The 72,089-nt window shown below is 36.4% G+C and overlaps 1 protein-coding gene across 3 annotated transcripts; it reads right to left on the bottom strand.

Annotated features, from left to right (window-relative positions):
• Positions 1-13,463: 13,463 nt before the first annotated feature.
• On the bottom strand, positions 13,464-66,561 carry LOC131155543 (uncharacterized). Of its 3 annotated transcripts, XM_058108763.1 has the most exons (9): positions 66,098-66,556; positions 62,170-65,740; positions 61,999-62,085; positions 48,369-48,521; positions 45,541-45,704; positions 45,320-45,467; positions 23,378-23,500; positions 23,199-23,286; positions 13,464-14,092 (listed from the first exon to the last, which is right to left on the bottom strand). In XM_058108763.1, the coding sequence occupies exons 2-9, from the start codon at positions 65,275-65,277 to the stop codon at positions 13,896-13,898; spliced, it is 4,068 nt and encodes a 1,355-aa protein (XP_057964746.1). In that variant the 5' UTR covers positions 65,278-65,740; positions 66,098-66,556; the 3' UTR covers positions 13,464-13,895. The 3 variants fall into 3 exon arrangements, with proteins under 3 accessions (XP_057964746.1, XP_057964747.1, XP_057964748.1); XM_058108764.1 differs by having other exon boundaries at positions 62,170-66,556; XM_058108765.1 differs by lacking the exons at positions 13,464-14,092; positions 23,199-23,286; positions 23,378-23,500; positions 45,320-45,467 and having other exon boundaries at positions 45,564-45,704; positions 48,369-48,535; positions 66,098-66,561.
• Positions 66,562-72,089: the final 5,528 nt, after the last annotated feature.

Raw genomic sequence — 72,089 nt, 5'->3', positions numbered from 1 at the left:
TTTATAAATTTCATTTCTTCCCCAAAATTTTCCTATAAATAGGAAGCTCTCAACCTTTATTTTTCACAACAATTTTTCCAAGGAAGAGAAGGATTAGTGAGTGAAAGAATTTGTGGTGGAGAGAATTTTTGAGTAAGTTCTCACTCACCCACTCTTTCCGATCTCATTTCTTAGAGATAGTTATTGTATTCATAGCACAAGGTAAAAGAATAAGGTAAGTAAACTTGATTATATTAGTTTTTTTTTATATTTAAAATTCATACCCGAGTTTATTTTATAAGTAAATTTCAATTATGTTAGTTAGTTCCACAAAATTTTCATTAGTTTATTTTTACACATATTTAATTATATCAGTTCTATCTTTAATATACTTGTATCTAATTTTTGGTTAAGAAATGTTCTAATCTCCTTGGGTATATTTTTAGCATTTATTTCTATAAAAAAAAATTATATATATTTTTAACACAAAAATTGTGTAGCATGAGTTTATTTTTACGTTGCATTTTTTATGAAAATATGAGTAAAGATAAGATTTTCACGAGATTATTTTAAATTGCATAAATTATAATAAGATGGTTTTAAAACCCCTTATGGTAAAGCAAGTTCAAAGTTACAGATGTTCGGTATCGCAACTTAAAGTTTAAACGAATCAGAATGCACCCACACTGTTTACAGAGTGGTTATTTATGTTAGTGAATTTCTCCTGAGTGCACACCTGGTTCCAGACCACGACTTAATAAGGAAAATCTCACTTAATGTTTACGTACGTTGATTTAGTTTGGTCTGCCAACCAACTAAGTCCAGTCTTCGGACCGCACAACCCAGTCATAGGGGTAAACATGACTTACGGCAAACAGGCTTAAGGGTGATTTTTACAATATATGTTTATATATATTTAATTACGTGTACAAAATTACTGATGATTTGAAGGAAAAATGTAAGTTTACATGAAAATGATCAATCTGGTGCTTAAATGACGATATAAGGAAAACGTATAAGGAAAAGTATATGTATGTTTATCATTAAATATTTTTACAGTTTTAAAGTTAAAAGTTTAATTTAACAATTATAGTATATGATTATAAAATTTTGCTGTTGTAATTGATGACAAAAGTTTTATACAGAAATTTTTAAATTTATATTTATTCCAGAAGCAATTTTGAAGTTATAGTATTAAATATTGTTTTACGAAATTTTTAAAAAACTCATTTTGACCACACACTAAAAATAATCTTATTTACTTACTGAGCGTCATCTTACTCAAATCATATTTTTATTTCAGATAACTATGAAGGGCATATCGAAAATCAGGCTTAGCAAGCATGCGGGTGGGGATAGAAAAATAAAGATTGATTAGAAATATTAGTATGATGTCAGATATTTATGCTTGTGTAATTTTCTTCTTTTGAAATAAATGATTGTAATATGGATAATTAGCACTCTGGTTTAATAATAATTGAGTTTATTTACTTCCGCTATAAATCAATAGTAAAAAGTAAATATCTCAGACCCTTTTGGGTTGGGGTGTTACATATTCATCATACCTAGCGATAGTATTGTTATTAAGATATTTTTAGCAAAGACATTTCTTCCACCTAGGATAACGGGCTTTGATCGAATTCTTTGAGAACAATGGGTTTTCTATTAAAAAAATGTTTAAAGAACAAGGGTGAACCAAGTTTTGTTGGCTTTTTCATGATGTCTATGTGAATAATGTGTTGTTATTCTATCCCAATCTTTAGCAAGTTGGAATTCCAAATCGTCCCATTCTTAGGTCTTTTGTGTTTCAACATCATATGAATATTGAAGTGACAAGTCTTGCAACGCCCTAGAAAATGATATGCTTGGGAATGTAAAAGATAAAAATAAAAATTAATTAATTAATTAATTAATTAATTAATTAAATTATAAAAAATATATAATAAAATATTATTATGAATTAATTAATTAATTAAGTATTATTAAATTGAATTAATTAAATGAATAAAATGAAAGATATATGTATAAGGATAAGTGATATGTAAGTGTGTGTGTGTGTGTGTGTGTGTATATATATCAGTATATAATATAATATATATAACAAAAAGGTATTAGGAAGTTTCTTCCTCAAATTTCAATTGAAATCTTATTCTCTAAACAGAGCCTCCCCTGAATCTCATCTCTCTCACTCCTTGTTCTCTATCCCTCTCTCCTCATTTTCTCGATGAATATTCAGTTGATCAAAAAACGGAAGATACCATTGGGTTCCTAACTCTGTCATCGACATTTTTACCGGAGTAGGCACCACTCCTGGGGAAAGATACACCATCACTTTTTACTTAATTTCGCCTTAGATCTTCAGTTAAATCGACGATTGGGCACAACCACGAGGATCTAGTCTCAATCGTCGTCATTTTGGCTGGAGAGCAAATTTTTAATTTGGAGGTCCTAGGCACCACTCCAAAGCAAGAGTGGGATTTAGGGAAATAATAAAATTGGTTATTTTGGGAGTTTAATTATTTATTTGAAATTTATGGGCATAAGAAATGTTAAAATAGTATTTTATTTAGGGTTGATTTCATTAAATTAGGGTTATTGAATTCAAGGTTCGGGCGAGCGCCGCAAGTATAATTTTGGGATCCCTACAGGTGTAGTTCAAGAAACCAGGTAAGGGAGATATGCTATGTTAGAAATTTCAGAAATTTCATCAGTAGTATATATGTGTTTTTGGATGAATTCTACAGGGTATAAATTATTTTTATTATCAAAAAATATATATTTTTTATAGGGGTTTTTGTTTATTTAATTGTGTGGCATGAGTTAATATTAGATCAGTTTAGGATTTATATAGTTTTATCATGATTTACAATGTTTTTGCATAGAAACATGTTTTACTAAATTTTAAAAAATTATGAATGACAGTGTATATATAGACAAATATATTTTACAGACAGATATTATACAAACAGATATTTATCAAACAAATATTTTACAGATATTATACAGATAGATATTTTACAGTATTTACAAAATGTCATGATTTCCAAAACCATAACACTCAGACATTATAGATTATTCAATCAGATATTACAATCACATATTACAGTTATTTCAATCAAATATTACAGTTATTTTGGTCAGATAATACAGTATTTCAGATCAAATTTATAGTGTTATGGTTATTTTGGAATCATGATGAAACAGCAAGATAATTGTATATATTAATATTATACAGTATCAGATCCCTGATGAATTATTTCAGACAGATTCAGTTAGTAGAAGACGGTACCGTTGGTATTTCAAATCAGAGTGCAACCACATATCTCAGATAGTGTGTAGATTTCGCCAGTCGTGCCTATGGAAGGATTGCAGGCTCCCCGGGCATCTAGGTTGAGGAGGCCAGTTTTACGAGGTAGATACTAGTATCATGCCTTTGGAGGGATTGCATTATGGCCAGACTGAGGATTGATAGAGTATTCAAGTGACTTATCCTAGTAGGCCAACCAGAGTTAAGTCCAGCCTATGGGCCGCACATCCTTGTCATCAGGGGTTACATCATGACATACATATTTCCAAGGATATTTCTCAGTTATTTATATAAATACTGATTTACAGAAGAATAGCAGATATATTATATTCTTATTAGTATGGATAAATAGCAAACTCAGATAATACAATTGTATTTCAAGCCATGTAGGTGTGAGTTGCACAGTATTTACATGATATCTCAGTTCAGTTATTTATCAGTAAATTATTTATATAGACTCAGTTGCCACACACTAGTAATGGCATATTTCTTATTACTAAGCATTGTCTCATCCCAGTAAATTAACATTTTTCAGATGATCCAACTAGACGAGTGGATCAGGCTCGTAGGTAGAGAGGTCGTCTGCACTACCATGTCTGAAGGGTAAGTGTTATCAGGGGATTGTATTTTTGAGTAGAATTCAGGAGTGTTGGGTAGAAGATGCTGGGATGATGTATAATTATGTATGTATGCTTTGGGTTAATACTGGATTCTGGTATTATAATTATGGATTATAATTATGGATGTATGACTTTATGATTTCTACTATACAGGTGATTTTAGGGGTATTAGAGTAATATGATTATTAGTATATTTTATATATTATTTGGGAAAAAAAAAAGTGGTATGGAATTTCAAGTCGTTACAATTTGGTATTAGAGCCTACGTTGCTAGGTTCTGCCAACTGTAGTAAACAACGGAATACAATATCAAAGTATAGAAATGGATTATGAGGAGAATTGGAGATGGGTAGATTAAGATATAAATTAGTTGTATTTAGAGGATGAGATTGGTATTTAGGGTTTCATCTTGCATCTTGGAGGTAGGAAATTCCGTAATCGTTTCTGTATTTTTCCTGGGGTGATGATCTCAGGAAAACAATAGAAAACTATCGTTGGATATTGTTCTTGAGTGGTAGGACTGAATCCTAAATTGGGATTGAGGATGATAAAATGAATGGTCATAGAAGATTATTTTTTGGATCCTAGTGTGTTAAGTGTATTAGTAGTATTACGTAACATCATCCAGCAGGTGATGGTAGAAATGGCTAGGAGTTTAGGGGAATGGAAATGCACGATTGAGCAGTTCACACGTATGAACTCCCGTCATTTTTCAAAGGGGCCAACCCATTAGTGGCTGAGAATTGGGTTTAGAATATTGAGAACATGTTGGCAATGCTCCCTTGTATTGAGGAGCAGAAAGTATCCTTTGGTGCATTCAAGTTGACTAGGGAAGCAAATGTTGGTGGAGATTAGCGAGACTGGTAGAAGAGTAGAGACCTGAGCCTGTAGCAGTGACCTAGAGTCGCTTTAGAGAGTTTTCCTTCGAGTGATACTTCCCCACAACTATTAGAAATGCGAAGGTGGCAAAGTTTTGCATTTGACGCAAGGGCATATAACGATACAACAACATGCAATTGGATTTATCGAGCTGTTCCAGTTTGCCCCGCACTTAGTTCTAGATAAGGAAAGAAGGCGAGGAAGTTTGGGGAGGGCCTGAGTCAAGGATTTTATGAGCAGGTTGTAGGCTTCCAGGCCCAATCTTTTCGGAGATAGTTGATAGAGCCACAATGATTGAGAGTGGCCTATAGAGCTTAATGTGAAATCTTCTGTGATTGTTTGCAATTGATTGTAGCTTTTTAAGTCATCTCCAAAATCTAATCCTTCTACCATTAGCAACTATTTTGTACAAATAAATGTCACCCTTTCCTTCCTGGTCCATTTTACACAAGATTTATGCTGCCAGACAATGTCTGATCACTAATCATAGCTAACTAAACAACTTCAGTAGTATTGTATTTCGTACCAAAAACCAAGACACATGTGTATTGCATATTTTTCTAGCCACTAGAGCAAGATCAAGGTTGGCTTGAGTCAATATACCAGGACTTAGACTTGCCATAATTGTAGTCCATGATTTTTATTGAGGATATTTTCCAACTATATTTTGATATTCAACATTTGCCCACATAGGCTAGAAGTGGAGTCTTAAAACTGTTGGAATCAAGGAAAAAAAAATATAGGAACCAATTTGGTAGGAAAATGATACCTTATCTTGATATAAAAGTGAAAGTATGTGCATTAGTTTGATATTGAAAAGAAATTGGATGATTAGAACTCTAGATTGGATGATTAGAACTCTAGGGAATATTTGGAAGTTCATATAATTTTTACTCAAAAAAATCACAAGTTAAGATGAGAGTGTGAAGTGTCTTTTATACAATTGATATAACGGGTAAATGATTACATATCCTGGTCTAAGATATCCCAGCAAGAATGGTTTTTTACGAGTATGAGTCATCATTGCAAGTTCTTTGTTTAAAAATGAGGCTAACCATTGGCGGTTATCTATTGATCATTCACCTAGTTGTTTGTTTTTAAAAGAAAATAGCATTCAGAAATTCAAATGGAGTGAGAGTTTTCTTTCCAACTAACAAGCTCTCATATTTGACATCTTGAGTGCTCGTGAAAAGATATAATTTGGGCACATGTCTGGGGTTTGTAGTAGCAATGAAAGAACTATACATGTTAACGAATTCCAAACTTTTTTACCCATAGGTGATGAATTTTTAGATAATCTTCCCAGATGATTTATCGGGGCTACCTCCAAGAGGAGATTGAATTTAATATTGATTTGGTGCTAGAGATGGAGCCTGTGTCGACTACTTTATATAGAATGATACTAATTGAAATAAGGTAACTTAGAGTGCAACTAGAAGATTTCCTCGACAAGGAATCTGTTTGACCTAGTATATCATTATAGGTTGCACCTGTGTTATTCACTAAGAGATATAATGGGATCTTGAGGTTATGCATTAATCATTGGAAGTTGAATCACGTTACATTAAGAATTGGTAATGACTTTCAGGGATTGGTGGATTATTTAATTAATTGGTAAAATCTCAAAATTTTTAAGATTGATTTGCAATTAAATTATCACTAATTAAGATTTGGGAAATTACACATCCCAAAGATAGAATTGAGTACACGGTAAGATCACTATAAGTTTCTAGTGTTGCCAATTGGGATTATTAATGCACCATTCATTTTCATGGATATGATAAATCAAGTTATTCAATCATACTTGGATTAACTTAATATAATTTTTATGGATAATTTTTGGAGTATTTAAAGACTCAAGAAGAGCATGAACAATATTTGCGATTAATTTTTCAAACATTATGAAAACATCAGTTATATGTTAAACAAGAAATGTTAGTGTTAGATCTTTGGAAGACTGGAAATGGGAATTGAAGTTATTAAGTGTTGGTGTTGAAGCAAGGTGTATTAGGACAGGATGTATAATCCATCGACTTATGTTAGTTACTAGTTCTAATAGGGTGGTTTACAAGATTAACTCAAAACTTGTTAGGTTAATGATGAATTTTATTTGAGGTTATATTCAACAAATTTCGAGAATGAAATTTTTATAAGAAGGGAAGAATGTAACACCCCATAAAATGATATGCTTGGGAATGTAAAAAATTAATTAATTATAAAAAATATATAATAAAATATTGTTATTATAAATTAATTAATTAATTAATTAATTAAGTATTATTAAATTGAATTAATTAAATGAATAAAATGAAAATATATGTATAAGTATAAATGATATGTAAATGTATATATATATAAGTATATAATATAATATATATATATATATATATATATATATATATATATATAACAAAAAGGTATTAGGAAGCTTTGAAGCTTCCTGAGATTTCAATTGAAATCTCATTCTGCGAACAGAGCCCCCCTTGAATCTCATCTCTCTCACTCCTCGTTCTCTCTCTCTCTCTCCTCATTTTCTCGACGAATATTTGGCCAATTAAAAAATGGAAGATACCATTGGGTTCCTAACTCCGCCACCAACATTTCTATCGGAGTGTATTTGTCATGGGAGCGGCGTAGGTACCACTCTTAGGGAAAGGTAAACCCTCACTTTTTACTTAATTTCTCTTAAATCTTCAACTAAATCGACCATTGGGCACCACCACGGGGGTCCTAGTCTCGATCGTCGTCATTTTGGCAGAACAAATTTTCAATTTGGGGGTCCTAGGCACCACTCCAAAGCAAGAGTGAGATTTAAGGAAATAAGAAAATTGATTGTTTTGTGAGTTTAATTATGTATATGGAATTTATAGGCATAAGAAATGTTAAAATAGTATTTTATTTAGGGTTAATTTGATTATATTAGGGTTATTGAATTCAGGGTTTGGGTGAACGCCGTAGGTATAATTTTGGGATCCCTGCAAGCGTAGTTCAGGAAACCAGGTAAGAGAGATATGCTATGCTAGGAATTTCAGAAATTTCATTAGTAGTATATATGTGTTTCGAGGTGAATTCTATAGGGTATAAATTATTTTTATTATCAAAAAATACATATTTTATTATAGGGTTTTTGTTTATTTAATTGTGTGGCATAAGTTAATATTAGATCAGTTCATGATTTATACAGTTTTTCAAAATATCATGATTTATAGTGTTTTTGCATAAAAACATGTTTTACTAGATTTTACAAAATTATGAATTATAGTGTATATAGACAGATATATTTTATAGACAGATATTATAGAAACAGATATATTTTGCAGACAGATATTATTCAGTGTTGACTTTTTTATTCCGATCCCTGTTTTGATGCTGACAAAGTACAAGTATCTCATGTGTGCATTTAGTGTTTTTGAACAGGCTCATGATTCAGCACACACATGAGGTAAAGGACATGGAAGCCTAGAGGAACATAAAGCTCATATTTGGCGTATTCCATAAAGTTAAAGAGCAAAGAAGAAAGAAGAAGACATTTGTGTTTAATTTGTATATGCATTTAATTTTTATCTTTGGTCTGTAATAATGCATGCATCTACATAATATGTTTTAAATGCTCAGATGACCATAGAATGACCATAGGGACCGAATGACCTTAGGTCGACCGACGCTGAATTTTTAAGGTTATTTCTCAAAGGCCTTAGACTGACCTTAGGTCCCTAAATATTTCATAAAAATATGCCATATAGGCTTAACATTAATCATCATGTGAATAGGGTAAATTTTATAAGAGAAAAATGATCGAAATGCACTAAATGTGCACATTCGGTTGACCAAACTCCCATGAACAAAATGCCCCCAGTCTACCGAACTAGGATTGGGTCAACTGGTTGACCACAGCCAGATCGACCGAACTCACCTAGTTCATTTATACCCGGTACCGAAACTTATCCGAGTCAACTCTTTGACCTTCTAGTCGACCGTGCCTAAAATGAATACCAATTACCTGGTCGGCCGAGTTCCCACGTGTGGGAACTCAATGGTCTGGTCGACCAACTGAGTTAGTTCAAAATCTTCCCGATCGACCGAACCTTGTAAAAAGGGAAAATCGCCTTTGGACTTACGAGTCCGGTCAACCGAACTCACAAGTCATTTAAAGATCGGTCGACCGAACCTCAAGAACTTGGGTCAACCGAACTTGTCCTAGTCGACCGGTGCTCTTGGGTTGGAATTTTTTAAAAGCTTTAAAACGTCATTAAAATTTAATTAATCTTTTCCAAAATACCGAGCGTGTCCCCAACAGTCAAATTTTCCAAAAAATCTATAAATATCCCCTCATAACTCCAGATTAGCAACTTTGATTAGCCTAATTTTTCTCTCAAATACTTTTACTAATCAAAGTTCCCCCACATACTCTTTTACTTCAAAATCATTTTAGGGTCAAATCTTTTCATACTCTCCAAACTCTCTTTAACTCTTTTGTTGAAAACATTCTTGTTAAGAGAGTATTTTTTATTGGGCTAATTATTTTTAAAGTGTGATTATTGCAAAAACGTTTTGAGTATAAATCTTATCTTCTCCAAACGATATTATTACATATCTTCATTGGAGAAAATATTTGTTTTACATTTGATCTTTGAAGCTTTTATTGCATGTTTCATATAATATCAAAGATCTTACATGTTAGTTTTTGCAAAAATACTTTTAGAACAAACCCTTGATTCTTCGGTGCATTTGATATATATTTTTAGGAGAACATTTCATCAATGTTCAAATCTTTGAAGCATTTTATCATATACATCTTTCTTCAAAGATTAGAACATTTATTTAGAAAAACACCCTTATTTTATTGAGCATAAATCATATCATAAGAGAGTGCATATTTTATGAGCTTAAGCGTGTACATCTCTACTTGTATTTCAGAAGCATGTTTCATGTACAAAATGTTTTATTGTAACGGTTGGGTTCAGCTCGTTAATTGAATTGGGGAGTCTCAGCCCCGTAAATGAGACCGATTCGGTTCAACCTGGAATTGAACTGGGGAGTCTCAATCCCGTAAGTGAGACTAGTTCGGCTCAGCCTAGTAATTGAGTTGGGTTTTTCCTCACCCCGTAAGGAAAGAATGTAAAAGGCTTCTACTCCGCCCAGTTAAGTGAGCAGGTTTAGTGGAATCCTTGGGGGGTATGCCCAATGCGGGGACGTAGGCAATTTGCCGAACCTCGATAACAAATATTATGTGTCACTTTCTCCCTATCTCATTTAAATTACTGCACTTTAATTTTCGCATGTGTATGCTTTCATTTGTCATTATAATTATTTGCATGCTCACCTCTAATTTAAATGAGATATATTTCACATGTATATCTGCTTTTAGTGTTTTATTAATTTACTTACACACGTGAAAATGGGATATGATATGTGGTGAATCGGCGAAACATTTAAATTAGACAAAAAGTTTTAAAACCCAATTCAGCCCCCCTCTTGGGATCACACCAATTCCAACATACAGACAGATATTTATCAAACAGATATTTTACAGTATTTACAGAATGCCATGATTTCCAAAACCATAAGACTCGAACTTTACAGATTATTCAATCAAATATTACAGTCACATATTACAGTTATTTCAGTCAGATATTACAGTTATTTTAGTCAAATAAAATAGTATTTCAGATTAGATTTATAGTGTGATGGTTATTTTGGAATCATGATGAAACAGTAAAATAATTATATATATTAGTATTATACAGTATCAGATCCCTGATTAATTATTTCAGATAAATTCAGTCAGCAGAGCATGGTACCTTTGCTATTTTAGATCAGAGTTCAACCACATATCTTAAATAGTGTGTGCATTCCGTCAACCGTGCCTATGGAAGGATTGCAGCTCCCCAGACATCTGGGTTGAGGAGGCCAGTTTGACGAGATAGATACCAGTACCATGCCTTTGGAGGGATTGCAGTATTTCTGAACTGAGGATTGATAGAGTATTCAGGTGACTTATCCTAGTAGGACAACCAGAGTTAAGTCCAGCCTACGGACTGCACAACCCTGTCATGAGGGGTTAAATCATGACATACAGATTTCCAGAGATATTTCTTAGTTATTTATATATATATATATATACAGATTTACAGAAGAATAGAAGATATATTATATTCTTATCAGTATGGATAAATAGCAAACTCAGATAATACAATTGTATTTTAAGCCATGTAGGTGTGAGTTGCACGATATTTACATAATATCTCAGTTCAGTTATTTATCAGTAAATTATTTATGTAGACTCAGTTGCCACACACTAGTAATAGCATATTTATTCTTACCGAGCATTGTCTCATCCCAATAAATTAATATTTTTCATGTGCTCCACCTAGACGAACAGATCAGACTCGCAGGTAGAGAGGTCGTCTACACTACTACCCTGTCTGATGGGTAAGTGTTATCGGGAGATTGTATTTTTGAGTAGTATTCAAGAGTGTTGGGTAGAAGGTGCTAGGATGATGTATAATTATGTATGTATGCTTTAGGTTAATATTGGATTCTAGTATTATAATTATGGATGTATGACTTTATGTTTTCTGCTATATAGGTGATTTCAATAGTATCAGAGTAAAATGATTATCAGTATATTTTATACATTATTTTGGGGGGAAAAAAGTGGTATGAAATTTCGAGTCATTACAAGTCTAGTTGTTCTTCTTAAACTCCCACTAAAAGGTATTTACTTAGTAATTAAGTTTGATCAGAAAAAAACTAGAAAGACAATGTTCCAATTCTCTAGTGGTCATCAAAATGCAATCTTTTAAACATGAAGGGACAAATTCTTCATCATATCATTGCTAACCTATTGATTCCTAAGAGAAGATCAATGATAGGGGTATTAGACACTAATCCATCATTTCTATGGGTAATTATTAAGAAAAAGAAGATTAATTTACCCATTTTCATAATAAATCATATACATGCAACAATTTATAGCAAATCCACCTTCCTTCCATATGCTCATGTTATCTAAAAGTTGCTTGCTCACTTTGGCAACCTATCTTGCACTTGTAGAAAATGACTCCTTTCTTTTTGGATCATCTTTCTATATAAATCTTCCAAAATTTTTCTTTTTGAAAATCTTTTCTTCCTTAGAAACCTAGTTGTATTAGCTAGTATTCAACATCCATCTTAGGATATAAGAAGTTTCAATGTAAGAGCAGTGAGTAGCAACATCACTAGCATTGTGAGTTGACTTATGCCAGTCAAAAGATTAGTAAACGAAAAATATAACAAATTAGCTAATCAAGTATGTATGTTTAACGTACTACGGCATTTTAAGCAAGTATTAGGCCAGATCATTATAATTTTTAAAGTCTTCTCAATGATGAAAACTTAAGGTCAAAACTTTCCTAAAGTAGAGATACAAGTAATGATCTTTTATCACAGATAAGTATTAAGCATTCTCTTTTTTCCTCGTGTAAAGCAAAGGGCTTCTATATTTTCTTTTCTTTGAACACGCAACGCTCTCTCTCTCACTTTCTTGTTTGCTTGCACTAATTAAGAGCTATTGATATAGGATTTTAGAGGGTAAACTCAATCTAAGGTTCAACGAGCAATTGATTGAGTTGCATCAAATTCAAACAACTTCTCCTTCATTTGTTTCCAAGATTTTCAATACATTGTATGTTAGCAAAACATTAGCTTTAAGGAAACATATGTTGCTCAATCAACAAGATAACAAATACAAAATTTTCAGCTAAAGTATTAAATTGAAATTCAACAAGAACGCATGTTAGAGAGGGTATCTCCTTCATCCACTCAGTGTTGTGTAGCACACAAAGTTACTATTGCACTACACAACATTCACAATGTTTACACAAATTTCCTTCCTAAATTTTACCGTAGAAAATTTTCTTTCTCAGTCATTCGGTATTAATCAAAATAGTATTAACTTTTGGATTTTATTTGATTTAAAATCACACTATTATATTAATGTACAATCACATTTTTATTTTTTCCATTTCATGATTTGAACGTAAAAACTATGTCAACGATGAGAAGAATTAAAGTTGTGATTGTTCACATAATATTTATGCCCAGTAAAAAAATTTTAATATTACTAATAATTTACCAAAAAGATGTAATCCTAAAGAAGATGTCAATATAAACTTTTAGATGCAAAATAGCCATCCCAAATATACCATGAAGATATCTTATTGCATGTTGGATCAAATAACATGAGCTTTTGCACGACCTTTTTGTCTTTTCTTAAAATTATTATCCCAATAAACTTCTATTACAAGTTCACCTTATTCCAATCCACTCGTACATTCAGCAAATCAAACAAAATCAAAGGGGCACCTGAACAAGAATTAAAACCAACAGTAAAACATGAAGCAAATTACAGAAAAAAAAAAGGGGGAAGAATTCACAAGCTATAGACATGGCCAGTGCAGCATCAATGCTGTTCAATAATATTTAGTATGAGAATTTTTTGTTTTTTTTTTTGGTCTGGGGTGTTCATATGTATTCCTAACGTGCAGCCCTGGGTTGTGTCTAGCAAACAAGCTAATGGGCAACATCGATGAACGAATCAGGTTTCTCACTACATTACAGAGTCATTGGCTCAAACATTTTACAGTATGATTGCTTCCATTTTCAAGTCATTTCTAAATCCAAAGAGAAGTGCCTCATTTCCAGTTAAACAATTTTAATAGATGAGCAATTCTACGCATCACAAAAACATACATCTTGAAGCAAATGAAACCAAAGCAGGATTTCCTGTTCCCGTGTGTACTACATATGTACATGTCTTCCCACCAAAAACATTACAGTAAAACCAATAAGAAAATCGGGGGCACCGTCTTTAAACTTATATGTGTTTCCATCTCAAAAAGAATAAACAAATGAATGGATACTATAAACAAAAATGAGGAGAAGGGAAACAAAAAGTGAAAAACAAAAGCTTATGCTGTTGACAAGAAGTGAGAAGAAACACAGAAAAATCGTGCCACTGACTTTGCGCCACTGATTCCCTTTCTCTATCACCTTTAAAGCTCAGGTCTTCCACCCCAAAGGCTATTGAGGATGCTAAGAAAATCAGGCTCCTGATGAATGAAAGATGCTTAAACCATTTGCCTTGCCTGATTATTCAGTCCCTTCACCTGGATTGCCATGGACATGGATCGCAAACTGTTGGTTATCTCAGTAAATGTAGGTCGAGCTTCGGGATCAGGGGACCAGCAGTGTTCCATAAGCTTCCTCCAATCAGGATCACAATGCTCTGGAATAGGTGGCCGAAGAGTGTTCTTCACTATCCCTCCTTTTATTGGATTCAGACACCACATCCCGCCAAGGACAAAACATAAGAAAACAATAGAAGTCAGCATTGTTTAATTGCAGCTGCAGATCATAGCATTATATTCAAAACAGCATTTCATGCTCAAAACAAAAAGAAAATCTGCCTTGTCCAAAAGGTAAGTAGGCATGTCAATAATGTAATTCTGGAAGGGGATATAAACAATTAGAGTTGGAAGCATCATTGGTAAAGAATGACTCAGACTGCAGTGTAAAGTTTGAGCATATCTTTTTGTTCCATGAGTTATGAGTGCATCATACAAGTGCAATAATTCTTCCCAAGAGATTACCAGAAACACACCCTTCATATATATGTCGCATGCAATTCCAATGGAAAGGAAGTTCTACTGGCACTTTTTAGAGGCAAAGAGTAGCACCCACAAGTGGCTGCTGTTATCACATGGAGCCTACCTTTAAAACAGATCGCAAAAAGGAATCGTAAAATATCGAAGAAACTCTAACAATTCCATGAACCTCCACACCTATCTCAAAGCACCTATCTATGGTCTCTTCTCTCCATGCTAGTCAATCAACACATCCATAAAAAGCTTCCTTCATCAGCTTATGTGATTTGGGCAAGCTTGTTACCCATTCAGCATATCTGAATGTCCATTACCAGCAAGCAAAGAGCCCCATGTAAACATCTCTGGCAACAGCTCTCTCCATCCCTTGCTAGCAAGAGAATGAGTTTCCTCTCTTTTTTTTCTTCAAATACATGATCATGATCTTCTGGTTTCTGGAAACACATTTTGATGGCTGGGTTTTGGGATAAGTGTTTGGAGAAGAAAGTGATGAATGTGGTTTTCTTGGGTAAATTGGGATTATTGCTTTAAGGTTGTTGGTCCTGTCATTGGCAGACCACAATGCAAAAAATGAAGCCCCCATCACCAGACCAAGTTTCTCTCTGAAGATGATCCTCCACATTGGACTTCTTAAGCCACTTCAAATTTTTTCTTCACAAGTTTATTAGGGTAAGAGACTACAATACCAGACAGGCAAGAAGTCCTCAAATAAAAAATGAGTAAAAACAAAACTAAAACAACAAGGCTCTCTGGTTTGTCACACAACAAGTCATACCCCAAGAAACAAACCAAAAGCAGGACATCAAAAGAAGCCAAAAAAAAAAACCCTACTGCACATCTCTGGATTCATCACCCTCCCCTCAAAAATTCTGGAATTACACTCCAACCAAATACCTCGCTCAATAGCAAAAGCAGCACATCTCCATAGTATTTTTGCTTCCTTATGAGAACCAAGTCCCTCATAAATTTAAAGGAAAAACCCTGCCAAAGATACTGGGCACAAAATCCCCAACTATACCAAAACTCCTGCGTAAAATTCCCCAAGGGAAAAAAACAATGTAGAAGGAAATGAGCATTTATTTCATTACCTAGGAAACACAAAGCAAGCGTCTTGAGACAAGTCATTTCAAAGGTCTTCTAACCTAGAAGACTCAAACCAATTATTAGAATTAATCCTGTCAAGAATAGCATACCAAATAAAAGCCCCCTATTTTAAATGGAGTTTTGGTTTCCAAATTAAGGAGTGTAAAAGTAAGCAAGAACCATTAACATCTTGATGAGCTCATAAAAAAAAATTTGGAGGAAAACTCCCCCAACCCATCCAAAACTCAAACTCCACAATCAACATGAGAAGACAGAATAAAACAATTTAACACCCACAAGCTTTGGCCCAACTCTCCAGCTTCCCTCTCACTTTAATTCCTTCTAAAACAGAAATTCCAAGAGGCAGTAGCCCTCTTTGAGAACCAAAAAATTAGAAATTGGAGCATTATGGCAATTCAAGAGAACAACAAAAGCAAGGAGTGCTGCATTACAAGAAGGTGCTGTCCCAGCCCAAAAATCTTCCCAAAACCAAACTATTTACCCATGCACATATGGAATTTAACCCAAAAAAATTAACCCAAGGTAAGAAAAATTTTAAAACCAGAGTAAGGAATATACATGGGTTAAGCACCTTCAAAATATAATTAGAATGGAAGTATGAAGGTTCAATTTCAATGAATTTGATGCAATTTATTCCTAATTCCAACCTCCATTGACATAGCAAATGAATAAGGTACAGGTTTTGATCTTGACCTCTACCATCACGATGCCCGAATTCTATTAATATTGATTATTGCTGTCAATAATCACAATGGAGCTCCCACATGAACAATAAGTTTATGTGAGAAAAACAATGAGGCCCATATGCAGAAGGTTATGTAAAGAAGATCAAGTGATCCCATCATTGCCATAAAATTGGCAATAATTGTTTTCCCCAAACCCTTTGTTCGAAGAGCTCGTGATTGGGAGATTGATTATTCATTGATTTTTATGGCAGCCTCAATAGAAGTGCCCACGATAGGATAATTCCAGATGTGCCCTTTTGGAAGCTCAATAAAAATATTTACTTCACAGTCAACTCCTACAAGCAGCCGCACAGGCGCTGTAAAGCCAGACCTGCTTTCCTTTGGAACGCCATTTGTAAAACTCTTAAACCAACCAAAGTTGCTGTATTTTTTTTATTATATATATTGCTTGGAAGGTAGCTTTGGGGAAGATTCTTACACTCAATAATCTTCAGGAGGAGGGCCCCTTTGTTTAACAGATGCTTTCTTTGTAAAGTTGATGCTCAAACTGTTACCACCTTCTGTTTCACTGCCCCTGGACCAGAATTTTGTGAAATCTGGCAAAACTATTTTGGGACGGCATTGGGTAACTGCTGAATCTGTGGGAAAGTAAGCATGCACATGGAAGGGTATTTTCTTGCGAATAGAGAAAGGAAAAAAGCCCATCCATATCCCTCTCAACTTTTCTTGGATTACGTGGAGGGAAAAATACTCTTGAACTAATGAAGGAACTTCTATTTGTCTCACAATTGTCAAAGATAGATGGCTCTCCATGCCTTCCTCCTGTTTTAGTGGGTGGTACATGCTGGGCACTCAATTTTTGATCTCTTAGATATATTGTCACTGTTAATTGTTGTCTCCTTTTTTTTTTCCTCTCCTCTCCTTGTAAATGGGTAGCATCCCCATGCCACTTTTTAATGAATAATATTTTTTCTGATAAAAAAAATAGTTGTTCAAGATTATGAAATGCAATTTTAATAATTCTAGGATGAATAATTGAGAAAACATTAAACTTGAGGGCCAAGAAATTTCCAAATAAAAGTAGATTTCGATACCTAAGATCTATTATGCTGGCTGAAGGAGAATTGAATAAGATGTGATACATATATCTAAAGTAGGCTGAGTAAAGTGGGGAAGTGTTTCAGGTGTATTGCATTTGCATGACTCTAAACACCTTCAAATTTAAATTTAAAAGAAAAATTATACAGAACATTAATAATACCAGCATAAATATATAATACTAGCTACGTTATACAGATGAGAATATTAGGAAAGCAATACAAATTGGAGATATATGTAGCAAAGTGAGAATGTTAAGACATTCATGAATCATGAGAACTTAAGAATGGAACATGTAAAAGAAAAGACATGGGGAGGGCAATTAAAATGGTTTGGGTGCTTGCATCATAGAAAAAATAAAAGTCAAATGAAAGGTTCAAGTTAGCTGATGTTTTCTCCTTTTTTTTTTATAGCAAAATAATATTTCACTAATAGGAAGAGAATTTACACAAGGGAGAATGAGACATCTCCCAAAAAGGCATGGAACAATCCAGAAAAAAACAACTAAAATATACCAGAATAAATTATCAGCATTCCAAAGTGTTCCTCCAATCTCTATGCAACTCGTGGAAACTAATTCTTCTGAAAAAAACCAAAGCAGTACACACAGCGAGACCAAATACTGAATTTTTTTCCCAAACAATCACCCAATTTAATTTCTTCCCATTGAATATCCTTGCATTACACTCTATAACCCCCATAAAACAGTGAGTATTCCACACTTCCATAAGACCGCCTTAATCCTTTCTCCTACCAAAGCCTTATAAGAAATAGCTAACAATTCACCAACCGAAGAAGGGCAAACCCAGCTCAATTTAAAAGCATACTCCAAATTCTCCAAGGAAATTCTAGTGCAAAAGATGAGAAGCTGTCTCAGAATTTTGTAAAATGCACAAATACATCAAGAGAGAGTTTTCAAAGGTCTCCTAATTTGCAGCAAGTTATTAGTATTAATTTTATTGAGCACAACCAACCAAGTGAAAGCCTTAATTTTGGAGGAGCCTTAGCCTTCCAGATGAAATGATTAGTGTGAAAGAAGAATTGGAGTCAAGAATGCAAAAGAAGAATTACAAGAAAACACTCCTGATTATTCCAAAGACCAAGACCAAACATCCCTCCCCGATGAAAATTTACTCCTACAATAAAGATAACAAAGAATACAGCTCCACCAACTCCCTATCATTAAGAGGTCTCCTAAAATGGAGATTCTAGGAAACCAATGGGCTACTCAAATCCGCAACAAAGAAAGATATAGTTGTATTTTGCTCAGAGCTCAATCGAAAAAGATAAGGGAATGAATTGGATAAGGATGTATAACCCATTCAAGGGTCTTTCCAAAAATGGATCTAAGAACCCCTCCCCACCTCAAGTTTAGTGTGAGGGATGAAAGAAGGATAAATTTGACACATGGAACCACATGGACCACCCCAAAGAACACCTTAAACTAACATTGGCATCCCACCCATTCTCATCCAATCCGAGCTTACTTATCATTACTCTATGCCAAAGGGATGATTCTTCTAGAAGGAAATGCCATAGCCATTTAACTAAGAGTTGTGTTTTTAGACACCAACTTCCCTAGGCTCAACCCTTCCTCCTTTTTTGACCTACAAACCTCACCCCAGCTAACTAAGTGGCCCCTATGATCCCCCCCCCCCCTCCCCCCCCAACTAGACCGCATAAAGTCTCTCATGATTCTCTCGAGCTTGCTAGCAATCTCCATTGGAATCCTAAATACATATAGGAAATATAATGGAATGCTAGAAAGAAAAAGCTTGGATCAAGGTTATTCTATCCCCCTAAAAAAGAGAGCCCCCTTCAAACGGTCTAACCTCTAGTCACCCTTTCCAATACCAGATTCAAAAGATCCGCTGCTCTAGGATTACCACCAAAGGGGGCGCCCTGGTGGGTCATAGGCCAGTAAATTACACCTGTGGTCACTAAACTTTTAACTAAAAATCCTAATATCACTAAACTTCAATTTTTTGCACTTAAGTCGCCCAACTACAATTTCGTTGTGGTAAACCCATTTTTTTTTTTTTATGACAACAGAAGAGTTTCATTGATAGAATAGAAATGTACAAGAAGGGGAGAGTAAAGCATCCCCTTTCAAAACTTCAGTTTGCCCTAGAAAAATAAAAAATGACAAACCAAAAAGAACATTAGAAACAACCCGAAAAAATCAGCAGGCCCTATCATTCCAACAAGGAAATCCAATCACGCTGAACATCTGAAAAGCGCATCCACCCGAAAGTTCCCATTACCCACACACCAAAGAGAAGCCAAATGTTGAATCTTCTACCAAACCATTAAAAGAGACAACTCTTCCCAGTACAACTGCACGCATTTCATTCCATCCACAAGCCCCAATAAATAGAAAATAAGGCACAATTCCATAACTCCTTACCCTCTTTTTTTCCTTCCAGAACCAACAAAATAAATTGTAAAAAACTGCTCCACTGTCTTTGTAAAACCTTGCATTCCCCAAAATAATTAAATAGCTTGTTCCAAATCCTCTGGGCAAAATCACAATGGAAGAAAAGAGGCGAAGCAGTTCCAAAGCAATTAAAACAAAGCACATGTACATCTAGAGATAGAGCCTTTGAGGTAAGCTTCTTTCCTTTCACTTTAAAAGACTCTCCGACACATATGCTGAGTTGGACGTCATATTTGCCTCCATGGCTGCGTGAGTCCCACTCTAACACATGCCACATCATTTCTCTACAATTTAATACACACGAATCTTATTTATCGTCTCTCTCCCCTCCCATTAATGTGCCTCTGCAGCTCTCCGCATTCTTGAAGCATACACTAAACACAACATTGCAGACACCAGAACCCTCAAATTAATTAAACTAACCAAACCCAACTTCCTCTGTTCCTTTAGATAACATAACCTCTCCTTCCTTTATTTCAACCTCCTTAACAGAGGCGTCTGAATTCTTGAGAAAGGTCTCCCAAGAGTTCACAACTCCCAAATCCAGGAAAACTCCCTCTTTCTCCTAATCTCCCCTCGATTCCATTCGCCGCACTATCGACAATTCAGCAATCAATGACAAGAACCCCACTCCCTCTAGCTAAAGATGGAAACAAAACTTTGATGCGTCGGAAGAATTGATAGCGATTTCCGAGCGACCCAATTGCAAGGGAGAAGTGGATTTGCAGCCACCGCAATGGCGGCGATTGCAGTCCCTCCAATTTGGCTTCTTCGTCATTGGATTTTAACTGTAATGGAGGTGTGTTCTTGTTGTCAAACACAAAGTCCCATGTTCGAAATCAAAAACTAAAGTCATCTAGGTTTACTCTGCATAGACTAAAATCCATCATAATTGAGAGGTCTAAGAAGCCAATTCTTTCACACTAGAAATCAAAGCCATCTTTGAACACTCCACAACAAAAGCCGAAGCACGAAGGTTAATTCACGGAGGACGAAATCAAGAGCTCTACAAATATATGGCAACTTGAAGAGATCAAGACATCCAGTTTTTCTCGGCAAACAAATTGCCAACTTTCTCATTTCTCTGTTTCCAAACAATGCGAAGGCGAAGTCGTGCTCAATTGACCCATCGGAGAAAATGTGATTTTGATGGAAATCAATGTCTGCGGAGCGCTCAACATATTCCTTGGTTTGTTCATTCTCAAGATCGTGTTTGAGCAAAACCCTTCCTCCAAAAAGCACCAAATTGAGTGATGGCACAAAGAGGTGAGTGCAATTCTACCCCATCACCATGATTGTCGGCGAGGACTGCCAGCCATGTGGTCAGAAAAGGCTCTACAATAGAGAACTGAGCTTGATGTTGATGTCGACAACAAGAATTGTAGGAAACAGGGACGTCAAGAACAGAGCATAGAACAAAGACCTTCTGAGAGGTTATTAGATGAAAAATGTGGGAGAATTTAGTTTTAAAAATGAAGATGAGGATGATGATGATGTTAAGAGTTGTACGAGCTCTGATACGTTCGAAAATGGAAATGATGTGGCGTGTATTATGGTGAGACCTACTGCCACAGAGGCCAAAAACAAGTTCCAACCTCAGCATACGTGACAAAGAGTCGTTTAAAGTGGACAGAAAGAGACTTACAACAACAAAATCATAATTGGGTGATCTTAGCACAAAAAATTAAAGTTAAGTGGTATCAATATTGTTGGTTAAAAGTTTAGTGACCACAAGTGTATTTTACCTGGTCATAGGCCAATCCAGAATGCCGCCCCCCACTTTAGTGGCCCTTGCCCTCACTCCACGGGCACATTCAAAGCTACTAAACCACTCTTCCCCATATTAATTTTAAGACTCAACAACCTCTAAAAATTTTGAAGAATGCTGAAAATTATTCTAAAGGAAGAGCTATGATCATCAGGAAAGAAAATGATGTCATCAGCAAACAGAAGATGAGAAACCATCACTCTCCCTCCTAATTTGTAGACTTTTAACCAACCCCCTCTCCATAGTCCTATTCACCATCTAGCTCAACACATCTGCAGCAAAGACAAATAAAAAGGGGGATAAAGGGTCACCTTGTCTAATGCCCTTAGAAGCTCTAAATGAAGATTGTGGCTCACCATTAACAATCACCGAGAACCACACACTAAACAAGCAGCCCCTAATCCACCGATGCTGATGCTCACCAAAACCCTTCCTCTCAAGGACTTTATCCAAAAAGCCCCAACCCACTCTATCATAGGCTTTCTTGAAATCTACTTTAAATACAAAACCCCTCATCTTATTCCAACAAACATCTTCCACCACCTGATTGGCCACAAGCATAGAATCCACTATTTGCCTCCCCCCATGAACGCACTTTGGGCAGTAGAAATGATATCAAGCACCTCACTCATCCTATTAGCTAAGACTTTAGTTTATATACACTAGAAACAAGGCTAATAGGTCTAAAATCCTCAACCTTAATAGATTGGGATTTTTTAGGTGCCAGAGCAATAAAAGAGGAGTTGATGCTTTTGCTCAAATCCCATTTCCAAAGAATTCAGTAAAAACTCTCAACAAATTGCCCTCAACAACCTCCCAACAATCTTGGAAAAAAGCTATGTTAAACACATCTAGGCTTAGAGCCTTATCCCTATCCATAACAAAAACCACTCCCTTCACTTCCTCTTTAAAAGGTCTCTCTAATAAACTCTTCTACTCAACAGAAATAGGATTCCAATCCAACCCCTTTAACATCATTCTACAATATTCCTCCTTCAAATACAAATTCTGAATGTTAAGAGACTATAGGGACAAGGGTCAACATAAAATTAACTTTAGATTGAGGTAGTAAATAAGGATTTGACAGCACTCCAACTTTCAAGGATATTGCCCAAGATCTAGCGCAATGGCGGAGAAGGATTCATATGGCAGATCCCACCTAGTTGGGCTAGTGGGGGACTTGAGGCTTCATTGTTAATGTTTTCGTAGTCATTGTTTACAAATCATTACTAATTTCCTGATACAACCAATCAATACTTCTCCCCTAGCCTGTGTAGTTAATTACTATCAATACTTCACAGTTCCATACTTTCTGATGTGAATCTATCATTAAATTATACCAGCTTAGCATGGCAAAATATGATTTCATTAAAACAAATTAAAATTTTATAATTTTAAAAAATAAATTGGTGAACATTTTAGAGACGAAATATTGGCTTCAAAAACAGTCCACAATTCTGGTTCATAAGAATAATATATATCAAGGGACTTTGTTAATTTCATTTGTCTGCTAAGATGTTTCGCTAATTATTTGGAATTACAAACATGCCACTTAAGATTTTCAAATATAAACCTTGTACCATTTTTAGACATAGTAACAGTGAGTGCGTCAAATACAAATCTTACAAGGGATTTAAAGTCATCAGAAAATCAACAAGTCAATGATACATGCTCACCTATTATTGCACCATAATGCATATTAGCATAGGGCTCCTCCCCAGTCAAGATCTCCCACATCGCAATGCCAAATGAGAAAACATCAACCTGTCAAAACCAAACCATATTGATGATTTCTTCACAATATGAATCATATGGCTCGGGAACATTATGATATCCAGTGTTAAGCATTTTTAACCTTCTCAGAAACCCGGCTGCTGCTGCCATTCAACAATTCTGGTGCCATCCATGGAAGGGTTCCTCTAACACCACCAGAGACCAAAGTGTTGCGTTTAATTCTTGATAATCCAAAATCTCCAACCTGCAGGAAACATTCCTTAATAATTGGAACTGGAATAGGAAAAAAAAAAAAGAGCTTTAAATACAAAGTCAACTCAGATGCTGAAAGTAGCCAGCTAAGTTGCAGTCGGTTCCATTATTAAAAAGGGGGAAAAATAAACAGAACTCTCAAAATTCAGTAAAAAAAACAGACCCCCCCCCCCCCCCTAAAACAAAGATTTCCAGAAATTACAGACCTTGCTTGACATTTAGTCCTGCTAAGACTTACTGCGCTCTCTTCGTTAGCTAATAATGACTTAGAATAGGATGATGTCATCTTCTAATTTGTCAAAATGCCTTTTTTTACCCTCAAGGACTAATAATGTTCCAATTTTTTAATCCTTTTTGTCCTTCTCCCTTTTTATCTACGACTGATGGTTAACCCAGAATGCCACTAATCCAACCATCACCACCAAAGGTTCACCACATGACAAGCACTGATGGTCAGAAAATCAACCATCCACCATCTTCCTAACCCCACAGAGTTACACAAGCTCAAATTTTCAAGTTACAACTGCTTCACCATCCATAGACCTGAAAGCTCCTGCCAAAGCTATAGTTTGGGACCGCGGTTTTTGGAAAAATTCCAAGCCATGATTGTGTTGACTCAATCACCGTAACCTTCTTTTTTTTTTTTTTTTTCTTTTTTTTTTGGCATTTCATTTTCATTAAAGGAGAATACTACACATTTTTAGGGAAAATCACTCATAAAATGTGTGTGAGTGTGTGTGTGTGTGTGTGTGTGAGAGAGAGAGAGAGAGAGACCTTTAGAAATCTCTGTATTTGAAACCAGAGGATCACATTCCATATTCTTTTATTGGCATGTTAGCATGACCAAATGCTATTTCAGATTGCAGCCCAGTATTTGAATATTGATGCTGAGGATAATGGGACTTGCCAAACAACAAAGCATTTTCTTCCACGAATCAGGTTGTAGGAAGCAGAGATATGGAGGGCAAAGAAGGCGATATGTGAACAAGAGTTCGGGTCAGGTGGATTAGTTTAAAGGGCATTGTTTGCTGCTTTAAGAGTGTTGTGTGGGGATTAAGGTGAAACCAAGCCTAGCAATTTCATCATATTCTATAGGATGCCAAAATTATTTGGTGAATCAAACCAAATTTGGGTTTCCTGTAACTCACTGGATCTCCATTTCCTGTTAGATCCAATTTTAAAATGAGCATGTGAGACCCTTTGATGCAGCTCGCCCACCCCCAACCCCAATAATGGAATGATTTCGTTCATGCAATTAACGAATGGCATAAATTTTTCATCTAATATGTATTTTTCTGAGTTTTTTAACAAGATGAGCAGTGGAATTTCACAAAAGGATATTCCTGTCTTTTTAATTGTGGAGCAGGAAGATACTTTCCCCACTTTTTCCAAGAGGTGCTTATGAGGGTCATGGCTGATCATTGCCCCATAATCTGAGTATAGTCCTGTTAGATGGGGCCCACTTCTTTTAAATTTTGAGAACATATGGTTGTCTTCTTTTCACTTGCAGAGTTGGTGAAATCTAGGTGGGGATAACATGTTCTAGAGGAGTTGGAGGGTTACATTTTCATGGAGAAAATTGAAACACATCAAGGAAAAGTGTAGCATTCATATGCGTTTGGTGATGTGAGAGTTAAAACGAGGAATATGTCGTATGATACTGGTAGGTTGGATAGGTGACAAGCAAAGGGTCCACTATTTAAGAATTTGATTAATAGAAGTATTCAGTTTTTCTTTACTTTAAAAAAAAAAACAAAAGAAGATATAACAAAAACTTCAACAACGCAAGACAAGAAAAATAAAATACAGCAAAAATAGGACAAGCCATCCTCTTTCGCAGCAAAAACGAAAGGGAAAAGAAACAAAGTATTTACATCAATGCTGCCTTCCAATCCCTTTTGATACCAGACAGGGAAATACCCTTAACAATTCCAAAGAATAAACCCAAAATGCAGCTTGCTCCCAAATCAAATGCGTCGGAGTCTTCTGATCTCTGAATATCCTGCCATTCCTTTGAAGCCAAAGAGTCCACAATATAGCAAAAATTCCAAAGCCCCAAAAGTATCCTGATTTGTAATCATAAGTGGTATTCAGAGCCAAACAATCCTCACCATTGCAGGAAAACAAATTATTCCACAGCGCCCTTCCCACCTCACAATGTACGAATAAATGACAATTAGTATCACTTTCCTTGCCACACATCAAGCAGACGTGTAGACTGAGAGCCTTATAAGGCCTCTTAATCTGAAGCAAGTCATTTGTATTAACCCTGTTGAGAGCCAAAGTCCATATGAAAGCTCAAATCTTAAAATGAACATCAGCATGCCACACTATTTTGTTCAAATGAAAAGAATTGGGAATAATAGGTTTGGTCACATGAACAAAAGAAAAATGACTTTGAAGAGAATGAACCCAAAGAGTCCCCAATCTAAAGCCTACTATCACCCCTGGCTTTGGGAATGAATGAATTTAGAATGCTCAACAGGCAAGTGAGCTCTTCTATCTCTCTCTCATTGAGCCTCCTAAAAAGTAAGTGGGAGCCCAAGACACGAGACCTCTCTCAGAAGAATAGAATTCAGAAATGGGAGCATTATGCATAGGTGAAAGTCTATACAATGGAGGCAGACAGTATTCCAACGAAGTCTCAGCCACCCAAATATTTTCCAAAAAGCAAACCCTGTCACCAACACCAACAGAAAAATGAATGAGGAAAGAAAAAACCAAAAACCAGAGAGACAAGCATGCATGAGAACCAATTCCGCTCCCTTTAGTATCTCACCCACTCCCATGAATACCATACTTTATTACTTTATGCGTAAGGAACCAGACTCTTAAGAGGGATCTCCATAACAATTTGCCCTTTTTTTTTTTATAGAAAAAGAAAATCAATTAATGTATAGAAGAAATAATTACAATGAAAGGAGGATAGGGATTCCTCCTAACACAAGAAAACAATTACATCAAAGCCTTGTTCCAATCCCTTTAAAGATCCATTAACGACATTCCTTGAAAAAATCTGAAAGAATGAGCCCAAAAAGAAGCCCTGAAAGTAAAAATATCCCAAAGAAAATGCATTGAAACCAAACTGCTGATGCCTAGGCCTCCCACAGATTTTGGTCTCCTGACCACCTCCCAACTGACAAGAAGATCCCTCTTATTCTCCCCAATACCAGACCATAAAAAATCTCTTGCTTCTCTTAACTCCCGGCTACACTAATAGGAATTTAAAAATGGGAGAGGTAGTTGTTGAACAATTGGGTAAAATGGAAAACCTACCTCAACGATAGGCATCTCCCTCTATTTGCAGTATATGTCAAGTACATACCAATGACCATAATACACTTACTAACTCAAACTAACATAACTCTAGCACATGCTAATAATGCTAAATAACCATTAACACTCCCCCTCAAGCTTGAGCATATGTATTATATGCTCCTAGCTTGTTACAAACAAATTTAACATGAGCACCTCCAAAGGCTTTAGCAAATAAATTAGAAAGCTGCAAATTTGAGTTCACATGAGTGGCTGTCACGAGCTTCTGCACAAGTTTCTCTAGAACAAAGTGGCAGTCAACTTCAATGTGCTTTGCTCACTCATTAAGGACCAGGTTAGAGGCAACATGAGTAGTATCTTGATTATCACACATGAACTTCATAGGCTGAGAATGTGGAAAACCCAATTCTTCCAACATGTTCTTCAAGTAAACAAGTTCATATGTAGTGTGACACAGCCTTCTACTCTGATTCAACACTTGACTTGGCCACCATAGACCACTTTTTTTTTGTAACAAAAGAAGGTATCATTAATAGAAAGAGAATTTACAAGAGGGAGAATGAGAAATCTCCCAAGACAACCTAAGACACTCCAAGACTAAACAAAAAACATAAAAAATTACCAAGAAAAAAATCATCCAGTCAACGTGTTCCTCCAATCACTTTGCAACTCCTAAAGCTTGCCTTTTTAAAAAATCCATACCCAACACACCACAAAGAGGCCAAATACTTTATTTTTTCCCAAACCAACATTTTATTTAATTTTTTCCCAGAAAAATCCACATATTATATTCCATCCATAAACCCCATAATACTGAGAAAAGGCCACACTTCCATAAAGTTGCCCTGTCCTTTCTTCTACCAAAACCTGCGAAGGATATTTCTAAAAATTCTTCCACCGAGGGAGGACAAACCTAGATTTCTCCCATAACGCCAAAAAGCATATTCTAAATACTCCAAGCAAATTCAAATTGCAAAAGAAGGTGAGAAGTTGTCTTAGAGGTCTTGTAACAGAGCACACATACATCGGGAGAGAAAGACTTCCTAGGTCTCCTTTGTAACAAGTTAATAGTATTTATCTTATTAAGCACAACCAACCAAGTGAAAGCCTTTATTTTAGGGGGAACCTCAGCCTTCCAAATAGTAGAGTATAGCGCGAAAGAAGAGTTGGAACGAATCAAAAATTCAAAAAAAGATTTGCAAGAAAATACACCTGACTAGTCCAAAGACCAAGAACAAACACCCTTCCCCTAATAAAGATTACTCCCACTCAATAAAGATAGCAAAGATGACAATTCCACCTCCCCTCGACGGACGCGCTTTGAGCACTAGAATGGTATCATCAAGCACTGCACTCAACCTATTAGCTAAAAATTTAGCTCATACACACTAAAGACAAGACTAATAGGTCTAAAATCCTCCACTTCAATAGAATTAGATTTCTTTGAAACCAAGGCTATAAAGGAGGAATTAATACTCTTACTAAGGACTCCGTTATCAAAGAACTCGCTAAAAGCTTTCAACAGATCCTCCTTTACTATATATCAATACTCTTGAAAAAAAAGCAATGTTAAAACCATCCGAGCCTAAAGCCTTATCCCTATCCATCCCAAAAACCACCCCCCTAACTTCCTCCTCATCAAAAGGTCTCTCTAACCAACACATCTAATCAGCAGATATAGGATTCCAATATAATCCCTCTATCATTAGCCGACAGTGATCCTTCTCTGAATACAAGTTCTGGAAGAAATTGGTGATAACAGAAGCAATATGGCATTGATTATTAGATACTATCCCATCCCCCACATCTAATTCCCCAATCAAATTCTTACTTCATTTTCCATTAGTTAGTCTACGGAAGAAAAAAGAGTTGCAGTCATCATCCTTAAACCATTTGAATTTGGTCTCCGTCTCCAACTCCTTATTTCCTGAATAATCACTTCTAACTCATTTTTTAGGAAAACTCTCCTAATCTCCTCACTATCTGTAAGATTATAATCCTGCTCCTTCTATCGAAAAAAGTTAACTTGCTCAAGATGTTAGACTTTCTAATGTTGATGTCACCAAACACCTCCTTATTCCAAACTTTCAACTTTTCCTTCAGTCGTTTCAACTTTATCATGAAACAGTAGCTCCCAACCCCTTTCCAATTCCTTTCCCTTAGAGTCCCTAACCAAAGGCTTGAAGGCTACATGATCCATCCAACATTCTCAAATCCAAAGGCGTAGGACCCAAGACACCTTTCTAGATTCCAATAGGATTGGAAAATGGTCAGATTTCGTCCTAGGAAGAACAATGAGAAAGGTTTGGAAATTCATCCTCCCACTTGCTGCAAAACAAAAACCTATCAAGTCTAGTAGTCACCTCTCTAGCCCCCCACCCCCCCCCCCCCCCCCCCCCCCTCCTCCTCCTACAAACCAAGTAAATGAAGCATTCCCCAAGAGAATATCTCTTAAACCAAAGTCCCTAATAAGCAAATCAAAATTCTGCATGCTAGCTGATACTCTACCACCCCTTTTCTTCTTGTTGGGTAAAAGTAGAAACCAAAAACATAATACAACTGCTCCCAAAAAGAACTCCTAAAATTTGGTCTAGTAGACCCATACACAGAGGAAACCCACCATTGACGCCTCCCTATCACTTCAAATAACACAGAAAGGGAGCAAAAACTAGACAAAGCATCCAACTTCGAAATATTTTGAGAATTATGACCTAGAGGTCATGGGTTCGAGGTGTGGAAACAACCTCTTGCAAAAGTGCAAGGTAAGGCTGCATACTATAGATCCATTGTGGTCCGCCCCTTCCCCGGACCTCGCATGGGCGGGAGTTTTGTGCACTGGGCTGCCCTTCTTTTTTTTAGAACAATTGAACCCAAGGCCAGTATTAGAAGACACAAGCCCCTCAACATTTAATACTTTCAAATGATCAAAGTTGTAATTAATGAGATTAATACTTGTATGAGCATTTTCAGGAGGTGGTTGAAGGCAATCTATGTCTAACTGTTGTGATATTGTTACTTAACTTGACTCCCTTAGTGAAATCTTCCACCTCGTACTCTATACTGTAACTTTTCAATTGACCATAATAGATAAAACTATTCTTATTTCTTGAGCGGTAGCCTTTTGCCTCATGCTTACGCTACCACACCTTTCTAGACATTCAAGAATCTCTAATTTATCCAAAATTTTCAACTAAGAAGAGCTCATATACACATCCTCAAATTCCCAAATCTATTCCAAAAGCCAACCATTATTATCCTCCATCCAGTCTTCCAATTCAATATCGAAGTCCTGCAAAATACATCTATGTTTGGCCTATTTGAAGGATCTTATTCTTTTTAACCGCTTCTTCCATATTTGAAGATTCTACATTATTTGTTGCTACCCTCTCACCTTGAAGTGAGAGGTCAACAAAAAGTTTTACTTTTTCTTGGGATGCTAAATGCCGCGCCCCACCCCACCCCACCCCCCCCCCCCGCGCGCGCGGATTGGCAAAGGACTATATCAATAGAACCACATTGTTTGCACGCCATGCCCAAGAATTTTTTGTGGTTCCTTATCAAGCAATCCACGTCCCTTTTCAATGATCCGCAAAACTCCACCAACTTGAGGCTTCCCTACCCTCTAGAATTCTTAGTGAAAAGCTTCCCCCTAAATATAGCAGTTTTTCAACTACAATCATTCTTCCGAATTTGTTTCATGTAAATCTGATGATCAACAAACTTCCTCAAAATTTCATTTACTTAATCCACGGGAATTTAGTATCCTGCCACTAGAATTATGACATCTATTCCTAGAACTAGCGGACCTCGTTATTTAGAAAAACACAACGACACTTCTTTCTTCCTAACTTCTACAAAATTCAAAGGGCTCCCGATGCTGGAATCCATTCGAAAGAGAATAGCTTTCTGTCAAAAAATATAGATTTTGGCATCATGAGAACTCCGATGCTCACTTTGTAGCTTCTTCCTCAACCCACAGATTCTAAGGCGCTCATATAAGCTAAAAGAAAGCACTTGATCAGATTACCAAGAGCTAGGGCATCCAAATTGCAGGTACCGTTTCCAACAAAATAGACCTACTTCAAAAAGAAGAGCTTCGAATCTACTCAAGATGTTCCAAGAATGACTCTAGGTTGTGAGGCGATAGACCTCATCAATCCCACAAAGTGATGAATAAGATTAGCCACAATTGATTTGCAGCAATGAAGAACAAAAAGGAAGAATAGCTACAACTAATCTGCAATGATGAATTGGAGTCGCAATGGTGGAAGGTTCATCGTCGTGAGAGCGAACAAGTCGAGAATACCAAAGGAGAATAGCTACAACTGATCTGCACTGATGAAGAATAGTCGCAATGGTGGAGTCGTTGTCATCGTCGTGAGCAGGAACAAGTCATGAACAAAAAGGATATTTGCTACAGCAGAATTACGACGATGGAGAAGAGTCGCAATGATTGAACAAAGACTCTTTCAGAGGCTTCAAGTTCTAGTGCTCGACCCTTCGCTAGAGAAGGGACTTCATTTGGTCAACCCTTTGCCAAAGAAGAGGCTTCGAGCCTATGAAGAGGCCAAAGTTGTTATGGAACATTGATGGGCCAGAAATGTTCAGTGAATAAAGGCAGAGTCGTCAGAACTAGGGCTCATCATCCGATTGCTAGCTATACGGAATCCCTCTAATGCAGTATCACCAAGTTTTTATGCTTATTGCTTCTCTCAAGAATGAACATTGATTCTAGGTAACACTTTCATAGACCAAATTACCACCAACAAAGATACTATATCTCATTGTAGATCTTCTATCAAAAGGTAAATCAGCCCAATTTGCATATATACATCTCTCAATATGAGTGTGACCCAAATTCTTATATAAAAGACCTCTCCCAAGTGCACCTTTGAAATATTTCAAGATGTGAATTACTACATCCCAATGACTTATTCTCTAAGAATTGAGAAACTTACTCGCAACACTTGTTGTGAAAGACTGTTCTAAATCATATAATGATTTGTTTTAAATCATATAATGATTTCTTGAGCCAACACATTGAGCCTGACTCCCCTTGAGAACAAACCCAAGTGGTTGCTCCATACAAACCTCCTCCTCAAGATCACCATGTAGGAAAGCATTCTTCATATCTCACTGATGTAGAAGCCAATGACAAGCAGTGGTTAAGGAGATGAACAAATGGTGTTGGTTTTGTGAAATATGAAAGGGTTATCGAGGCTCTAAATAAGGCAACGTTGTCTAAGAAGTTTCCAGCCACTACTGTGTTTTTTGGTGACTTCTAAATTTGTTTCTAACCTCTAAAGGTATGGATGATCCTTCTATAACAGCAAATTTGCATAGGACGATCAAGCTTAGGGTTTGTTTTGGTGGTAGGGTTTAGGTGGGAGTTAGCTCTGATACCATGTTGAATAATTGGTTAAAATGGAGGATCTAATCACTATGATAGGTCTCTCCCTCTATTTACAGTATATGTCAAATATATACTAGTAACCATAATACCCTTACTAACACTAACATAACTCTAGCACTAATAAGAGTAGTCTTATTAGAGAGACCAAAATAACCAATAACAATAGTAAATAGGAATATTAGAGAGACAAGCGCTAGTAAGAGTAATCCTACCAGATACCACCAAGGAAATATAAGCCTTCTTCCACCCTTCTAGTCTCTTCCTTACCCTATCAAGCATCGGATCCCAAAAAGCAATGGACAAAGAATTATTCCCAAAAGGAAGGCCATGAAATGGGCCAAGACAACAAATCACACCCTACAAGAGATCTAAAATCCTCCAACTCCCTACTTCTCAAGTTAATAGCAGCCAAACCCCTTTTAATCAAATTAATTTTCAGTCCCGGAATCTTCTAAAAAAATTTTAACAGAGTAAGTTGCAAAATTTCTCAATACTATTCTATAAAAAGAGAATCGTATCATCAGCAAATTGTAAGTGCGACACTCCACCTTATCCTAACCTACCTCCAAACCCCTAATCACACCATAATCCTAAGCATGCAACACTAGCCTACTCAAACCATCCACAACCACCATGAACAAGAATGAAGATAACAGATGCCCTTGTCTTAACCCCTTATATATCTCAAACCACTCCCTAGCTTACCTCTAATAATCACAAACAAATTAGCAGAACAAAGGAAACTTTTGATCCATTTACTACATAAGAACCCAAATCCCTTCTTAGCCATCACCTCATCTAGGAATCCCCAAATAACCATATTGTAAGCCGTCTCAAAATCTAGTCTAAAAATAATGCTCTAATTAACTCTCCCTTAAACATCCTCTACCACTTCATTAGCTACCAAAACTGCATCCAGAATTTTTCTATCTTTAACGAAAGCGAACTAGGCTAATTAAATGGTATCCCCCATCACCTCCTTAAGTCTACTCAACAAGATCTCAGTAAGAATCTTATAGACATTAATGACTAAAATAATCAATCTAAAATCTCTAACCTTTATCAACCTCTCTTTTTTGGGAATGAGCACAATAAAAAAGAATTAATGCTCTTACACACCACCATTTTTATGAAATTCCCGAAAAAAACTCATTACATCATCCTTCAAAACATCCCAACAATCTCAGAAAAAAGCCAAAGCAAAACCATCATGACCTAGAGCATTATCCCTATCCATCTGCATCACTGCCTTATCTCTTCCATTTCAAATGGCCTCTCAAGCCAATTAGCATGCTCTTCCCTAATGGATTCTTAATTAAACCCCTCCACCAGAAACCTACTCCCACAATCCTCAAAGTACAGGGGTTTTAAAAAATTAGTAATCCCTTCCTTAATCTGCAACTGATCCCTCACCAAAACACCTTAATCCAATTCCAATTTCTTTAATCAAACACTTCCTTATCCTCCCATTAGCAATTCTATGGAAAAATCTAGTATTACAATCCACATCCTTATCCCAACAAACTATAGATTTCTAACACCAACTTCTTTCTTCTCTAAACAAAAGCAATTCCAACTCAATACACAAATGAGCCCTCCTTTCCCTCTCTTCCTCTCCTAATAAGCCACACTCTAGCTTCTTCATCACCCTAAAACCAGCCCACCCCTTAACCCAGCACTCCTTCCATTATTCCATAATTAAGATGAATGAGTCAGCCACATAATTTTCAGACGTAAAGGGAATGAGTCCCCATTGAATGGCACTAGAATATAGGAAAATACAATTCTGATCAGAGGTAGGTCTAACTAGCACCTCTTGTTGTACAATGCTCTAGGAAACAATTTTGTAAAACATTTGTAAAGAGGAATCTATCAATGCAAGAGCAAACTCTATCCCCAGATTCCACCCAAGTGAAATTGTCATTATTTAAGGGAACATAGGTGATGCCACAATCACAAATAAAATTATTGAATCTTCACATTCCGCTATTTTATTTTATAACAAAAGAAGATATATTTAAGAAAGAGAATGTAAAATTATAGCTAGAATACTAAATACCCAAAAAAAAAAACTAAAAAATAAAAATAAAAATAAAACAAAAATAAAATCTGCTATAATCAACCAAGAAATCCCCTCTTTAATCCCTTCCCATCATAGTTCAACAAACACTTCAAATTAGCTAATTCCCTTTGGCCCTTCTTCACCTTAGATTTGCCATCATCATCAAGCCTAACTTCATTTCCTCCTTGATCTAACAACATGAGAAAGTCGTCCAACAAACTCTTAAGTTTAAATGGAGTGGGAAAAATTCCATCCTTAACCTTTTGTTCATCTTTAGGGGCATCATCTTCAAACATATTAGTTGCCTTTAAGCCTTCTACAAAAAGGAGGTGGCGAAGCGATCAATAAAAGAATCAAAGGAAAATTCGTACTGATCCCAAATATGATCCAAAAGTAGACCCCTTTCACATTTTAAATCACTACTCCCTATGCTATCCTCATCCAAAATATCTCCCCATCTCTTGCTACCCTTACTCAATTAGGCCCTCTCACCATCCACTATAATTAGAACACCTTTCGAATCCCTTTTGATAATTTTGTGTTTTCTCACTAGAAAAAGGTGTTCTAAGTACCATGCCTTCCTACTTCCATCACCTGCTTTTTACTATTATCAAAGCACCCCTCCCCATGACCGCCAAGCATGTCATTCAAAGAGGAGCACAACTTAGGGCTGATCGGAACACCTTGTACCTCATTCAAAGATAAGCTCCGTTCATCTTGCTTCTACTCTAAAGGATGCTGAACTACTATAACTTCACAAGTCTTACGCAGAAGGGCTTCCTTATGGCTAGGGACTTGTAGATACTTGTAGGCCTGCCCATTTAATTGGCACGTCTGCTCATAACCAGTAGAAATTTTCTCAATACCCAAGCCCAATTTTTAAGTCATAAGACTACTCTTGGGCCTTCTTAACCAACAAAACTCGCCCAGGTCTATATTGATCGACAATAAGCCAGCCCAACCCACTCAATCTTCGTCATCCCATCATCTATGCAAGAAACCCTAGCTGACTCTAATCTCAATTGCTCAACCAATAATGTTACCCTTAACGCCGTCAATTGTTTGTGCATAGTTGACTGAATTATTCTCTCTTGCATTCTTCCCCCGCAACAAGCACAAACCCCCTCCTGCACACACTTAGAATTTGATCAACTCCCACCATCACCTACACTCCCAGAAATGATCAAACTCCATGAGCGATTTTCATAAATCTTCTTATTATTTGCTTCATTAGAGCCTAAACAACAAGAGCTCTCAAAACAATGAAAGCATCCCCAAATCGAGACCACCCATCATCCCCTTTCAGCCCTTCAAGAGCAAAAATAGAATACCTACCCTCCATCCATGCCCTCTTTCCATGAACTTCCTTGCCCTAGTTGCACGAATCCCCATCCAGTAATCAACTAGCCCACCCAAAATCTTCAAAAGCCCTTACACAACCTACCAACAAAAGATGAGAACCCTTGTGAAAACCATGAAGTTGTAGCTAAAGAGAGTCGTACCCACCGATTGCACTTCTTATTCTTCTCAAAAAACAAACAAAGCTCCAACCTTCCCTACCTTATCCAATCTTAGATCGAAGGACTTTGATCTAAATTGAACCAACCCCCACCATCAAATCATACTAGCATCATGATCTCAAATGAAAGAGAGATGTGCGATGAGAGGACTTTGTGCGAGAGAGAAAACCATTGCGAGTCCTAGTTTCTAATCCTATTCAATTTCCATACGTCAATATACACTAGAAAAGGCAGTAACAATCTTCACATCTTGCCCCCCAAGGGTGGCTTAGGTGGTAAACTCAAGGCTCTCCTGGTTAAACAACCATGGTTCGAATCTTGGGAGCTATAGCTTTCCATTCGACATAATACCTTGGTTTTTAAGTGAAGAAGGGTAGAGGGGCGGGCCCATTATCCTGGTGGATTAATCAAGTGTCCAAAGGGCCTCGGACACCATCGTTTGAAAAAAAAAACAATCTTCACATCCCACCATTCACCTATAGTTTCCAACCTCTCCTTATATTACAAACAACATTAAAATCAACCACCACCACCCACTGTTGGTTACAAAGACCAAACATGCTAGCCAATTCTTCAAAAAAATAAAAAACCCTATTTTGCTGGGAAAAAATGGTACGGTCATAAATAGAAGTAAACAACCATTCCCCAACTCCAATTATATCTAACAAGAAATAGGGAAATAGAACCAAGTAAACAATCCTTCAACAAACAAATTTTAGTGTCCCAAGCCACTAATGACCCCCTGAGACCCATACTAAGGGGAAACTGCCCACTCCGTAGACCTCGAATCCCAAATACTCCGAAAAAGATGGGGCTAATGTCCTCTAATTTGGTTTCCTAGAGAAATAAAATATTGGGGCCAATTTTGTTAATGAAATGTCTAACAAACCTCCTTCACCAAAACCCCCCCTAAACCCCTAATGTTATAAGAAAGGATCTTTATTTAGTGTCAGCTATGACACATGAGATCCCCCCCCCCCCCCCCCAAAAAACATTGTTATAGTGAACAAGGACGTTAATCTTCCAATTCCCTAACCAATTTTTTGCTTTTTCCTCTCCCCAACCCCCTCCAAACACAGACTGAACTCCTGCCCACCTAGGCACACCAACTTAAGACCTAAATCATTCAAAAGAACCAAGGCATCCTCATTTTCTCTCACCCCCAAAAAGGCTTATGGTACTAGGCATCCCCCCTAACCATTGGTTCCTTATGAGATAAATATAATTCAGAAATGGTATGAATAGACCCAAGAATGGAAGGTTTACCTTTAGTACCTTCATGTTGAAAATCCTTATTCAAGGCTTCAGTTTTTGAATGAGTTTGAGGAGATTATTCAAGGGAGGAGGTCAGTTGGCATACACACACAAAAACAAACAAACAAACAAACAAACAAAACAAAATAAAACAAGACTAAAGTGGGTTAGGGGATTGTAAAACTAACTAAGCTCTTCCATAGGTTGGCCAATGGTAGGAGGAGGATGAGTTTGGAGGATGTTACTAGACTAATGATTAATGGGTTAGATTGGCTTTTCTAAAGCTTAGTGCTCTAAGGTTAGAAACAGACTTTATTAAGCTTCTTCCCACAAACTTGTCTACTGTGGTAGTACATTGCTGTCTACTTGTGTCAGGGCAAGAATTAGGTGCCAAAGTGGTAGAGGAGCAGCAGCTAGGGGAAGATGGCTTGGTCTTGAGTTTGACGGTAAGATTTTATGGAGTGCACCAGGTACATTATCTTTAATTTCAATTTGAGCCAAATGTTAAATGTTTCACCTTTTATTAAGGCTCATAGTTAAATGGCAATAATGCTCAACAGGGTTTTAAGGCCCTGCACCCTTCGGACTCTGTTGCAAGTAATGGGGTAGGCCATTCAAGGAAAGAGCACAGCATTGTCAATGAGCAGGAAGAAACAAGGACTACAGGCAGAGGGGTCTTTATGCATTCGCTAATAGGGCTGCTGCACAGGAGGAGAAGAAGAGATTTCATTGATCAATTGTTTCTGCTTCTTAGGTGAAAGGTTATTCTCCAATAGAATTTCTTGAAAATCATAGGGTTGATTAAGTGGAGCAGGAGCACAGCTATCATTGGGAGTCCAACACTCTTTTAAAGCTGACAGTCAGGAAGCTCTGATTTTTCAGCTAATAAATCAGAGTCATTGTGATCTTATGTTTTTTTTTTTTTTTTTTTTTTTTGTGGACTCCTTTCCCCATCAGGTTGTACCTCCTTTTTTCCCTACCTAACATACTTCCTTTTATTATCAGAAAATAAATAAATCTGAGTCACTATCTGGAGACGGAAGGATTCATGCTGTGAAGGTGTCTAGAAATCATCTTTCGATGGTTGTTTTTGGGAATTTACTTAAGGATCAGAGAAGTCAGAATCGCAATCACAAGTTATGTATGAGATGTTATGATGACATATGTAGATGCATTCTAATGCAGGAAATAATGATGACGATTAGTCTCTTGGTGCTGGAATGAAATCCAACAAGTCTTGAGTCTATTATGGTTTATAATTGTAAATAATGGTGGAGATAAGTCTTTCAGTGCTGGAAAGAAATCTAATTAGTCTGAGTCTACTATGGTTTATAATTGTAGGGTAACAATGCAGGCAGGGATTGAAAGGAGAAATTTTTTTAATGAGATTAAATTAACTCTGATGTGCAAGTGAAAAAATCTTTGAAAATAAATACTGATGGTAGTTTTTGCATGAAGGAAATTCCAAATGATTTGAACAGAGAATCAGATGAGAAGAATAGTGAGGGAGCTTATCTTAAGGTAAAAAGAAATGGAAAAATAAGTTCAATAATGAGGCCAAAAGTGAACTATGACAAGCTGGGATGGTACTCTTGACTTGAGAGAAGCTGGGAGCATCCAGGTTGGTAATTTGATCTTTATAGGAAATTAATATCTAGGATTTTGAGAGGACTTAATGGCAAAACAAAAAGATCCATAATCACCGCATTCTACTTTTTTGATGTTGGAGGCCACTCTAAAAAAATTGTGAAAGACCATTTGAGAGATTTGAGGAGTTAGATCCTCATTTCAAAAACAAACTTCTACCATGGAATGGAATGCCATATAAGATTGATTGGGAAAATGCTTGAAGGTTGGTGGATTTTTTGAAACACTTTTATGAACTCACACTGCAAGTTACAAGCTTTTTTATGTGACATCCAACAATTTTTTCATGAAATTAGTGAACCTACTAGTACATTACAAGAATGGAAAAAGAGTGAGCAAATTGGATTGAGGTTAAAGGCTATGAAAATGAAGGGAAAATAACAAGTATTTTGGGGAACATAATGAAGATTAATATGTTAATTTATGTTGTGGTGCTTCTTGACCCACAGCACAAGTTAAAGTATGTCAAGTTTGCACTTTCAAGAATGTATGAAGGTGATTCGGGTATATCCATGTGGAAAAGAGTGAGTAATGCTATATGAGAATTGTCCAATGCATATAAGAATAGTATGCAATCTCGATGTGGGCAATCAAATTAGAAAATCCAAAATTCAAGAGAGAGAGAGAGAGAACCACAACAAAAGGTAAAACTACAATTGAAATCTTCATATAAGAAGTGATAGCGGTAGGGGGGATGTCAAATCAAAGTTAGGCAGGTATTTACATGAAGACGCCGAAAAGGATGAAGACGCATTTGATATTTTAGGATGGTGGAAGCTTAATAGCCTAAGATTTCCTATCTTATCAGAAGGGGCCCAAGATGAGTTTGCAGTTCCCATCTCCACAGTTTCTTATGAATCTGCAGTTAGTGCGGGCTGCACATTCTTGATGCATTTAGGAGTTCTTTGACTACTAAGATAGTACAAGCCCTTCTATGTGCTCAAGATTGGCAGACCTACGAAATAGAGTTAGCGTGGAAGAAGACTAGAAAAAGCTCAAAAAGATTGAGAATGGTAACTTTTTATTCTTTTGTGTTTTTCATGGGATATTCTGGAATATTCCCCTGGTTAGGAATGCCCTAGGGAAATTGATAATTTGACAGAATTCTACAGCAGCCTTTATGAAATTCAACACCAGAACACAGAAAATAAGCCCAAGTGAACCTTGGGTAAAGATGAGAAATTTATAGTCAGATACTACCATAAACATCTCAACTCTCGAACAGAAAACAACAGCAATTTCCATTGGAAACTATTTGAAAAACTGCAAGCCCCACAAAGGTTGTTTTGTTCATATGCCTCACGAGACTTCGTACCGTTGAAAACCACCATAGAAAAGGTTTGCCTCTCATTAATAGGTGCTACTTATGTCTGGATCAGGCAGATTCAGTTGAGGACATTTTTTTACACTGGTCCTGGACTAAAGTTTAACTTGGGCTAGCAGAAGTGGGACACAGCCGGAACCATGGAGGGTGAAGTATGGACTTCAAAAGGTATCCCATTCCAGTAAGAAAAGAAGGAAAGCTCTTTCCCTCAAGCCCCTGGCCATTTTTTGATCAGTGTGGAGAGAAAGAAAAAGGAGAGCTTTTGAAGGATCAGCTTCACCTCTTCATGTGGTCAAAGATCATTGGATAACAATGGTAGCTGATTGGCATAGGGGGCTGGTAGTAAGGGACATTAGTGTAATCCTTGATTGCTTGATACCTTAAACTGAGGGAATGTTCAAAGTACTTCTATTGCTGTACTTTCTTGTATTAAGGCGGCGTCCCCGTAATACCCTTACATAAACTTTCTTTGCTGAACAAAAAAGAACAAAAAAACTCCAGACCCTGACATCATCACAATGGGAATAAGGAAGCTCTCCAACAAAGTAATAATTAAGGAAAGCTCCTCTGCTCCCCACCACTAAGATTCCTTCAAAAATAAAATGTTAAAATCAAAAATGGAAAAGAAAAATAAAAAAATGACAGGTGCATTATGACGCAAGGAAGACAAAAGAGAGGAGCAAAAAATGCAACAGAAAAACTCTCCAAGCCAAAGATTCTCCAGGAGAAGAACCCAACACCATCTCCTACATTAATTTAGAACAAAGAAAGAGAAGCGGAGATACCTGCAAAAAGAATTTCCATGGGCTTCCATGTGTAACTCTTAATTCAAAAATTAAAATCCCACCCATCTGCTTGCAAGCCAGATTTACTCAAGTATTAATTTCTTTATGCCAAATTGGACTTGAAAACATCTTGGCCATTTATCCACAACAGCAATGCTTTTAGACACCAAATTACCAAGATCCAATCTCAGACCTACCAATAACTCCCCAATTCAAATATCACAAGATGATCCCTCGTCTCACCCACTCTTGACCAAAGAAAACCTTCATAATCCTCTCCAAGACATAGTTGCAAGTTGCAACCATGGTCTTAAATTTCTGCAAAATTGTTGAAATTGCCGCTTTCCACCACCCTTGAAATTGAAATGGCAGTTGATTTTCGTCTTGCAAAGTTTCCATCAAAACTTCCACGAATCATACAAAATTTATTGAAATCTCGAAATTTTAGCAAAATTTACTATAAAATAAAATTTCCTCAAATTGAAACCCAAATTGAAATTTATCTCTTAATTATTTTTTTTTTATTGAAAATTTGAAACTAAAGATTCTTGCAAGAAGGATATGACTGATAGCTTTCACACTATCGAAATTGTATGGAAAATTAAAGTTATATACAAGCTACAACATTTTATTTTGTTGATTATGTATATTTTATTGGTATTTGTATAATAAATAATATTTAACTAATTTATGGATATCATTAGTTTAATTGAATATGTTTTATAAGATTACCATATTAAACTTATTGCACCTTATACACCACATCCATGTCATTGATGTATTTTATTTATATTACTTTAGTTATAAATCTTGCATTATTATGTTAATTGACAAGTTCTGAAGTTCGATAAAAGAATACCACGCTTTACTAGTAATTTCCATCATTTTTTAAAATCAAAATCAACATCAATATTGAAATTTCCATCGAAATTTCTGCATTTTTGTAGCCTTGAAATTTTAGTTGAAATCAAAATAAGACCTTGGTTGCAACCATCTGAATCGTGATTCCATGGAAGAAAAGCCTGGATTCAAGAAGCACAACTCCCGAGGGAAAAAGAGCGCCCCTCCATCCTGAAACCTTAGCAACCATAGGATCTCAGAATCTCACTAAGCAAGGACTTACCACCTAAAGGAACTCCTATAAGTCAGAAGCCACTGTAAAATAAGTGTAGCATATCTAGAAATCACCCCTACACATAAATTAATAGCACTGAGAACATGCATGCTCACATTAATCTCAAGCCCCAAAAACTAGCTTAAAATCTGCAGAATATCTTAAATTACAGGAGGACAACCAATCAACAGACTTGAATAAAATAGTGCAATCTGCAAGTGCAGAACAACTGCAGCATCCTTCCCCACTATAATACCCTAAAAGAAAACTCTATTAACAACCCTCTCGATCATCCTAGTTAAACCATCCACAACCACAACAAAAAGAAAAGGATATAATGAATCCCCTAGTGTCACCCCCATAGAAGTCGAAAACCAACTCTCAGGTTTTAATTTAATAATTAGAGAAAAGAAAGTAGTGGAAAAATGGCCCCTAATCCACTATCATAAGCCTTCCTAATTCTACCTTAAACCCTAAACCTTTCGTCTTATTCCTCCTAGCAGCATCAACACCATTGGCCACAAAGACAGCATCTAAAATCTGTCCCCATCAAAAAATGCAGAATCAGAGTAAGAAACATTATCACCTAACAGATAACACCTCCCCAAGCCTATCAGCAAGTAACTATCTATACAAGCTCATGGTCAAATTAATAGGTCAAAAATCATTAACCATAAAAGAATGATCCTTTTTTTTTTTTCCGTTTTCTTTTTTCCAAGGTAAGGAAGACAAGTTCATACTATTGGAATCGCACCTTCTAGTGGAGAATGCCTGAAGCACTTTCATCAAAACAATTTTAACCACAACCCAACACCACTGAAAGAAAGCTACGTTAAACCCATCCAGCCTCAAGGTTTTCTACCTGCCCATGCCAAACATCGTGTCCTTAATCACCTCCTCAAAAGACTTCTTCAACCACTCCAACTGATCACACAAAATAGATCACCTACCCAACTCACCCCCCCCCCCCTCCAAAAAAAACACATAGTAGATATTTATCTTCCTCCAAATAAATATTCCTTTTTCTTTTTCTTTTAACAAATTTCTTTTCTTATAGAGAAAAAAAAATGCTCTATGGTCAGAATGGACTCTTGAGGAGAAGGGGGACATGGCTCCAAGGCCTAATAATTTTACTATGACTTTCTTTCAAGGATACTAGGATATGATGAAGTGTGATCTTATGGAGTGTTTAACAAATTCGACCGCAATGGCGGGATGGGAAAGAACATTAATCCCACATTTACTACTCTCTTCAAAGAAAAATTGATCTATCTATCAAGACTATGGACTTTAGGCCTATTAGCTTCATTAATATTGTCTTCTAAGAGACAGTGTTGCTCTTGCTCAAATTGCTTTTATTGGAGAGTGCTGGATTTTAGATGCATTGGTAGCCAATAAGGCGAGAAGGCAGGTATAGTTTTGAAACTAGATTTTGAAAAGGCCTACAATTGAGTTCATTGGAAGTTTCATAATACAGTGATAGAGAGAAAAGGTCTAAGGAGTAGGTGGAGGAGGTGAATTAAAGGTCCATTGTCTACCATAACTTTTTGTCATAGTAGAGGAAGAGAGACCAGATATTAGTTTAGAGCTTCCAGGGGTGTTAGGTGGGGAAACCTTTACTATAGTTCTGGATGTATCGGGCAGACTGATAGATAGAGGGATGGTTGGCATTTTCTAGAAGGGATAAGTGGGACTTAGATGATGTGTGTATCTCTCACTCATAGTTTGCCGGCGAGATCCTTTTTTCTGTGTGTGTTGAGAGAATATAGATAGTTTCTCTTATGTGTTGACTATCTTGAAACTTTTTTAAAAGGTTTCTAGGTTGAGAATTAATTTTACCGAGAGTGGAATTTTAAGTATTTATGTTGACTCTAATGTACCTTCCCATTATGTGGCAGTGGCAGGGCATGGCATTCTGAACTAGCCTTTTATGTATTTAGGCATTCCTTTAGGTGGTAATCCTACAATTGTTTCCTTTTACATCCCATTAGTTGAGAAGGTATCCAGGAGGCTGGATGGAACCGCCTCTTTAGTGCGATTGGATCACTAAAATCAAGCTTGTCCTTCTTCTACCTTGTATTATTTATCCTTGTTTAAGATTCCATTCTCTAGAGTCTTGTAAATTTAAAAAAGGAGATGAGGGATCTTATATTATTGGGACCTTGGAATTCGATGAGGGATCTTATATTATTGGGACCTTGGAATTCTAAAGAAACCACATTGTTCACTAGGAGATTGTCTATAACCCAGAGAGCAATGGGGACTCGGGCCTGAGTAATTTGGTATCTGAAAACATCTCTTTAGTGGGAAGTGGTTATGGCTGTTACTTTTAGAGCTCAATTCTTTGCAGCATAAGCTAATTTCCTGAAAATATAGGCTAGAACAGAATGACTGGGATTCTAGATCTGGTACTATTAAGTATGTGAGCCCCAGGAAATTTTTCTTAAGCCTCTCAATTATTTTGTTTCACATTGAGTTGTAAAATTTGAAAAGGTGTTAAGGGTTCCCTGGGAGGATTTTTGGGTTAGAGATGCTCCTCTTGTTTAGGTCTTTCCCACCATCTTTATCTTCTCTGTGTTTTTCATTTTTCTCCTATTTTAGACTTCTCCAATGATCACAGAAATTTGAATTCTTGAAATTTTCATTTTGCCAGAAACATGAAAAAGAGGAACATGCTATTTTGTTTTTAAACTTCCCTTGATTCCCTTCGTATTTGTACAGGGAGTGATTGTAGTAAATGGGTCTTGAACTCTTTTGGAACTTCTCTTAGGAATCTTTCTTTGCTCATTTAGTTCATAATCACAATGATATTTCTTCCATCTTAAATCTTTCACTTGAAAATCTAAGTTCCCCTCCAAAACCAAGGCTTTTTCCCGTGGTCTATGAGCCTTGAAAGAATAATACCGATAATCTTTTATTGGAAAAAAAAAATTAGATAAAACCCTACCTTGTGTCATGTGTGGGAGTAGCTCTGAGAATGTTCTCATTTGTTTCTACACTGTTCATTTGGATGGGGGTTGTGAAATAACTATGTGGAGTTCTTGGTGAAGTGTGGGTAGGTGCAAATTCGGTTAAGGAGCTCTTGATTATTTCTTTGGTTGGTTTTGGGAAGGATAAGGAAGTTGAGAGGCTGAGTAAGTGTGCTCTTTGTTCCATGTTATGAGGAATTTGGTTGGAGGAATGCTATAATTTTTTTTTTTCTGGGAAGTCTTAATATAGTACTTTGTTTATTAAAAAAAAAACACAGCCTTGATGTGACAACCCCACCTCCCAAAACAATCTTTCTTCCAGAAAAAATTTGAAACTAAACACTAAAAAAAAAAAAGACCAAGCAAGCGTCATACAAGACATAGGATCCAAAAAGCATAACAAGAATCTAGTTGCAGGAACTGGCAAATGCCTGCTTCCAATTCTACCTTGCATATGGGTCGTTGCGGATCCCGCAAATTAACAAGCAAGTTGTCACATTTTAGATCAAAATGGACAATATTTTTTGAGTGCAAATATTCCATGCCAAAAGCAGCATCCATGGCAATCATAAGCTTTCTGCGACGATCCAGTGATCTGCAAAATGATCCACAACATTATTAATTACTAGAAGGGGTAAACACATGCTAAGAAGAACAATATTAATTACCTATCCTTCCGGAGCAGGACATGCCTAAGGGACCCGTTCACCATAAATTCAGTTACAGTCGCCAATGTTCCTCCAGCCCCATCTGGAACCACCCCATAAAATGCCACCACATTTGGATGATGGAGATTTGAAAGGATGTGTGCCTCTCTCCAGAAGTCTTTGGTCTGTAATGGACAAAAGAAATGTCATTTTCATGCATAGCCCACATTGGCTTATGAGAACTTATTTTAAGAAAAAACATATTCAGTCCACTTTAGGCCTGCTAGGCCTGGGCTACAACATCAGGAGGTAGCCCATCTCTCATCCCATACCCCTTCCCGCCACGCCCAAGGTTACATTGGAATCCCAAACAGTTGGCATATGAGAACTTATGAACAAGATTTTTCTTCCATTTGAATAAACAGAATTTGTTAAAAATGCCAACAGAGCATAGGATGCATACAAGAAGGTAGACCGGGGGGAAAAAAAGCCACAAGAAAGAAAAGAAAAAGAAATAGAAAAAGAAAGGAAAAGGAAACAGAAAACAGCTACAGCTCTGAAAATTCACAGCATCTAAAAACTCGAAAATTACCCGTTGAAGCAAAAGGAAAAATGTAGACACCTATAGAATAAAAGTCCGGAAAAGAGTTCTCTTAATTGTTACACAATTTGCTCCTGATCTTGGAACACATAACAATTTTGCTCAGCCCAAATACACTACATTATACATCTTGGAATACCATATCAACAAATCCAACCTGAGCCCTCCTACCATGCCAATAAACTACCAGCCCCAACACTGCCCGAACTTCCTAGGCATCAACCATGAAGTCGAAAATAAAGGGAAACACCACTCCCATAATCTCCTAGCACCCAGCAATGAAGAAACAGAAGACCTACTCACCTCCCATCAAAGTTACACACAACACCAATTAACAATTAAGTTACTCAATTTCCTCAGATTATCAAGAGTCAAAATATGATATAGAACTGCTTTCCACAGAAAAAAGTTTTAAATACCAAAAAAAATCAACATCACAAGGTATTATAGACCACTGAAAACTCCTCCACAGAAAATTAACACCCTGACACAGAAGCTTTTCACTGAGAACACGCCACTCTCACTTGGTCTCCAGAACAAAAATTTCTCCCCGTTGCAGTCCACACTGCAAACAAGCAAACTCATCCTGCCCTTTCCAATACAACTAGCTGCGTTAGGATGTTTATCCCCAGCAATCAAGTATAAATCAGGAAAAACATCTTTCAAGTGAGTCTACATACAACAAACATCACCTCAAAAAGAAACAATAACACCTAAACCCAACCCTAAAAGTGAGGGATTTCATAAACAAATCTCATCCACAATCCAATGCCGTGAGAACCACTAGCCAGAAATGACACATAACCACCCCTCTCTTCACCATTTTCCAAAGCCACAAATCTTCGCCATAGACTAGATTATATAGCAGATCCACAAAATCATTTCACAAATAAGGATATATTAAAATTTCACAAAGTTAGATCCCCCAGTCCACCTTGATCTAAAGGTCTACAAATATCCCCCAATTCACCAGGCCAAATTTGCTTTCTTCATCTTCTCATCCCATCACTTTGTGACTAATCATATCTTCAAGCCCCTTAAGCAGGAATATAAAAGGAGACTATAAATAAGTTGGCAGACTACCCAAAGGTAAAAAACAAGATAAATAGTTGGCCTTACAATACAAACCATTAGAAGAACATTTATCTCATTCACTTCTCTCACCACGGCCAGCCTGGATATACAATACAAATAATGAAGCAGCTCATCTACAAACAATAGATGGAGGATGCTAAGCTAAATGCCAGCTGTAAAGACGAAACTTCGGATGAAACTTTAACTATCATACATACAACTTAAAGCTTCTATAAGAATTATGAATAGAAAAAAAAGAGCTAGTTTCCTTGTCTGACTGTCCGAGAGTCTGAGACCAGTGGAATTACTGAAAAATGACTGCTATTGACCAACACAGTGAACTTCACAAAGGGGTGTACATATGAATCCAAGGACTCCATTTTCTTACAAAACCCATTTTCCAACAAACACAGCAAAAACTCCCAGTTAACATGACCATATGAATTCCCAATATCCAATCTACAAATGAGACCCGAAGCAGACATAGGTATGCAAATATGAGTCAACACACTTGTTGGCAATAATAACCAAATCTATAGTCAATCACCAAATAGAAATTCAAAAGTAACTTCTCGAATCCTAGCCTTAACCTTCTAGTTAATCCTCAGCTAACACTATGTAAACTCCTCCCAACAAACTAATAAGATGAAAATCTTAAATGCCAGAAAAAGTGGTTTTTCTTTGGGATAATGCAATGAAAGAAGCATTAAAACTAGGCTCAAAATGTTTGCAGTCATGAAATATATGCGCAGCAGCCACAAAATCAGAAAACAGTAATGTGCCAATAATTGTAACATTTCAAATCAGGGAAGGTTCAAGTACATATATTTCCAGACCATATTGCTTACAGCACGCAGTTATGAAATAAATGCATAGCAGCCACAAAATCAGAAAATACTAATGTGCCAATAATTGTAACATTTCAAATAATGAAAGGTTCAAGTGCATATATTTCCAGACCATATTGCTTACAGCACCTTATATTTCCTTCTGGGTACATTTTAGCCAATTTACACTCTAAACATACAGTTATTATCCTAGAATCTATGCCTTTGCAGAGCATTCACGCAGATTCAGTTCCTAGAGAAGAATGTGGGCATGCCATAAACATATTGAAATCATTACAGAATGATCAAAAAGAATACAAAAAATGAAAGAACTGCAGGAAACCTACTAATCGTTCTTGCTCTGATGATATCCCTGCAAAGCAACTCTTTTTTATTCTCTTAATAGCAACATCTGTTCCCCTCCATTTCCCATAATAAACAGTTCCATATGTACCAGATCCCAACTCTCGTAGTTCTTCAAGATCAGCATTCTTGATAATCTGTACATCAGCATCTGAAATAATCAGTTAAAAAGAGGGGCTGGGCTGGATTTTAAAAAAAAAATCAAATAAAAAATAAAAATAACAAGACTTGAATGGAACTCATATGTAGATCAATGTGTAAAATAACAATGTACATGTCCACCATCAATTGTAAAAGATCCCATCACCAAGGAAGGCCTCATATAAATAGTAAAACAACTGTATCTAGGGTGTACCAAAAAGGTCAAAAAAGTTTGTGGGGAATGACATTAACTCAATCTTTCCTTTTCATTCTTAATCAGTTCTTAATACTTGACATATTTCTTTATTAACAAGAACTTTTTTTATCCCATTTTCTTGTTCCACGGGACATGAGTAAAAAGGCAACTTTGGGGAAATTGTTTCTGCTTTAGCTAGGAAAAATGAAAATAGCAGCATAAATGCATTTGCAAAATGGCAACAGCATCACCATCAAAGCTCTTCCCAACTATTTGGGTTGGTTATAAACGTTGTTTTCCCCCACTCCATTGAGATTAAGGTTATTCTTTTTATTATATCATCTTTTCCTCCTGCCTAAGGTGCCCTCCACATTAATCAAATAACTCCCAATGGTGCATCTAGTGGCTTCTGTTGCAGAAATCTAAACCACATATGATTTTCACTGACCTTGTTGAACTAATGCAACCTCTAATCTTTCCCCTGTATGCATTTATTGAAGCTCTTTTTGAAAAATTGTGGTGCATATGTCACTGAAAGCAGAAACTTTCTAGTAACAATAAAATGTTGCTCTCTTTGTGTTCAAGAATGAGGATCCACCAACAACTCGGAAGTCAGAACAACCCAACAACAAGAAAGAGTTTGCCACATTTTGCTTTTTTGCATCCTTGAATAAATTAGATAGTAACCCATGTGATGCATGGGAATTTAAATTTTATAGATTCAATGAATGAAAACACGCACGCACCCACACACATATATTAAATTAATTGTTAAGGCTGTTGGTCCACAAGCTAACGTTAATCAAATAACTCCCACAGGTGAATCTAATGGCCTCTGTAGAAGATGTCTGAACCATATATGATTTTCCCTGACCTTGTTGAAGTGATGCAACGTCTAATCTTTCCCTGTATGCATTTATTGAAGCTCTTTCTGTAAAATTGTGTTCCAATATGTCACTGGAAGCGGAAACTTTCAAATAACAATAAAATGCTGCTCTCTTTATGTTCAAGAATGAGGATCCACCAACAACTCAGAGGTCAGAAAAACTCAACAAGAAGAAAGTGTTTGCCATATTTCTCTTTTTTGCATTCTTTAATAAACTAGATAATAATTCATGCGATGCATGGAAAATTAAATTTTATAGATGATACGAATGAAAACACACAGGCACCCACACACATATATATTAAATTAATTATTAAGGTTCTTGGTCCACAACCTAATAGCTTAAGCTTTTAGGTGAAGTGGTAACCTAACATGGTATCAAAGCTAGTTGCCAAGAGGCTCTAGGTTCTAGTTTTGTTGCCCATGTTTATCATTTGTTTGTTAGGAATTATCTTATTCCTAATAATGGGTTTTGTTCCAAGGTCTTGATTTCGATTTCGACAAAAATTTCAAGGCTACAAAAATATAGAAATTTCAATGGAAATTTCAATATCGATGTCGATTTCAATTCCAATTTTAAAAAATGATGGAAATTACTAGTAAAGCATGGAATTCTTTTATCAAACTTCGGAAATTGTCAATAAACATAATAATGCAAGATTTGTAATTAAAATATTACAAATAAAATACATCAATGATGTATGTAGTGTATAAGGCACAATAATTGCGACAAAGTAATCTTATTAGACATATTCAATTAAAGAAAATGAAACCATAAATTATTTAAATATTATTTATTATATAGATACCAAAAAAATAAATATAATTGACCAAATAAAATGTTGTAGCTAGTATATAACTTTAATTTTCCATACAATTTCAAAAGTATGAAAAATATCATTCATAACCGTCTTGCAAGAATCTTTAGCTTCAAATTCTCAATACAACAACAACAACAACAAGCCTAAAGTCCCACTAGGTGGGGTCGGCTACATGGATACTTTTCCATCAATTCACCCGATCAAAAGTGTTTTCCTCTATTAGATTAAGGGCTATTAAATCCTTCCTCACTACCTCATTCCAAGATATTTTAGGCTTCACCCCTACCCCTTTTCATGTCAAACACAATAACTAACACACTCCTCCTTATAGGTGCTCTAATAGGCCTATGTTTCAAATGCCCAAACCATCTAAGTTGCTCATCCCTTATCTTATTTTCAACCAGTGCTATGCCTAAAGTATTACTTAAGTGTTCATTTCTTACTTTATTTTTTAATGTTAAACCACTCATCCACCTTAACATTCGCATCTCGGCAATTTTTTGTACCTGTTTCATTAGTTGTCCAACATTTTGAACAATAAAGCATAGCTGGCCTTATCGCAGTCTTATAAAACTTTCCTTTTAATTTTAAGGGTATTCTACGATCACACAAGACACCCGACACACTCCTCCATTTTACCGAACCTTTTTAATTCTATGTACTACATCTTCTTCAACTCCTTTAGCCTGCATAATGGATCCAAGATATCTAAATCTATCAATGCTATTAACCTCTTGATTATCAAGTTTAATCTTCTCTCTAATGCTACTCATTACATTACGGAAATTACATTTCATATATTCTGTCTTATTCCTACTTATCTTGAATCTTGAACCTTTTAGACTCTAATGTGACTCTCCAAAGTTCTAGCTTAGATTCCACTCCTACTATCATCAATCAACACAATATCATCTTCAAACAACATACACCAAGGGATCTCACTTTGGATATTCTTAGTTCATCAATTACTAAAGTAAAAAGATAAGGACCCAAAGTAGAACCTTGATGTACACCTATTGTGATTGGAAAATCTCTAGATTCACCTCCTACAGTCCTAACACTAGTCACTTGACCTCTGTATAACTACTACAAACTCCTTTCTTTTCTAAGACCCACTAAAGAATTTCCCTGGGTATTCTATCATAAGCTTTTTCTAAGTCAATAAAAAACATATGCAAGTTCCTCTTCTTTTCCCTAAACTTTTCCATTAAACTTCTTAAAAGATAAATAACTTCTGTTGAAGATCTCCCAAGCATAAAACCAAATTGATTTTTTGAAATCTTTGTTTTTAATCATATTCTAGGGTACACAAGTACTAATGTACTTTTCCCCCATTCTTCTGGCATTTTCTAGGTTTTTATAATAGTGTTGAATAGATTAGTTAACCAAACATTCCTTTTTCCCCAAAACATTTCCAAACTTCAATTGGTATCCTATTTGGTCCTATAAACTTCCCATTTTTCATCTTTTTTAATGCCATCTCAACTGCACGGTCTCTAATTTTGCAAATAAACCTTCTATTTTTAGTCTTCCCCTCATTTGTCACTTCCAAGTTCAATCTTTTCTTTTGGTTTTCATTAAACAACTTATCAAAGTATATCCCTACCACCTCTCTTTTATGTCTTCTTCTCTAATTAAGACATTATCATTCTCGTCCTTTATACATTTTACATCACCTAAATCTTTGCATTTTCTTTCTCTAACTCTAGCAAGTTTATAAATGTCTTTTTCTCCTTCTTTTGTATCTAGTTTAGAACAAAAAGTATCATAAGCTCTATGTTTAGCTTCACAAAGTCTTTTTTGCATTTTTCCTTGTTTCTTTATATTTTACAAGATTTTCTATATTTTTACAATTTTATCGTATTTTATACCAATTTCTTTTTGTCTTAACAGCTTTTAGGACTTCTTGATCCCATCACCAACTTTCTTTACTTCCCGAGTATCTTCGCTTGGACTCACCTAAAACCTCTTTTTCTATCCTTACGATAGAATTTGCCATTTTATTCCAAATAGTATTTGCATCAACCTTATCCCCTACTCTTTGTTCGTTTTATCTTTAAATTTTACTATATTATCTTCTTTTAAGTTCCACCATCTAGTTCTCTTGCATTGATTTATGTTACACATCCATTTTTTAATGTATATCTAAGACTAAGACTCTATGTTCTGTAGCCAAACATTCACCTGGAATCACTTTACAATCCTTACAAGATAGACGATCCCTGTTCTTAGTTAAGAAGAAATCTATTTGGATTTTATTATACCCACTCTTGAAGGGTATTAAGTGTTCTTCTTTTTTTATAAAGCAAGTATTCAACAAAACCAAATCGTAAGGCAAGGCAAAATCAAATATTGTATACCGGCCTCATTTTTATTTCCATATCCATGGTCTCCATGTATCCTCTCATATCCTATATGACTTTCCAACGTGACCATTCAAATCAATCCCTATGAATATCTTTTCAGACATTGGTATCCATTGTAAAACATTATATGTATCTTCCTAAAATTGTCTTTTAACATTTTCTACTAATCCTATTTAGGAAGCATACACACTAATGATGTTCACTATCTCCAAGCCTAAAGCTATCCTGATTTTAATGATCCTATCCCCTATTCTTTTAACATCTACTACATCATCTTTTCGGTCTATCCACAATAATACTCAACTCAATTTTATGTTTCTCTATACTAGTGTACCAAAGTTTAAATCCTGATTTTTTAATTTCTCCAGCTTTCTCTCCTACCCATTTCATCTCTTGAAGACAAATTAAGTTAATTTTCCTCCTAAACATTATTTCCACTATTTCCGTACTTTTTCCCATAAGAGTTCCTAGATTCCAAGTTGCTAATCTAATCTTAGTTTCTTGTGCTAACTTATTTATCCTCTCCCTTTTATATTGACCCGGTCTATTCCCTTGACCTAGGTGAATTTGATAATAATTCATGATAGTAAGATCTGACAAAGTTTTACGCTGGCTGTCAACTACCTAACACAACCCTGTTCCTTTACCCGGGCTTGAGACCAGATGTGTGTACAAAGAATTTTTTCTACACAAGCGAAGTAAATGTTTGCGCTTTTTTTTTTTTTTCTCAAACTTATTTCACATGGAAAATTTTCTAAATCACACCCTACAACTAGTAGAAACCACACACACAATACAATGCATTTTAAAAATAAATAAATAAATAAATTTAAAGCATACAATTTTGGTGTGAATCCAAGCTAGACTAAAATTTAAAAACCATGCAATAGTACTTTTCGAAAAATTTTGTACATTCTAAAACTTGCTAATGAAAAAAATAAAAACACAAAAATGCATATATTAAGTCTACAAATCAAAAACACAAAATCTTCACTACTAAGTACTAACCAACTAATGGAAAATTTATAAATAATAGTAATAAGAAAAGAAATAACAAGAGAGGAGAAGATCTCATCAATGACTGAAATTAAAAAGGAAATGACAACCTCTTAAAAAATCATACAGTAAGTACCCTTTGACGCAAGAAAATTGGTGCTGCTAACAAAAATCAATCGAAGAATATTTAAGCAACGAGGGATTGCAAGAATTCTTCAATCTAAATTCAAGATTCAAATCCCCATAAAATATTTATTGCTTTTTCAGGATTTTAGGGCTGAAGAAACATGAATCCTTGGAATTGTTTTAATCTTTGTAGAAAAGAAAGGAAAAGAAAGGCGGGAAAGGAAGTTTGGAGAGGGGATCTGTTTGGTTGGTGAAAAAACAAAACCAAAACAACAGAATAGAAAAAAGCAAAACGAAAGAAAGAAAACAAAATTCAATCAATGAAGCAACAATGAAAACAAAAGATATAGATCAAAGACTGACCACAACTATCTAATATTTTAAAAAATATTCATGGAAACAAAAATTATCAAGAACACACATAAGTTCACAATAAATCATAATGAACAACTATATAGGGTTTCAAGACATACTCATCATCACATTAAGCCTAAAACCCTTCGAATCAAACAGAAATATGAAATCAAAGAACTGGAGGTTGGATGAAGAAGGAAGCGTACCAGCTGCAAAAACAGGAGACGCAGAACACAAGGCAAAGGAGATTCGCAAGAACTGTTAACCAAACTCAAATTGAACCGAAAGACCCCCGAACTATTGCTTTTCTCTTTTACTTTTCAAAGAACATCGAAAGAATAAGCACAACATATTGGAAAGAACAAAATTTCGGAAGAAGATGTTGCAGAAGAATGCTGGAAGAAGATGATGCACTATCACTTGAATTTTCTTCAATTTTGTTTCAAAAATCTCAAGGGAAAACCCAATTTATTGCAGCTGGAGGCAATTTCTCATGAATTTGGAAGCAGGAAAACAGTCTTGAAATTTCCACTTGCAGATCGCAAGAGTGTAGGGCCTGTGCGCCGCCAGCGATGTGTCTTCGGCGATGGTTCCTTGCCAAAAGAGGCTGTGTCTTAGCCGGAGGACAAGGAAGCTTCGTCGCCAACAGACGGAGGAGGATGCTGCGCTGCCGGCCAAGAGGAGGGAGAAAACGAAAAACGATGTATGGAATTTAGGCATGGTAGAAAAGAGTACATGCAAGGGGTAAATGGGTGTGGATCAGACACAAGGTCTGAATGGGATGACTGATTATGAAGTTTCAAATTTTCCTTAAAGAAAAAGATTAATTAAGAGAGAAATTTCTGTTTGGGTTTCGAATCTCCAGTTTTAAGTTTGAGGAAATTTTATTTTGTAGTTAAAATTTCTCTGATATTTTGAGATTTCAATAAATTTCAGATGATTCATGGAAATTTTGCAAGATTAAAATTGACTGCCATTTCAATTTCGAGGGCGGTGGAAAGTGAACATTTTGATGGAAATTTTGACAATTTCTCAGAAATTAAGACCCTGGTTTTGTTTATCATTTGTTTATCTCTCCATGAACTGTCAGACTGCACGTGCAGGGGAGTGTTAACTGTTGAGGCCTGATATACATTGTTGGCCACAACCTAATAGCTTAAGCTTTTAGGTAAAGTGGTATCTAACATTAATTAAAAAAAAACTCTCAATCATTTTATCAGTATATGCATTTCATCAGAATTAGGAGTGGAAATATGAAACTCTGATTTTAATATAAATTCACTTACACAGCATATTTACGTAAACAAGTGATGTTGAGTATTTTGATGAAATAAATATATTCACAAAGATTCCATTCGTCGATTTGCATAGAATATAATAGAACTAGACAAAAGTCACACAATCAAGAAGCTTCTCAAATATTTGAAATTAATACACACCCATGCGACAAAAACAAAGGAAAATGTAAGAAATTTCGACTTCAATATTAGATATAGTACACTTGGTAAAAGAAGAGCCAAGTGATCAAGTAGAAGTATTAAAGTTCTCCACCCTGCAGTGAAGGAAGAAGTGAGGCTTCAATTCATTGGACTCACAGCACATCACACGCATATCATGGTTGAGGGCCTCTTAGGGCCTTCTAGTGTTTAACAAATCATGTGTGTCAATCCTATTCAGAATCACAATTCAGATAAAAGTCCAAATTTTGAAACGACCTTTGCCTTAGAGATGATGTTGCTCCAAGGGAAGAAACTAAAGGAAGGAGATTTTTTTCATTAGGAAGGAAGAAAGATTCAGTGGTAAAGAGGCCCGATGAATCATTCTCCCAACGTTTCTTGTATTGAACAGAACAAAATGAGCTAGAGCATTAAGTGGTAGCTACGTTATGTTGGTATGTTACAAAGGCACCAAGGGAAGGGGGTATGGTGGGCTTGACAAAGTGGGGTTTGCTGGGCTTGGGCTTAAGCTAGAGAATCCAAGTGATGGGGAGTCGGGGATAACTGCTTCTACTTAGCCTTTCCACCTGACCAAGAGGGCCAAGAGATGGTGGAACAAAATGGGGACCAAAAGAACCAAAATGGTAATAGGGAATAGGCTTGAACAAATAGAGGCCTATTCCGAACTCCTTAAAGCCTCATAAGCTATTGGGCCTGGTGTTAGGAGGCCCAATTTTTGCAAATTTGAATGGGCTGGAGGTGGAGGCCATTTGTTTCTAGTTACTTTCTCCACCATGCTTTTGAATGAGTGTGCAGGGAGCAAACACCTCCGTCCAAGGGCTGATCTGAGCTTTCTTTCTACACCTTGACTCATTCTGGCGAGGCTACTCATAATTGCAGATTCACTGTTATACGAGGAGGTCCAATGATGGGGGCAAGAAATAAAGGACACCGCCGCCAAATGCCTTTTGACTCTCTGGAGACCATATGCAGATGGAGGCAAGGGCTCCAAAGATTTTCCCCCCCTTTCAACTGCCAAAGTCCTAACATGAGGAGAATCCCCAATACAATGCAATTGGCAAGTCAAGTTCAAAGGCCCAGCTCTTCTAGATGATGCTTTTTCCAGCCTTTTGAGTCAAGACCCTCAAGGAAACGAATAAATCTCGCTCCCCCAAAGTTGATGACAGAGAAGGAGATGAAGTGTCCTAAGGCATTCGTCTTGAGTTGAAGCATTAGGGTTTTATCTCCCTTTCTTGTCTTCCGAGTTCCATAACATTCAAGTGGTTGCTACTTGCTCCTTTCTTAGGCTGCCTCTGGAGCAAAGTGCAAACACACACACGCACACACGCACGCACGCACAAACAAACAAAAAATCACAGGTTGGAAGAGAAATTACCTGTCAAAAGTTGCAAGTGTCACCAAGGTCCCAATGTATTACATGTCCCTCTTCCCTATCCCTAGCTCTGAACTAAAAGACTGGAAAGATATCCAAACATTCCTTTGGGGCAGCACAGGGGATGTTTTTAAGTATCACTTGGTCAAACTCCAACAGCCCTTTCATTCAAGAGGTTTAGGCATCGCTTGTTGGGTTCAGAAAAGCTTACTTGACAAATGACTCTGGAAATTCAAGGAGAAAAAACTCTACATGTAAGTCCTCCAATAGCCCTTTCATTTAAGGGGTTTAGGGATTAGATAGCTTGTTGAGTTCAGCAAAGCTTGCTTGGAAAATGGCTCTGGAGCTTCACAAAGGAGAAAAATCTCAATTGGAGAATGATACTGTGGCAAAATATGGGCTAAAGCATAATGGTCGGATCTACAGAGAAGCTTGTGAGCTAATACGCATGCATGCAGGGACGGGGGTTGGAAGTAGATCCAGAAAGGTGGGGATAATTTCTTCGCTTTAACCAAATTCACTGTGGGTAATGGACATATCAACATCTTCTTGCATGATATTTGGCATGGAACATCACTTCTTTGCACACAATTCCTTGACCTATTCAGCTTGGCACAGGACAGAGATGCATGAGATAGTTTGTTTTATCATCTTTAAAATAATGGAGCCATGCTGGACATACCTGTTGGAAGTGCTAGCAACTACGAACTTGACAAATTTTCTGATTTTCTTGGCAAAATTACAGCATGCCCCCTCTGGCAGCACTTGCTGCACTTCAGATAATCCAAGGTGGACCATTGATAAAAATGGCATTATTTTTCATCAGTACCTACTGTAAGAAGCTACACAAATGATATCAGTCCCACGTTCCCCTAGAAAGGCATTTTGAAGACTCCCACTCCTGCCAAAGTTCCCTTCTTTACATAACCAGCATTGGAAAAAGTTCTTACTATTAACAACCTTCATAAAAGGGACATACCTCCTGTTAATAGGTTTTTCTTGTGTGAGATGATGTTGAATCCGTTCATATCCTCCTCCACTGTTCATGGTCGTGGAGCTCTAGGAATCTAGCTCTGACCAGGCACAGGGGCTTACAGCCAAGCAGTTGAGAAGGAGATTTGGGCCGGGGAGTGAACTTATTCTAGGAAAGAGAAGAGAACAGACACGTCCCTGATTCCTCTCACTATCTTTTCGATCAGGTGGAAAGAAAAGGAACCAAAAGGCTTTCAAGTATTAAAGGTATCTAGCATATACACTAAACCAATTAGTGTGAGTGCTATGGTGATCATAAACAAGGTAGATGACAAACTATCAACAAGGCAAGAACCAACCTTGCAAATTCCTTAATATATGTTAGCAGGAGAAGGTTCATGATGTACCTTTGACCTTTATTCAAGGGTCCAATCCCAGGGATCATGAATTTTAGGATCCAATGACAGAGAAGGTCAGCAGAGGTTAACCAAGGATAAATTACCATAAAACAATCAACTCTCCCATCTGTCTCCCTCATTCTAGCAACAATAGTGCTCTCTTGGGCATTGCAACAACCATTTTCCAACCATATTATCCAAATCAAACCAGCCTCTCCACTTTTGGGAAAATTACAACCTCAAGTATACGAACCCTTTTCATATTTGGATGATCCTAGGAGTTGGGCCCTTCATTCAATCTAATAGAATCCGATTCAATTTGGCAGTGTGATTTGGTTTGGCCAAAAAATACAGTTGGTTTCAAAATCTACTCAATACGTTAAAGTGTTCATTTGATTTTCCATTTTTCTAAAGCTACATGCACGCAAACACAAATGCACACATGTTCATGTGTACCTATGTGCATGCATGCATACACGCATATACACACACACAAACACATACATATGTATGTATTTATGCATGCATGTACATATGTGTGTATGTGTACATTCATGTAAATATATATACATAATATATCATATTTGGGCTCATGTACTAGGCTAAATAATGGCTCAAATTGAATTAGAAACCAAACCATAACATTTCAGTTCAATTTGGTTGGGCTTCTATACTAAAAAACTGCTTGGTTCAGTTCGAAAAATTCTTAAACTGAAAATTTTTGTTTAGTTTCAACATTCCTCCTTACCGCACCAAACCATACCATGCACACCCCTATCATGCAGGACATGTTAGCCCTTCTGTTTATATGATTACTAATATAATAAATACAAGTTTCAAACCATGCAACTTGTAAGAAAATTTAGAATGAATGCTAAGTGGCTAGTTATTAATCTCACTATCCATTGTGAATGCAACATGTGACCAAAAATTGACTAGTCCAAATACAATTGATGTGTCAAAAATACTCCCCTTTTTTTATATATTTTGTGAAAGAAAGCCAACACCAGGCAGCATAATCGAATTACAACCAACATACAATTTGGGGGAGAGAGAGAAAGGACAGGAAGGGGAAGAAGAGGAGGAGATCCAAGGGTGGAAATCACATGTTCACTTTCGATTCAAATTCATCAAAAACCACCTCTTGCATGACTTTCACACACTGTTTATAAGAAAGTCTATGATACAAGAAATTACACAAATACCCCTCAAAATACATCAAATTAGAAACACACCCCAAAATGCGAAAATATTACGAAGACATAGGACAAGAAGCCAAACCATGGGTAAACCCTTCTAGATTAATTCAAAAGAATTGCACCAAGGGATTGTTTGATTAGTTAATAGTTTATTGGGTGTTTATTTTAAATAAATAATAAACTTTTTATATTATAAATTTATAAATGTCCGAAGTGAAAACAAAGGTCTTTTCCCTAAGTTGATTTCCAGTTCTTTAATGCATCTTACAATTAAATTACTAGATAGAATCATTGCTTGTCAAAGAGCAAAGAACGATTATACGTTATCTTGTTCAAATACTGCCCCTCGAGTTCTATATTATGGTACTAGTCATTCAGCTTGGCTTCAGGTTGCACTTTTCTGCATTCAAGGGTTTGATGTCATGTTGCCCCTTTGGAGGAGGGCTTGATAGATTTATTTAAACTTCAACTTTTCAAGCAGTAATTTGGTTTCTATGGGAAAGAGATGCAAAATTGTTTCCAAACTAGCTTACATATTTGAAATATATTAGAAAAAAGAGCAAGAAGGTACAAGTTCATATGGATACTGACGTAATTCTAGCATTCAACAACTATATATATCTGTGTGTGTGTGTGTGTGTATAATGAGTGAAAATTTGGCTTTTTTCTTTCTCGCATAATTCCATTCCTAGTTCTCTCTATAATCTCAACAAACTCAAATTGGTGTTGGAACAAGGGATCTAACTCAATTCTGCTCTCCTTCCCTTTCTCATTCTATTTCTCCTGTTCTTCTGTTATCCTTTCTTTCCCATTTCCTTTTCTTGAATTCCTTTGAGAATTAGTTGTGAAAGATTATCCCAGGATAATATGTTAATTTCAAAACTCATAACTCTTCTACAACAAAATCACAATGGTTTCTGACAATCTTGAACAAAGAAATTCACCGAAAGAAGTGGAATATGAAAACAAAGAGTGGAGGAAGGAAAAAATAAAGAAGAAATAGAAGAAAAAAAAAGTAGATAAAGCAGGTGATATCTTCACAAAGGTCAAGGGAAGGGGTCTGTTTCTGATATGTATAAGAAGCTACACATGATTAATATCCATTCTCCAGTGGGTTTATAACTCATGAGGTTATAAGGCATTAAGTGTATTGCAGTAATTCTAGTTTTAAAGTATTTAATATACATGCAATTAGCAATCTGGACCTAATTTGTATTTTCTCTACCACATACCATATAATAATTCTCTCCATATTCTATATATAAGTAGCAAGCTGGCTCTAATTTGGGTTTTCTCTTTCTCACATTATTGCACACAGTAACTCTTTCCATATACTTTACAAATCTGATGGGAAAGAAACCAATTACCTTTCTGGGGCGGGGAGCTGGGGGTGGGGGTGAGGTGGTGGGAGCCAGTACCTCTTATGAATCTGAAGGCATCCTTTTTGATAAATTTCAAGAGAGTGAGATCAGTTTGATATACTAACTTTAATTCTCTTTTGCTAGGTGATAAATTGATCCACCAACCTACTACAAGAATAGTAAAAGCAACTGCGTTTAGGAGCATGGATTTCAGTCCTTGGATTTGGATGAGTGGATTTGGACAAATTTCAATACAATTTTATATAACATTTTATCCAAATCCAATACAAATTCAAATCAAAGGACTTCTCAAACATAGGGTTAACAATCCACTAGGTATGGGGTTATCTTCAGGGATCACAGGCCACATATTATCTTTATTATTTCTATTAAGTTCATATTATCTCTAGTTTTTAAGGGATAGTGGATAGATACCACTAGAGCAGAATTTGGGGATTTTTATTGTTTTGAAGAAGGTTTCTCAACCAGGCTATCTAACACTGTCATTAATGGTGACACTCCTGTTGTCACTATAAATTAGTTAATTGAGTGGGCCTTGAGAATATGCTCAACCTCACCTGTTAAGATTACTTATCAATATCTCTGCATCTCTACTTTAACAGTAGATCCTTGGACAGTTTTATCTACATTAATGACTTTGTTTTCATTCACTTCTTTCTTTAACTTCATTCTGATTTTATTTTCATTTTTTAAGACATCTTGTCCTTTTCTTCTCTTTTTGATTTTCTTTTGTTCCTTTACCAGACAGCTGCTTTTTCTACAGAAAAAAATATATGTTTCTTCATTTTCCTGGACAAGGCCTGCAATGCCCTAATAATGCATAACCTGCTCTATTTGTTAGCCAGATAACAAAACAGAAAATTCAGCACAGAACCATTTTTAAGAGGTATTTATGCAACAAAACAAAAGGATTCAAACTGAAGAGATATTAAGATACTGGAACCAAACCTGCAACCCATAGATGCCAGCTTCTATTTCTGCTATCATTGCATCACTGATAGATTCATCCTTATCTCTATCATCAGTTTTAGTTTCCTATATAAAACCAGGCAACGGTTGAGAACTGCAATTGCATAGTAAATTTTAAAACCAGCTAAAGACAGTAAATAAAAGTGTTACCTCAAACTCTGGAATAATGCTTTCTGGCTCTGGTGGACTGGGGGATAGAATTTCACCACTTGCATTCGCTACATGTGGGACAACTGTTGTGAACGATCTATTGACAGGAGCCATATTATCAGTCATATCTTCCACAGTGACCACAGACTCCACCTGACTCTTTTCACTACATCTATCTAGGGGCTTTGTTTGGGCCAATAAAATATCTTCTAGCTTTGAATTTTCACAAGCAGATCCACTGGGACCCACAAATTCAATCTCCAGATCAGGTTCATCTTCACAGTAAGCATTGAGGATAGATACCTCCCTCCTATGAGCAGTATCTTTTGCTGGATTCTCCAACAATTGGGGGGTTAAACACTTCTGCAAGTTTGAGCTCAGATCTGCATCATCAAAAACTGCAGGAGATGGATCTCCAGAGCTTATTATCATGGGTTGTTGGACATTCATATCTTTCTGACTTACAGCAGGTTGCAACCCAGAGGGATCATCAGAGATGAGGACACTGGATTGCACACTAAGCAAATCAGTCAGAGTATTGTCACCACAAGACTGTTGCTTGGGACTAGGAAATGTGCCTGCAATTTCGGTGGTCAATGATGCATTACTTCCTAGTTCACTACTGACCATAGTAGTCAAACAAGGCCACTGGTCTCTGGCATTTTCTTGGCCCTTGACAAGTTGATCAGATGCAGTCTCATCCCAGAGGGAGTTTTGGGTATCTGCAAAAGGTTCCAAATTAATGTCCAATGTCGGAGTCAGAACCTTTGAGACTTGTAACCCTTCTTTAGAAGCATTAACACCATGGGTACATGTGGGGTTTTCATCCAAGAGGGAGTTTTGAGTATCTGCAGAAGGTTCTGAATTGGTGCTCAATGTAGGAACCAGAACCTTAGAGACTTGTACATCTTCATTAGAAGTGTTAACACCATGGGTAGATGTTGGGTTGCAGTTGATGTTTGGCATATTTATCTTACATTCCATGGCAATAGCAGGTGAGATACTGTCAAAAAGATTGCCATCCTGATGCAAAAATGGGTCTTTTGCATCAATCCTATTCATCAAGTTGTGAATCAAAGGATTATTGTTATCATGGTTAGTTAAACTGGGTTTATTTACATCTCCTGTGTCCGCTTCATATTTCTCATTAGGACTATTGTTAACCCCATGAATAGGTTCCTTCCTGCTAGATGATTCTGAACACAGAGACCAATCAAGCGTATCTAATCTGCTCTCAAAGCCTGTAGGCCCAATATCTTCGATCTTGTTTTCTGCTTGGGGATTGAGAAGAGCCGTATTCTCATATGGCTGCATTGATATTCCTTGCAAGGCACCAGATACTGGAAGTGAAGATAACTGTGTATTTGCAAAACTTAAAGGGGAAGATGGACTTGTTCCTTCCTGGGAACAGTAAATTGACCTCCCTCCTTGCTGCTGCAGCTGTGGATCAGAAAATGCATGTGGCATCCCGTGAGAAGAACCAACAGGATCATTAGATCCTGAAAACAGACTCATAGGATCTTCTGGGCGTGAGCTCGGCTTTTCAGAGTGGAATGTCCGTTCCTTAAGGATAGGCCTCTCACCTAAGTATCCATCAAAATCATTATTATTTTGATCAAGAACAACAGAAGCCACATATTCACTGCTCGGACTGCGGTTGTGGAAATGCACTTCATGGGGTCGGTGCGAGTGACTGGCATCAACTGGCAAATTAGGGTGGTGCAAATTCATCACATTTACAGCCCTCTGTGTTGGATGATAATAGACAGAAGAATTGATAAAAGAGGTTTGAGGTTGAGGTTGTACTTGAAGGGTTATAAAAGAGCTGCTGCTTTCATTGCTTCCCTGACAAGAGTTATCCTTGTGCGATTGTATGTGGACATTCTTGGAATCTCCTTGCTGACCAGGCAATGGAGAAAAGGGAGGAGACTGATAGGGAGGCCTGAACATATTCTGAGGCTCATGTAAAAACTGAGTAGGTTGCATGACATTAACACAGCCCTTATTCTCTAAAGGATGCAACAAAGTGGGAGGATTTTTGTGAAAGCTTAGATTCTGAACCAAATTAGTTCCCATTTGATTAGCTGGGCTTGCTGGACATTGGCCACTACAGTTATTTTGAGGACTAGGATCTATTAAGCTGTTCACAGCAGCAACATATTGATAATCACGATTAGTCTGCTGAATACTGCTTGTGTCAAAGCAAGATGTGCTTTCTGGTTCACACAGTGGAATCAGAAAAATACGAAGTCTCTGAGAGCCGCCAAGCCTTTCAAGCCCATGGTATTCCTCTATCATGTTCTGAAGATCCTCATCAGAAGACACAGATATAAGGGCATCAAGATCCTCACCTGGAAGCTGGTACTTGATTGTGTGAGGTTGGAAGCAAATACCAGAAGTTTTTTTCTCAAGTTCTTCCCATGAAACATTTTGTTTTACAGAAATAATATGTGTCTCTCCACGCACATATCTAAGTTTCCCATCAGCTGGCCTCGGCAAGAATTTTCCACCAAAACTACAAAGAAACTTCAACTTACCAGATTGTGAACCATCTGAAGCTCCTGACCCATAAGGGTGATAGGAAGAAGGGGACTCGGATACATAAATGGGTGGAGCAGTTGGTTTGAAACCAACCCATTCCAAATTTGTTTCACCAGCTGCTTTTCTAAAACCATCTCCACCAGCACAATCTTCTTTGCAATATCTTCTTTCCCTCTCAATATAAGCCCCACTATCACCCTCGATGGCATGCCCTCTTGCATAATCAGACTCGTAGATACCAGGACCACATTCAGAGTCCATTATCCTTGACCCAAGAATTCCAGTAAGATCTTCATGCCGCGGCTCACAATTCTGATTGAAATTAAACCCAACTCTCTTCTCACAGCTTTGAGCCATATTAGGTGCAACAGGAACTCTTCTTAGAGCAATGCGATCCTGAAGAAACTCAGAGAACTCTTCACCAGTCTGTACACTGACATTATTATATGCATTCTTTCCCATCAAGCCACTGTCATTTGAAACAACAGGAGCTGATTGTTGCTGGACCCAGTGACCTGTGTAGCCAGGTATCTCACTTGTCATGGTGCAGTTACTGTCTACCAGCATAAGGGGATTTTCCTAGGCCATTGAGATTCAGCTTCTGAATTCAGAATCAACGAGCAGGAAAGTCTCATTATATCATTCAACTAATCACTGGATTCACTACTAGTTCTTTAGTCCACATTGACTAAAGCCCTTTTTTTTCTTACTTTGCTCTCCTTCTTAAATTCTTCAGCTTATGTTGGAAGACAACAAGAATAGAAGAATGCATTTGCACGTCATATGACTGCCATAATAAATCATGCACAAAATTCCCCCGAGTTTCACTATCAAATCAATGTAAACAAGAGGTGTTCTTTTCGGCTGCAACTCTCAACAACGTAGAACAACTGGACTTAACGCTAATTGCTTCCATACACAGAATCCCAAGCAAATCCAATGATTCATACAGAAAGTTTTACTGAATGTCTACAAGACACGCAGAAGAAACATATGCTTGATGACCCACGAAATCTTGTCGTCTGAAAGTCTGAGAAATTGACAAATGAAAGCTGTATTTTAGTGGATCATTTGCTCTTTCAGCAAATATTAACAAAAGCAACGCGGCAACGGTAGTACACAAATTCAAGGAGGAAAAATCTCTAGAAAATAAACCGTTATATCAATGACAAACAGGAGAATATGAATCAATCGAAAATTGTAAGACGCAGTCTCATCATTTCCAATCAAAAGATGGCGTCAGCAGAAAATAGCATAGAATTCGCAGATTGAGAGCGATTTCCAATTGGGTACCAATAAAAAATCGAGATGAGCATCATCAAATCAAAATCCAAATGCCCTCATAAGATTGAATCACATATAAGGACTCAATTTGTTCAGAAGATACCTGCGCATTCGCTTCCTCTTTATTCCTCTGTATTCGAGCTTATGAGACAGGAGATATGAAATTCTGGGTTTGGGTTGGACTGGTGGTGAGAACTTGGGCTTGATCGCTGCACGACGACGATGATGATGATGATGACGATGATGGAGAATCGTTAAAAGAAGTGGTGGCTAACGCTGCAGGTTCATTCTCACTGCGACATTGCCGAGAATCAGGCGGCATCGACCCAGGAGCGGCCTTTACCCTCTCTTTTTTTTGTTTTTTTCTTTTGTTGGAGGGGGTATGCGGGACAGGGCTTTACCAGATTCAAAAATTTTCACCAAATTCCGATCTCTCTCCCCACCCAAAAGCTCCTTTTCTCTCTCCAAATCTCCTCCTTTCTTTCTCCCTCTCTCTTAAACTCCACAGTCGCACGCACTCCCTCCGTGTCCTACGTGGATGGGAATTGATGGGTCGGAGGTTCCCACTTGACAATTGCAAGTAGCGGTGGAGAAGAATGATTGGACCCTGCTGATGATATGGGCCTCCCTCTATTACCGGCCCTTGAGCAGCGAGGTCAATCGTGGGTAGCCACGTGGCAGTGGAATGGCCCTTAAGCGTCCAGGACGGTGCTTGGCGGTGGGTCGGTCGGTCGGTCGGTCATCGTCTTTCCTGCCCTGCACATGAATCCAACCACATTGGCCGCCATATAAAAATATTTGAAATTTGATATTATCTTGAACTCAACATTGTAATTAATCATTTCACTTCATTCCATTTTAATTTATTTTTATATTCTTTTATTATTAATTCGATTTTAATTTTTAATATTCATGAATAGATAGTTATCCAAATCAAATCAATATGTATATTTATTTATAATATATATTATTTATTATTATGTAAAAAATATAGTATTAACTTTTTGAGTCCAATCTCTATTTTGATGTCGACAAAGTATCGACATCTTATGTATGCATTTAACATGTGAATAGGTTATCATTTCAGTACAGATACTGAAAAATGGATGTCAGTAGAACTTAAAACTCACATCAACTGCGCATTCCATGGAGAAGGGAAGAGCAAAAGAAGAAGAAAACGTTTATTTTTGTATTGTAAATGCATTTAGTATTTAAGTTTTAGTATGTAATAATGTATTACATACATGATGTGAATGTAAGCTCAAAATAACTATAAACAGACCCTAGGGACCAACACTTTTCACGGAAAAACTTTTTCTTACTAACAAATTGATTAGGGTCAAAGATTATAGATAAAATGAAGTTTGCAAAGACTTCGGTTGACTGACGTTGGATTTTTTGGCTTGATTAAAAAGCCTTGATTGACCGAACTATTTTCAGTTCAAATTTGCTCAGCCAACCGAGCTAAGTCAAAAGTCAAACTTTAATATGGCTCGGTCAACCGACCTAGTTTGAACTCACCTTTCACGGTCGACCGAACTATGAATTTGACTTTTCCACTTTTCCTCGGGCAACCGGTCTTTACTTTTTAAAATAGGCCAGCCAACCAAACATTTTAGCTCAGCTAATTGATCCATAGCCACAGTCGACCAAACCTACGAAGGTTCAAAGATCGCCCTAGTTCAGCCAACTGACCTTATCTTCGGTCAATCGAACCCACAAAAATTTTCAAATTCACTGAGTCTGTTCAGCTGACCAATCCTTTAAGACGGTTGACCGAAGCTCTTGGGTTCAGGTAATTCTAAGCGCTTAAAACGTGTTTAATTTTTATTAAACAAATTTAAAATTTTCTAATATGTCCCTAACAGTTAGTTTTTCCCCAAACTCTATATATACCTTCTCATTACTCAAATTTAAATATAAAATTATGAATAAAAATCCTCCCAAAATATTTTTATGTTTTATTGATTTATACTCTATTACACTTCTCATTTCAAATATCTTTTTGTGAAGAGTATTCATTTTGGGGCATTATACATTTCATTACTATGCTTATACTCTCTCATTCATTTTTTATCATTATTTTTTAGATAGTGAGCTCGAGTTTTTTTTCATACTATTTCTATGATGACCCAAAAATATATATACGATTAAAGCATAATAATAATAATAATAAAATAATAAAAATGGTCATTAAATTAATATCAATACAGAAGTGCTTTTGATCCTTGATTCCATGTTTGATGTCTAAGATAGACCTTGTCTTAGTGAGTGCTTAGAGACCATTGTGGCCTAATCGCTCCCTGGAGGTCGACCTGGTCAAAATGAAATTTGATTAGATAAACAGGACAGACATTGTTTGTACACGTAAATAAGTATATATACATAAAATAATATTTCGACAGACATAATTTGTATAAATAATAATAATAATAATAATAATAATAATAATAATAATATAGATATCCTATGTATGACCCACAAGACTATGTAGGGCCCACATGAGTCCCGAAGTCATGTGGGGTCCACACGAATCTCGAAGTTGTGTATGGCTCATAAATTTGTGTGATGACTATTGAAGTCACGTAGGACCCACTTAGGTCTCGAAATTGTGTGGGGCCCACAAGATCATGTGGGATCTACATGAGTTTTCAAAATTCGAATTTAATTCATTTTCAAAAAAAAAAATACTAAAACATAACTTAAAAATAATAACAATGATAATAATAATAATGATTTTTGAAAAAAAATTAAAAATAAAAATTAATTAATTAAGTAAATTAATTAAAAATTAATCAAATGGGAGTGTCGACAAACACTCTCATTTCTCCCACATGATCCTCATCCCCATCTCATATCTAACCCATACGTAACTCATCCATGTTCATTCATTAATTTTTAAAAAAATTATAATTTCACCCCTCCCCACATTTTTACAAATTCAATTTTCTTTCCCAAAATTTTCTATAAATAGGAAGCTCTCAATATTCATTTTTCAACAAAATATTTTCGAAGGAAGAGAAGGATTAGTGAGTGAAATAATTAGCAATGGAGGGAGAATTTTTGTTATAATTAAAATTCTCACTTACCCACTCTTTTCGATCTCATTTTTTTAAAGATATTCGTTATGATGGTAGCACAAGATTAAGTAATTTGTAAGTAAATTTGATTATGTTAGATTTTTATTTAAAATTTATATCCGAGTTTATTTGTAAGTAATTTTGATTATGTTAGTTATTTTCATAAAATTCTTCCGAGTTTATTTTTACGCATATTTAATTATACCAATTTTATCTTTAATATACTTGCGTTTATTTTTGAGTTAAAAAGTGTTCTAAACCCCTTCGGGTATTTTACAGCATTAATTTTTATTCAAGAAAATATTTTTAACATAAAAATTGTGTGGCATGAGTTTATTTATACGTTACATATTTCACAAAAATATGAGTAAAGATGACATGAGTTGATTTTTTTACGTTGCGTATTTCACGAAAATATGAGTAAACATAAGATTTTCATGATATTATTTTAATTGTACAAATTATATAATAAAATGTTTTTAAAACCCTTTATGGCTCAAACGATACAGAAAATTATGAATGCTCGGTACCACAGTTTAAAGTTTAAACGGATCAGAATGCACCCACACTGTTTACAGAGTGGTTTTATATGATAGTGGATTTGTCCTGTGTCGTGATGTCCCGGACCCGACCCAGAGAACCACTCTCTGGCAAAAATGGGTGCAGCTGCGAATTGGGAAAAAACGGGTGAGTGGTTTTGAAAAAGATATTTTCGTGAAAAACAATGTGTGATGGAGTCGCCACTAACCTTTTGGAGTGCGGTTAGAACACTTAATTGCTACCCCGTTAGGGGTAAAATCGGTCTGTGTCACCAGAGTCGGACTCCGGAGTACGGTTACGTGAGGGGAAGGTATTAGCACCCCCTACGCTCCCGCTCTTACGAACAATACCAGATTAATCAAAAATTATTCCCAAAATAAATCTAATGAGCCTGTCAAAATTACTCCCTTTCAAAAATCAAAAGAATGAAAATACTATATAGGTATTCCTTCAAAACTGGGGCAATCCAATACTCTGGAGAGTCTATGCCCTTCATTGCATTCATTGGAAAGGAAAATCAAGAAAATAAGGTACAAAATACGCTTCCGGGGGTTTTTTGAAATTTGTAGGCTTTTCTAAGTAGAAAAAATACTATTCCGAGAGATTTTTTGAAATTTGTTTGTGATGAAAATGATTTTCTGAGCCTAAAAATATTTTTGTGATTTTTCTAAATGTGAAAACATTTTTTATGATTTTATGTGATTTTTCCCGAACTTCAAAATAGCACAAATAAAAACCATGAAAATAAAAGTATGAAAATATTTTTTGAGATTTTTTGAGAATTTTGTGATTTTTGTGAATTTTTTGGATATCATAATGTACAAGTGAAATGAAGAGAACGAGGGTGAACCAGTTCCGGGAATGATGAACTGGTCAAACGTTGACCGATCCAGGGGAAAAACCAGTTTAAAGTCTTGGTCGAGACCAAGAGTCAACACACATTGCCTCACACTTGGGTTGTGTTCAAGTGTATGTTAGAGTGCATGAATGATGCATGATGCATGTGTGAGCATGAATGCATGATTGTGTGTATGCATGGATGAGCATGTGCATGAACGTGCGTGCATGCAGGAATGAGCATGTGCACGATTGTGCGCACATGCATGAATGTGTGCATTTGAGTGTGAGTGCATGCATGCATGCATGCATGGGTGTGTGAATGCAAGTATATGTGAATGCATGCATGCATGTGTATGCATGTGCATATGAGTGTATATGAATGTGTACATGCATGTGAGTGTGAGTGTACATGAAGGCATGCATGCATGTGTATGTGTGAAATTGCGTACATGTATATGCGTGTGCGTGTGCAAAATTTCATGCATGTATATGCATGTGCATATGTGAATTGCATGCATGTATATGCATGTGCGTGTGTGAAATTGCATTCATGTATATGCATGTGCGTGTGAGTGTACATGAACACTTGCATGAATGTGTATGCATGAAATGGCACGCATGTATATGCATGTATGTGGATGTGGGTGTATGTGTATGCATGTGAATGCATGGGTATGAATGAAATTGCATGCACATGCATGGTGTGTGAACGGTCATGCATGTGTATGCATGTATGCATGAGTAATGACATGATGTAATGCATAAGTATATATATGTGCGTGGGGCATTAATGGGCAAGCATGTATGCATGATATGTGATGGATGGGTGCACGCATGGATGGATGATGTCATGGATGATGATGCAATGCATGCATGCATGAATACATGTATATGTGCATGTGGGTATGTGAAAGTGTGTGTAGGTGTGAGTATAAGTGTGTTCAGCAGTCACCTTGGTGCCCAGCAACAGACTCGCCAAAACCTTCTTTCACTTGGACCTCAGAAAAGTTACCATCCTTTAAACGTTTAAAATCTAAAATGCTAAAAGGAGCATTTCTACTCATGCCTCCACCAAAAACAATATATTCCTTTTGAATGTCATCAATAAAGACTACTCATGAATCTCCCAACACAAAATCCCCAGTACTGTTACTACACCTCACTGTAATTACTTCAGCAATTTTAAGACAAAGCCCCACTAAATTCTTATTTATACCGCCAACTTCAATTTCAGTTTTTCGACCAAGTCCATCAATCTCCTTATTCAAGGAAGTATTTCCTTCGAAATTTTCCCCATATCCATTGTCTGCATTCTTCATTTTCTATCTGTCTCAACCCAGTTGTTCACTTGACCACAATTTGATATTACTGTGTTATAGACAACTGCATCAAAACCAGTCTTTACTTTACTTTCATAACGCAAACATTTCCATGGCTGCATGCCAACCTTGATTATCTTATATATCTTTAAGAATTAAGCTAAATGTATGGCCAGTTGTGACCTCATTTGTCTTCATAAAGAAACTCAAGGCATCATTGATATGCCCAAAACAATCTAGCTAATGAGGGCAGATCAACGCCTATTTCGCACCTTCTTTGGGTCTGACATTCTGACGAGTTATTAGCTCCAACCTA

Source organism: Malania oleifera, chromosome 5 (assembly GCF_029873635.1).
Source record: "Malania oleifera isolate guangnan ecotype guangnan chromosome 5, ASM2987363v1, whole genome shotgun sequence".
Classification (NCBI taxonomy): domain Eukaryota; kingdom Viridiplantae; phylum Streptophyta; class Magnoliopsida; order Santalales; family Ximeniaceae; genus Malania; species Malania oleifera.
This window is presented reverse-complemented; position numbering and strand designations above follow the sequence as displayed.

Coding starts and splice junctions, on each gene's coding strand:
- LOC131155543 (XM_058108764.1), bottom strand. CDS start 65,277: ATGCTGGTAGACAGTAACTGCACCATGACAAGTGAGATACCTGGCTAC. Junction 48,522..61,998: donor CTGGCATCTATGGGTTGCAG/GTTTGGTTCCAG, acceptor GCTGATGTACAG/ATTATCAAGAATGCTGATCT. Junction 14,093..23,198: donor GCATTATGGTGCAATAATAG/GTGAGCATGTAT, acceptor ATCCAATAAAAG/GAGGGATAGTGAAGAACACT.